Raw genomic sequence first — 72,089 nt, forward strand, 5'->3', positions numbered from 1 at the left:
ATCATTTTTAAATTTATATATAGCATTTAAAAATAAATAAATAAACCAAAATAACTTAAGAAATTATTTTAATAAATAATAAATTATTTTCATTGATTTTTAATGTATTTGATATACATATAATCAATTTCTGATATTTTCTTAATTTCTATCTGACTAAATAATTGAAAGTCATTTATGAATTAAGTATATGTACTGTATGTATTGAATTTGCATAGAAAATATTTTAATAACTAATAATATATAAAATATTTTTTATTCTAATAAATATTTATTGATCCTAGTTTTTAGATGACATGATTTTATTTTAATTTTACTAACTAATGATTATTACAAAAAAGTTTTTATCAATATCAATTCAGATTATGAACTACTTAGATATTATTTAATTAATTTATTAATGGCTAATATTTCACAATAGACTTAACATTGATACAATCAACAACTATTAACTGTTTTAGGATTGATTTTATTACTAACAATCTCAATCTTATGTAAAAATATCATTCACTTTTAGTCTGATCGAAATAATTTTAGTTCAATAAAAAAATATCTTGAGGTTCCACTGTGCCCAACAGTTTCTCTGATTTGTTATTTTTTTTTTTTTTCGTTTTGTTTAAAGGGAACATTTAACGGGAAGGCACCTACTTTCAATGAACTGCCCAGCGAAGCGCCAGCGAGCAGGAGGCAAAATAGAGAAAAAGATTGGAAGCAAGCGGAATAATGGAACTGGCCAGTTGCCAACATGACGGCAAAAGTTGTGGGCTAGGTGCAACAAGGGGCAGCGGGTGGACAGCGGGCAGCGGGCAGCGGGCAGCGAGTGCAAAGAGGCGCTCAAATGGGGTTGTCAGTATTTAACCCAAAAGGGTGGAGGTGCTGCCTGGCTGCGCGAACTCTGCGCAGAGCCACGACCACAACAATGCATTGCCCAAGGAGCAGCGACCAACGGGAGGGGACTACCAAGGGTCGAAGGGGTGGGGGGACGGGGAGCCAGCTGCCACACGAGTAACATACGAGGCACTAACAAGAGGTGCCGAGAACCACGAGATTAGGTTCAAAGGCAGGACGCTTACCATAAAAAAAGAGAATAGAAAGTAAAAAAAAAAAAAATCCAGCTGCAGGATGTGCTGAGCTACCGCCTGGCCCCCCATTTGGCAGCAGCCACTGAAATCCAATTGAATTAGACTTTAATGGGCGCCAGAGAGAGACATCTAGCGGTGTTAATAAAAAGCAAACTCAACATTTCTAGCTGCTGCCACTTGGCGCTGCTCTCCTTTTTTTACTCTGCCTTATTCTTCTCTTTTTGGTTTTTTGCTGGTGTTTTTGTTTTGTTTTTAAAGAGCGCCAACAAAAAGCGAATTCCGATACAGTTAATGATAAGCCAGTCGCGCGCAAGCGAGACAGCTGCGTGCCGGTGCGAGCGAGACGCAAGGCTAGCGAGGGCGTTGCCAGGCATTGAGTGGAGAGCGCACTTGAGAGCGACCGAGTGTGTGTGTGAGTGTATGTGTGTGTATCCGCTCGTGAGTGCGACTCAGCAAAACTTGACGAAACATTGAGTGAGTGTGAGTGAGAGTGCGAATGTGAGTGCGAATGCGTGTGCCTATTGGAAACACAGCGAGCACTTCGAATTGGCACTCGACTTATTAGCAGCTGCCTGCGGTACCCTTCCACCCATCCCGCCCCCTTTCCCACATCGCTTGCAACACTTCAACTCGCTGATCATCCAATTGTACATTTGCTCCGCATGCCCAGCCCCAAGTGCAAGGCATGCAACGGGTTAGGGGTGGCCCACTACATTTGGCCCCTCAACTGGGTCGAGACTTTTTTCTTTCTGTCTTCTCTTTTTTCAATATATTTTTGATGCACTTGCAACTTCTTCGTTGCTGTCCCCTAGTGCCCCCTCAGTCCTCTAACCGCTGCTCGCGTGCCTAAAAATGGTTTAGGCCTCTTAGGCATTTAAATCTTTTTCAATTTCTACGCTCTTTGCGTGCAAATCGCTGCAAAATGCTAATTCCACAATGTTGGGGAAAACAATTTATGTTGGCGTCTCTAATTGTGCAACGCCCGTTGTGGCGAGGGCAGGTGCCACATGCGGCATCGCCTACGGCCTCTCGTTAAAATCAAATTAAAATATGATTTCATGTTTTGGCACTTTTCAAGTGTATCCAATTGCGTGTCGTGACACGTAACTGGAGTCCAACCAGAGCACACGCCTCATCCAATTAGCATCGAATATTATTCTAATTTTATTAAGACACAAGCAGTCAAGGGGCTTCCCCCAAGTAACGGCAAATGGGGCGTAGTGCAAGTAGGGCAGAAAATATGAAAAACTAAAATATGGAAAACACAAATGAATTTTCACTTTGCGCCCACCTTAAAGAGCAACTTCTAACTATTGGAAACTCTAACGAAAGTTTACTTAGCTTATCTCTGGGCACAGCCAATGGCAGCTTCAATATCTATATATACACACATACATATATATACGCATATATATCTCACATATCGGCCATTACTTTAAAGCTGAGCAAAGATAAGCAAACGACAAAATGTGGAGCACGACGCACTTTAATCAACCAACCAGAAAACTTTTCGACTCAAATTTTGTGTATATACATAGATACACATATTAGTATGTGTTCTTTTTTTCGGGTAGGTGGAGCTCATTTTAAAGTTATTTTTTTCTGCTAAAAAAGCGGATTTCGGCTGCAAATAGATAAGAAACCTAACGGTAAAGCAACGAACAGATGCGCCAACTACAAAACTAATAAGAAAATGTTAACAGAAACAAGTTCTTGTTGGACGCCCAACAAATCAAATGAGCGCGAGAGCCGGCCACAAAATGCACTCACAGAGAGTGAGAGAGTCGGAGAAGGAGAGTGAGTGAGCTGTTTTCGTGGTGGTGGTAGTGCGGCGGTTGGTGATGGTAGTGGTAGTTCATATTCATGCTAATGGTTGGAGAGGTAGTAGTAGTGGTACTGATGGTGGTGGTGGTGGTGAGTCCGCTGAGCAAATCAGCCAAACGCATCGAAGGTCTTGCCCCGCCACCAAAGAGAGCAGAGTGCTCGCTCTTGCCGAGCGCGAGCGCCAGTATCAGTGCGAGTGCGAGTGCGAGCGAAGATTTCCACTCAATTGCGGGCAGGCCATTGGGTCGCCGTGAGCGCGAACAGTGCAGCAATAGAGTAGACACAGTCGCCGGGGTGCAGTTGCTGTTGCTGTATATCTCTGTATCTGTGGTGGAATGAGAGAGATTTGTGTGATGTGTCGTTAGGTCGAAACGGTCGAGTCGGGTCGGGTCGTGTACCTTTTGCCACGAATGTTTTGCCAGTCAGGCTCTAAAAGGCCTTACGAGAACAGCTGAGATTTCGCTGCTCGCATGACGCGCATTTTCCACACAAGATAGAAAAATTTTTGAATTTTCTTTCAAATATATTACAATCGAAATAAATATATATGTACACATATATGAGAAAATCAAAGTGCAGCGCAAAGGCGAGCAAACAAATTAAAGATATCTTCAAAAAATTAAATCAAATGAAATTAAATATTTCAACAAGTCGCAAAAATTTTAAATCGTGTGCGTGAAATAACGAAATAAATTTTTGAAATAAAAAAATAAAGAAATATTTACAAAATATTAAAAATAAATTGAAAATTGAAAAACCACAGAAAGTGCTTTGTGTAAAATGTGCAGATCAAAAAGAAAATAATTAACAACAAAATTGAATTCGAAAAGAATTTCTTTAAAAAATATTTATGCCCAGAAAATACTCTGCCCAAAAAGTGTGAAACAAAAATATTTAGGAAAAATATTGAAAGCAATTTTTGGAAAGAAGTTGTTTTGGTGACTTTACTGCGTTTTGGGCGTGGAAAGTCCGTGCAAAGTGTATTCCAGCGGTTATTCCACGTGTTCCGATCCGGCCGCCAAAATTATTACGCACAATTCCCTGAGCGTGTACGGTGGCGGCGTCATGTGCGCCTCCCCGTCCACGGCTCCCGGCTTCTTCAACCCGCGGCCGCAGTCCGGCGCCGAGCTGTCGGCCTTCGATCTGGGCCTGTCGCGCTCCATGACGCTGGGCGTGCCGCCGCACAGTGCCTGGCATGATCCCAATTTGGGTGGCCATCTGCACGCCTCGGCCGGACCCGGCTCGCTGGCGGGCACCAACACAAGTGGGGGCGGCAACGGTGGTGGCACCACGCCCAGCAGCGTGGCCAGCCAACAGTCGTCGGGCATCAAGCAGGATCTGTCCGGCTTGACCGCCTCCACGGCGAACATCAACCAAAGCACGCATCACGTCATCAAGGAGGATCTCTCCAGCTTGCCCAGCGCCAATGGCAGCGGCTCCACGTCCGGCCATCACACAAGCGGCGGCCAGTCCGGCCACGGCTCGGTGGATCTGGTGCCCATCATCAAGGGCTCACAGTCGGCCAGCTGCCTGGGCGGCTCGGCGGGCGGCAACAACGGCGGCAGCACCACGCCCAGCTCCCAGGCCAACAGCTCCCACTCCCAGAGCAGCAACAGCGGCTCCCAGATCGACTCCAAACAGAACATCGAGTGCGTCGTCTGCGGCGACAAGAGCTCCGGCAAGCACTACGGACAATTTACCTGTGAAGGTGAGTACCCCAGCCGGGCCTAATTGTAATCGCCAGATATCCATTGACTGCCAGTCGACAGTTGATTTCAATTGTGGCTTCGCCAGCGCTGCCCCACTCCGAGTGGATCTGCAGCGATGATGACTGAACAGAAATGTTTGGGCCTCAGATAGTTTGGCTGGCAGCTCAGCTCGCAGACTCGCCAACTACTCAAAAGCGTGCTGATCTTGACAGTTACTGTGAATTATGGCAGTTTGATGAGTTGGCAATAAAATTCGGTGATGTGAGACAAGTTGGCCAGCTGCCTGAGGTGGGTGTGCAGGGAGCGAGGCTCGACGAATGACAACAGTCTCAGTTACTTTGCTAACTGTTTACGAAAACACAAGCAGTCCACACCTGGTTGTGTGCTCATGTGAGAATTCCAATTTGATTTAGCTAGTTGGTACAAAGCCCACGCTAACTGAGCTGAGCTATTGTTGCAATACGCAAAAGATACTTTTGTATCTCAGACATAGCTGATTTGGCAAGCAAACTGTGCTGCAGTTATTTGTGTATATCCTCATCTAATAGCGTGTATTTACTGTACCTGCTGCAAGTCTGAGTCAAAACCATAAATATTGCGTAAAAAGATTATTTTGTATCTTAACAACCCTTCACTATATGATCATAGAATCTGCCTTCTGCTGTAGCCAGTTACCACTGTGCCACTAATATTCTGCTTGTTGTTAGACAAAAACTTTAATTAGATGCATTTACACAATCTCAGCCATAAAGATACTTTTGCGGCTACTAAAATTACTTAACAAATAATATTATTCAAGTACAGTTACAGTTACAATTACTTAAAGTAAGATAAAGATAGTAAAAAAAAGAAAACAATTTATATATTTTTAGTTTTCACTGTATTTCCAACATCCAAGTCTAGCTCAGATACTTTTGTATCTTTTGACTAGTATCAACGCAAAGCTATCTTTGCATTAGCCAGCTTCCAGATACTTTTGTATTTAAATATCGCCTGAGAGTCCCTCGCAATCTCAGCTACTTTTGCATATGAAATTTTTCGCAGAAAATATCTCAAAAAAAGCAGCCGCCACTTGAGCTGCGTATTATGTAAGATACTTTGGGCTGGTCAAAACGCCGTTACAACACAGCAAACTTGCCGCGATCCCGCGCACGCATCTCCACTCGACTCGCTTATCGCTAGATAAAAAATAAAAACAAAAAATGAAAAAAAAAGAACGAGTGGAAAAAATTATTATTATCTAAATAAAATACGGTGCGCGCTTTTGTAGCAAGCCAAACAATTGTTGTGCAAACATGCAAATTGTGGCGGCTGTGGCCGCTAAATGAAGCGCCCACCTTTTTATTGTCTTAGACCTGGTCGAGATGCCAGTTGGCAGAGGGACTGCAAAAAGAAAGAGAGAGAGAGAGAGAGAGGGAGAGGGAGAGGGAGAGCGACGGCGGCCAGGGTGTAGGTACTTCAGCTGTGGGGCAAAAAACTGCACTCATGAGTTTAGATTAACGCTGCACGCAGCGCTGGCATTTAGTACAACAGCCAGGCTGAACTTGTCATATTCGTATCTCTTCAAATGTTCTGCTTTTAGTCAGAGAGAAATTACAGCTGCGGAGCGTATCTACATGCGCACAGTGGTTGAGCTTGGCGAAAAACTAGCAAAAGTAATGAGAACTTTTAATTTTGAGTTCTAAGAATATTGAAATTCATTATGATACAATTATAATTAAATTCAAGTTTTATAAACATAAATTTGTTTTATTATTTTAGGTTTCAGTTCTTTAAAAATTCATTCAATGAAATTCTTAAATAGATTTTCTAAAAATATTCAAGCCGAGCTTTCTTAATTAATTAATGTTTAGCTTAAGCTTAAACACACATTTATCAAGCCATCAACTGCCCTCAGCTCTTCTTATCAACGGCGCATAATAAAAAGTATCTCACAGATACATTGCGCAGCTGCAACCACTGTACTATGCATTGTAGGCGCTTTTATTATTATTAATCACCCAGCATTTTGTACGCATGCGCAGCAGCAACAACAACAACAACAACAAAGACAACTAGAATAGCAACAGCTACAACAACAACAATCAAAAAATGTGGCTCAGTGACCGCCTCGCTGCATTCTGAAGGTGTTTGCTGCCAGCCGCATGTTGCCATGCATGTAGCTAACAGATACATGTATCTGCTGTTGCTTTGGCTGTTGTTGCTGTTGTTGTTGTATATCTTTTGGGGGCGCTGCTGCTGCTCCAACTGCTGCTGATGATGTTGCCACGATAGCAATCTATTTTGTTCTATGCAAGTCTCTCAAGTCTCGCTGCGAGAATGTTTTTTGTTTTTCTTTTTTTCGAAAATAAATAGTAAAGCGCTTAGACGCATATCATTGCCAGTTATGCGTTATGTGAGCGCTCTCTTTACAGCTCACTCTCCGCTCGCCCCTCTCTCTCCCTCTCTCCCTCTCTCCTTCACTCTGTCTTGCTTTGCCTTCAAAATGCCATAATGTGCGCCGTTTGCGTCCTTTCAGCTGATTCACTTCCAAAAGCTGAGCTACACGTACTTGCAGATACTTGGCCCAACTCGTTTTCTCGCCGCTGTCTCACTTGTCTGTCTGTCGCTCTGTCTGCCTGCCAGTCTGTCTCACTGTGCTTCCCGCTCTGTCCGGTGGCAGGGCGCAGTATGTGAAATGTATTCCAAAAGGCAACCCCCTTCACGTCTCAAGATTAATTGTAGCCTATGCTTATGCGTATGTGTGCTTGTGTGTGTATCTGTGCCTTGAACCCTAACCCCTCAGTCCTTTAGGTTTGCTGTGTCCAACTTGTTTGATTTTGCACACAGCTGCTTCTTCAATTTGTAGGCGATTTTGGCATACCTTAAGCAATATCAGTTCCCCACTCAGTATTTTGTTTTTGTAACTCGGCTGGCTAACCTTTTTGGCTAAAAAGTCACGGCTCAAACTCCTGTTGAAAAATGTGCGCTGATATCAGCCGACTGATAATATTAATGATGAGTGCCTCGCTCTAATGCAACATCAACAACACACACACACACACACACACACACACACACACACACACACATACAGAGACAGCCGCACGCCTCCTGCTCCCCCATTAATATAGCTATTTGTCATGGCTATTAGTAGGCAATACTTGAGCTTTTTTTTCACAGTTGTTTCACTCTTATGGCTGCTGCAGCTTTCCAAGAACTTTGCTGAGACGTACACACCTTTTGCATTGCAAATTGTGCTGCGTTTATTTATTGCTTGAAGAGTTATCTTAGCGCCCATGTCAAAAGCTAATTAAGTTGATTTATCTGCTGCCCCACATGAAAATGACAAATAAATTTTATGAAAAATTACTGCAACATCTAAGTAGCTGGCATGCAATTAATTAAATGCCACATAAACATCAGCCAGCGCAGTGCAGAGAAAACTCTTTAAGAAAATGCAAGGAAAAGCTAGTAAATAATATAAAAATACGACAGGCTGGCGCTTGTCTAATTGTTAAGCGCGAGCGACTTGCATTAGAGCTCGCTGCGAATGTATCTCAAAGATACGAAGACACACAGATACTTTGTCAACCCAGCGCTGTGGGCCACATTAACATTTTGCGCAATGCGCAATGCGCAGGAGGCAGCGTTTGATGTCAGCCCATTTAAATAGTTTCCCACGTTCCCGCAATTAAAGCGCAGCCCAAACTCAAAAATTCATATGTGGTCAAGCGGATTCTCGTTCGTTCCTTCTGTTCGTTCGTTGTCGAAAAGTTCGTAAAAAAAAAAAAAAAAAAAAACAACAATTTTTGATGTTGACAATGTCACAGTTTATGCTTTATGCTTGTCCAAAGTCATCATTGTGCGTTTGTATCTTGTATCTGTCCGAAGAGATCTTTTTCCTTTGCTGTTGTTGTTATTGTGTGCTGGCTGTGGGATGAGCGTTTCCTTTTGAAGAAATTTGCTGAACAACATGTGTGGCTTTTTAATTCACTTCATTATGCTGTAGGCAAATAAAGCATTTAGCACAAATTTCGTTCCATATGCAAAAGAAAAAGACGAAATAATTGTAAATTGCATTCAGCAAAAGAAAAAAAAAAAAAAAAAAACAAAAAAATAAGGAAATACTTTTTCTCATGGAGAAGTGAGCATGAATATGGGATAGGGCTGAAATTTGAGTGAGAGTTTCTAATATGATTAAAGACTTGGGTAATATATAATATTCGTATATTTATTCCATTCAAAATCCACTCAGAATTGTGGAAAATCCGCGATAAGTCTGTGGAAAACTGTTTCAGTTGAAATCAAATGTGAAAAGTCTTTTGAGCAATTCTTTGTCTGATTCCTTTGATATCAAAGATGCCAACCAGATTGTGACGCCAATAATTAAATTGATTGGCATACGAAATATATTTATGGCTTTTCAGTTTTTCACCTCGCAACGGTTTAGGAAAAATATTCGAAATGGCGCTTCAGCTCGAGCACTTTTTGGCTCGCAGCGCCTTCAATAAATTATATGAAAATTCCAGTTGGTAGACTCGGTCGCTGAGCTTTAACAAAAGGCGCACATAAATCAATTAGCTGTCCACTCGTTGCCCCAAAAAATAAAAACAAAACAAAGTAAAAATCAACTAAAATCAAAAAGTAAAAACAAAAGTAAGAGCAACAAAGTAAATACGATTGCAAAAAAAATTAAGAACGCCCACTGCGCATTTTTCAGATGTGTTTTTCGTGGCTGCAATTTATGGCGTTGCAGCCTTTTCGGCTTGTGGGGGCGTGGCAGCGACGCCCGCCACAAAAACAGCGTATTTTACTTATTAATTAGTAACGAAAAGCTTAATAAATATCGAAGCTTGTATTAAATTTGCATTCATTTCGAGCCACAGACAGACACACAGGCAGAGAGTGGGAGTGAGAGTGAGAGTGAAAGAGATGGGGTTCGTTGAATTAAGCCCCCATATCATTTATTATGAGTGCATATAAATCGCTGCATGATAAACATTTATAACTTCCGTGCGATTTGGCATGATTTACGTGCCCTCCCCTCAGCAGACTCTTGGCTCAACTCTTATTTCGTTGTGGCCATAAAAATTGTGAGGTAGCTGAAGGCAAAAAATTGAATATTTATAGTCTGTTTTTTTTTTTTTTTTTTTTTTTGTGGTTTTCTGGTGGGCTCTAATCTGAAGCTGTGGAGCAATACTCAACTCTTTGTCAACATTAATGAGCTGCCAGAGCTTGGCCTGTATTCCTTGTTGTTTTTATTTCTCTGGTATTGGAAAATATTTGGCACAAGCGCCAGCCCTTCATTAAAAAGCAACAGCGAAATCGCGTCGAATACGAAACTTAATTGTAAACAGATTTTGTGCAAAGACAAAACAAACAGCCAAAACAACAACAACAACATTAACAACAACAATAACAACAACTGAGGGCAGACATTGTAATCATTAAGCGCCGACTTGTAGTACAAATCGTTGTACTTAGAAGCCAAGTTAAAGCCAATAAAGCTGCTGCCACAGTTGCAAATGCAGTTGCAGTTGCAGTTGCAGTTGAAGTTGCAGTTGCAACTGTGCCTCGTCTCTCTGCCAAATGAGGCGCAAAAAATGCATCCTGACACGAAGCGATTTCGTAAACTAGCCCCTGCCCCTGCCCCTGTCCCTGCCCCTGGCCCATTGTCTCGAGCGGAAAAATCGTGAACTAGCGAGCGACTTGATCCGCTTTATAATGTAACGGTTTAATTAATTATGTTAAGCTACAGCCGCCGCTCAGCCAGGGGCAACGTGCAACATGCCGCAGACACAGTTGTTGCCACTTCATGCGCAATTTTCGTTTGCAGCTAACCTGGCTAATCGATCAGCTGCAGCATGGCCCTTCCACAAATATATCTGTGTATGTATGTGTGTGTGTATATTCGACTAACTCCGAACTCGCTTGCCGTGCCCTTTGCCTCAGCTGTGCACGTTCCGTGGCATCCTCCATATGCACTTGCAACATGACGACATGCCCCGCGGCGTAGCCGCTTTAATAGTGCAGCAACGCCGCTGCAATATAGCCGCTCTTATCGCCAAATGTCTCGCAGTTGCTGTCGCTGTCGCTGCCGCTGTTGTTGTTGTTGTTGTTGCTGCCCAGCTACATGACTCGGACCTGAGCCGGGCCTCGAACTGGGCTTTGGCCGCGCCACTTCCCATAGAGACTTTCGGCTGCGCATAACTTCACATAGCATCAGTTAAATCAAAGCTAAATCGCTTATCTTTATTTTCGCCAAGACTCTGGCGGCCTTTTGTTGTTGCAGCAGCAGCAGCAGCAGCAGCAGCAACTGCTGTTGTTGTTCTCGTTGGCGTTGGCAACGTGCGAATTGCTCTGCATATGGTGGCATATGGGCCAAGACGCTGCCTAGACGTACCTAATGTACGCAAATTGTGGGCTAAGAAAACGGGTTTGCGTCTGCAGTTGGCTCAACAGCATAAATATCTGTGCCCAGGCCTCAAGAAGCCACAAGAATTTCTGATATAAGTACCTCCAAATGTGCCCAAATGCAAATGCTAAACATTCCATCGCCTCTCTAGGAGATTCTCATTAGCTGAGTCGATGCTGACTTTCTACCGAAATGAGTTAATGCATTCCCTTAACGTGTATCTATAGCTCATCAGCCTTATCTCAGTTCACATTAATAAGTTTCTTTTTTTTCCAATTTTAAATTCGTATCTACTCCGAAAGTAACGAGGCCAGAAACCAACTGTAACCAATTTGCAATTGACTCAGTCTGAGCAGCATTTTCATTAAGTGGAGAGTTCTTCAATTGCAGCAGCGGCAGCCGCAGTTACAGCTCTCAGCTCTCAGCTCTCAGCTTCCCACAACAATCGTTACCATTGACCTATATCGAGCTATAAACCCCGCTGGCTTATAGCAATGTCAACCCCGTATGGCATTGCCTGCTGTTACCTGTTGCCAGGTAATCAGCTGTGGGGCACCTGCACAGCAGCAGCAGCAATTGAAACTGAGCTTCCGCCTCGCGAAGTTCAAGCGCGTTCATAATCAGTGCATTTTGTAGATACTCGAAGTGCATGCAAGTTAAAACATTTTGCGGTTCGTGTCTGGGTCTGCAATTATGTTTCGGTTGTACTCCAGATACTTTGTCTAGCGTTTGCAGCGCTTTGGCTTTGCCGCCGGCTCAATCTCAGTCATCAGTTTAGCCAGACTGCCCTAGAGAGGAGAGCGTGTCGAATTGTTTTCAACTAGAAATCGCATAGTAAAACTAACAAATTTATTTATTTACGATTTACCAACACTGAAAGTATTCCACTTTCTACAATTCGTAATGCCATTAGTTCATTTGCCTACTCCATAATACTTTGATCTCGCTCGTGTCACGAGCCCACGCTCATCTCTAGCCAGCAAGTCTTGAGCCGCTGTGCTAATTACTTGAACTAGCAGCCTGCACATGTAAGCTTAACATTTAATTATTGCGACTTAATGATGGCTCTCTAGCTGTGTACTCTAGCTGTGTGTGTGTGTGTGTGTGTATTAATAATTAGAAAATGAGCCGACAATGGGGCGGCGTCTGGCCGGTGCTATCGACTCGCTGTGTGTGTGTGTGTGTTACACTTCTGCGCAACGGTGCATTGACCGACCGCCAAAACCTCTGCAATTGGCCAAAATACACTGGGGCTTGTTTTGGCAATCGAATAATGTTCGAATAGACACTCACAGTACTCGTAGCGACACTCATATGCACTCATTAACAGTTGGTCATGTGTGCTCGCTCGCTGTGGCCCAAACCAATTTCACGCTTCAAATTGAAGCGGCCAAGCGGCAAAAGTCTGCACTTTCATTTATGAGGGGAGGAGGGGAGGGGGCAGGGGCCATCAACGGGCACCCATGGCCATGGTCACGCTAGCAGTGAGCGGAGCAGTGAGGGGCTGATGGGGGTCGGTTGATATCGTGCTGTTTTCGCACACATTGCAGGAAGTTCAATTAATAGAACGAACGCTTGAGCTTAGCTGTTGTTCTTGGAAGTCTAACTGTATTGAACGCTTTATGGCGCGTAGCGCACGCGAGTAGCTACCAACACCCGCCGCTCCGCCGCCCCCCGTCCTACACCTTCGCCGCAGGCCGGCAATTAAGCCGAAGCGTAATTGAAACTACCGCAAAGTGCGCCTGGCTTATAACTAAACTGTCTGCACTTATGAGATACATTTCGAAGCCATAGCAAGGCCCGGAGAGCCAATCAGCTCTAGGGCTTCCCAGGCGGCTGGCAGTGGGGGTGGGCGGCAGACTCCTCTATACTCCACTCGAAATGACTTTTTGGGCCTTACACCTTCACAGCTTCACAACTGCATCTTCATCTGTACTCGCTGCATCTGCATCCGTATCTAAATCTGCATCTCTCTCTCTCCCTCTCTCGCTCGCTTGCTCGCTCCACCCTTTTGCGATTATTGATATAACATGATATGCCAGCATCGCCCGCCCTCCCAGCTGCCCGCTCTCTGCCTAGGCTTACGGTATCTTTTGGCTCATAGCTGAATGCTTCTGCTCGTATCTTCATCAATAACGACACGGCGCAGCTTTCGCATCGTCTGAGCTCCAGATAAAGCCGCGATATGCGCATATGGGCAGCGCCTGGTCGCCCGCCGTAGGTACCACGACCAGGCCTATGCCTGTCCGGCCCGTACCTCGCTACCTCCCTCCCTCCCGCCAAGCAGCGGCAACAACGAGAGCCACAGCCAGTCGCAAAGAGGCACAGGCAACGGTACGTTTTGTGCAGAAATCGTGACTCGGTACAATATCGTTATTCGTAGATCATATGGTGTAAAAGCTTAAGTGTGTGCATGTACATGTGTGTGTGTGTGTGTGTCTCTCTCTATAAGTGTGTGTGTGTGTGTGTGAGTATGTGTATATTTCCTAGATGCCTTTCAGTTGCATCTTGGGCTTGTCTAGCGCGGCGTGTGAGGCCAACGTTTGCCTTGCCAGCTGAGACACTGCCGCATGCCCTTCTCATATTAAATGGAGCTACTCGCAGATCCAACATATTATCGGACGATATATATATTATTATTAATATTTTGCTTACCAGTAAAAGGCATAGTATTGACACTTTTGCTATATACATATCTATGCATCTGATTCTCAATCTTAATTGTATCAAAGTTTTCCGTTTGATTTTGATATCTATTTAAGTCTCACTTTCAAGCCAATTGGTGTCTTTTCTCTTCAAAATTAAACAATCTGCTTGCCAGCTTCTCAGTCAGACCTTCAGCTCTGATCAATTCCCATTTCAATGCAGCTCAAAGCTCGTCTATAGCGCATTTGTTGAACGACTTGGACAGGCAGCTTTAGGTTGCCTGTGCCTGGGCACGTTTTAGTGCACACGATCGCAACGCAGTCGCTGCGCCGAGCGCCTCCCCGTGCCTTGGCTGCTTGGGCAGGAGTGCGCATTGGAAATCTTTTATAGCACACAGATCGCATAGCTCGAGACTGGGCTGCGACTGTGACTGCAGTGCTGGCTGGCTGACTGCCTGGCTGGCTGGCTGGCTGACTGGCTGGGCCTAACATATTTTGTTTGATGATGATTTTACAGCTTAAAACGAATTTTATGAGCATATGCCATTGTTTTGAGTTATTGTGAGAAATTTTGTGTGGCATGGCCTAAACTGCGGCCCCCGCAGCCAAACAGGATCAGCAGCAGGATGCTGACGCTAAGAGAAGATAGATAGAAAGGGGGCGGAGGTGGGGCGCGGTAGATGTTGTGCGGAGCTGGGCAACGCAAGTGATACACATGTTTAGCTGGATGGCGACATCAAATTGCAATGCAGCTTGTAAACAAAGCGACGGGCTCCAACTACATCAGTGAGTGCTTAATGGCTGCCCACAACAACAACAGCAGCAACAACAACAATAGCTACAACAACAAACTTGTCTAGTCTTTAGTCTTAACAGTAAATTCGTGGAGCCAAAAACTAAAATTCAGCAGCCGCCCAGCAATATAAGAGGCACTGCCTCCTCTTCGACAGCCTGTTGGCTACTCCAGTGCCAGTGCCTGGGACAGTGCCCGGGACAGTCGTATCTTCGTGCCCACAGATACACTTTGTTAATTGAAAGCCATTAAAGGTAATTTTATGGAAGGCGTTAAGCCATGAAACGTGTAACATGACCATTGACATGGCCAACAAGTGAGCGAGGGGTGGGGAGGGAGGCCATCGTATGGCATCGGACTAACAACTGCGAGTGTCATGAAGTGAAGCGCAACTTGCCGCATTTGGTGGCATGTTCTGCGCTTTTGGATACTTTGCTTTACAAGTGGTAACAATTCTTGTTGCCCTTTTTTTGCTCCATTTGATTCAAGTGCCATGGAATTTGTTTCGCTTGTTCCAAAGCATTTGGCGGTGTAGCCGAGGCTTGAAGTATTTAGCATTTGTATATTGGATAGATCATAAAGATGTTTACGAGAGAAAAGCACACAGAAGAGTCAAGAGTTTCAGGAATCGGAATATCTTAGACAATATAATACTATATTATAGTAATCAGTAGAGTGCAAAGTTACTCATCATTTCTTCATCATTATATAGATCATTGTCTTTTATTTGAATACTTTATACACATTTATTTCGATAATTTCAAATATGCTTCACAACAAGTTTTCTTCAGTTCTTAGAATATATTTATTCATTTGTTTACCATCCATCTTTACAGGCTGCAAATCGTTCTTCAAGCGCTCCGTGCGACGCAATCTCACATATTCGTGTCGGGGCAGCAGAAACTGTCCCATAGATCAGCATCATCGCAATCAATGCCAATATTGCCGCTTGAAAAAGTGCCTCAAAATGGGCATGCGACGCGAAGGTAAGTCCACCCTATATAGCGCATATAGTATACCTATGTAGCCATACTGTGATCAGCGAAATTTCTTGCATTGGCTGTGGGTCAATTAAAAGTCAAACAGTGAGGCAAATACATAAATAAATTAAATGCGCCGAGACCGAAGGCGAGCACTCAGAGCAAGCAGCAACTACACTGCAAAACGGAAGTAGAGCACAGACTGCGAGCGAATTCAAATTTGATTTGGTATCGCATGTGGGTTACGTGCGATCCAATAAATGGGACAACTAAATGTCAGATGCTACGAATTTGCACTCAACACACGAGTGACAAGTGTGGGCTGCTCTCCTTTGGCTGCTGCGGCAGTGCCAAGTGGTCTGCCAAGGAATGTGCCACTTGATGATAGGCCGAAACTCGAAGAACCTTAGCGAAAAAACGGGTCATGCCTCAAAATAGCGCGCAAGAAACAGCTGTTATATCACGAGACTCGTCGTACCTATCTCAAGAAAAGCTAGCACTAATAAAATTTACAGTCTTCTCTAAATCTACATAAGACTTATACTGTCAGAACTGTTAGAAATCCTAATCAAAGTCTTCTAAATAACTTAATAACTGCCGTCTATTAATGACATTATATGACTAGCGCTCAATTAGCTATCCATTCATTGTCGGACTGCATTGCATATCAAACTCCACATGACATTTAGTCCAGTTCCATAACTACAGTGAAACCAGCTCAAAGAGCCAAGCATATGCGACAAGGTACATCAACTAGAGCATACCCTATAAATAGGCAGCTTAACATATCCAAGAAACAGTTGTGTTAGCAGCTCTCGCATGGGCTCATCATGCCCGCTAGCCACACTTTTATGATCACAGGGTATACAAAATAACAATTAAGCTATGGCTGCAGCATATTGACCCCAAAGATCAAATGCAAACTTGTTCGCTCGTTGGTTAATAATTAAAACTGAATGAGTAAAAAAAAAAAAAAATACACGAGTACTCGAATAATCGAATACGCGAACAGTTGGAATACTTGAATACTTGAATGCATGAATAGTTGAATAGTTGAATTAGGAATTAGCTCGATATTGTAATTTGTGTGTCGACACTTTTTTCTGTCCATGGCGCTGGCTCAAATGATTTATTAAAGTTAATTCGATTAGATCTAGTGGCATACACTGGCAGAAAATAATGGGCTAACGAGCCGCAGCATTGACAGCCTAATCACAGAGCTGGGCTGGCTAAATAGGAAGACGCAAAGTATATGCAATCTGTCAAGTATATGAGAAATTTTCGGTAATTTCTTGCAGTGCACGAGCTGACTTAATCGAAGGTAGCATGCAACAGCGCAAATATTTGGCATAGCTGGGCCACAAATGCTTTGTCCACAAATTGGCAAACGACGACAAATTGACAGACGCCACAGTGAATCGATCAATGAATGACTGACTGACTGACTGATTGACTGACTGACTGGCTTGGGTGACTGCTTGACTGCTTGGTCGCTTGCTTAGTTGCAGTTGTCGGCATTAACAATTAACAACTGTCTGGCGGCAGATATACATATTAATATATATGTCTCTATAAACATACATATATATATACTGAGAAAGAGAGAGCGAGAGAGCGAGAGAGACCTGTCCAGCTGCTGCACAAAGCTGTTATTATTTGCACTAATATTGATAGGTTTTTCGCAAAATGCTAATAGCTGCTGCTGCTGCTGCTGCTGCTGCTGCTGCTGCTGACGACAGCAGATGTTGTCGCTGCTGCAGTGATTTGGGTTAAGAACGAGGCAATTAAAATGCAGCTACAGACACCGCCATTGTAATTAAATGTATCTAAACATTGATTTAAGCGCGGCTATTGCGCAAATGAAAATATTAAACGAATATTTGCTTATAGCCAAAACAAGAAAAAAAAAACAAAAAATGAAATACACATGTCTAAATTCACGTTCGTTCTTCATAGCTCTGGCTAGGCCCAGTACCAAATGCTGTTTGTGGCTAATGAAGCGGGCTGTGAACCCAGGTGTGGGCTACCTGTTTGGTCATTAAGCATGCGATTACCTGTAGCTCTGCCACTGACAACAACTTGTCAACTTCATCATAATAAAACGCAAAAGAGTTCAGCACCTTTTGCCCCCTTCTCCACATGGCATTTCCTAATGTACAAGTTCTGCGTAAAAACTAGTTCACAATTGCCCAAAACCTATATCAGAGCTGAGAAATCGTGAGAAAATGTCTTTTCTGCATAGAATTTCAGTACGTTTCTTTCGTTTTTTTTCCTCCTTCCTTTTGGGCGCTACTTAGCATAAAAGCAGCACAAAGGTTATGCCTCGGCAGACCTGGTCAAGCAATTCTACAGCGAAAAACCCGAAAAAGCGCATAAAATCAAGGCACGAAGGTCGCTCTAATTAAATTGCAGTGTCAATTGGACGGGGTGGACTGGGCTGGACTGGACCCGGGCTGAGGTTGGGTCACCGAACTGGACAACAAATTGAGCCGAAACTTGTTTCGGCCCAAGGGTTGAGCCAGGGAAATTAATTTCTGTTTATAAAAGCACTTTTTTATATAAATTGTTCCTTTGGCAAGCAAAAAGAAATAAAACTACAAGAATTTATAGTAAAAATTGAACTTGAAGTGATGAAACTGGTCGCAAAGCTACAGCAACGAGGGTTGAAGTGGGCATTGTTCAGTCAGTGGGTTGATCGAGAGATATGTGATGTAGGATTATCAGGAATCTTCATCTTATGATTGAATATAAAATAGGTACACCTCAAAATTGAAAATTCAAATAAACAATATATGGACTTTGTTAATAGAAAATCCGTTGTGGATCCCCTTTTGAAATTTTATAATATTTTATATTATATACATATATTTTAAATAAAATCAAAGTTTACTTCAACTATGAATATTTATATTTAAAAAATAAAATAATGCTTGGAGGTATAATTATAATTACTTTTTAGACTCTATACAACAGCAACAACAACCACCGTGAAGTACTAAATTAAAAGCGAGGCAAATACTCAAAGCGCGCATTTGCATAGAGTGAAAGGCTTTTCGAACCTGAGGCCGGAAATGGCATTTTCGCAGATGCATCGAGCCCTTGGGGCACGGATTTGGACGGATTGAGGCTGTCAGAGACTTTATCCACTTGACCACAATTAGCTGCGAGCCACTTGGACACGCGCTCGAGTGTTGTTGCCGTGATGACTTGTATATCGTTTATCGATTACATAAGTGCGAGGCCTCCAAAACAATGAGCAACAAAAGCGCAGCAGAGACTTGAGCACGTGCTGGCCCACAGAATTCATTCATTAAGTAATCAAGCCAAGCAGACGCCGCTGCTCCACTCACTCACTCTTCTCACTCTTCTTGTTTTGGATTGTTGTTGCTGTTGTTGTTGTTGTTGTTGTTGTCGTTACTGCTGCTGGCTGCTGCGTTATCTGCTAAAGTCGTTGGAGTTGATCTGCTCTGAGCTGCGCTGAGCTGCAGTTGCGGTCAGTCTGGCAAGTTTTTGAGTCACTGTGGTCAGTGTGGAATATATATTTTCCCAGGCGCATAAATAAGCCTCGGCTCAGCCACTATACAGGAGCGACAGAGACGACGGTCGTAGACTCCAAGAGAGAGTGAATGAGTGAGAGACCGGTTTGCAGCGTCTTCTGCCCTTTCTGCCTACTAGCCTGCCAGCCTACCAGCCTGCCAGCCTGCCAGCCTGGCTGCCTGCGTAGATCCGTTGAGGATCAGCCGTGCTTTGCCTGCGCAAATTACGCAAATGTATTTCATAAATAATTGTCTCGTCCGGCGCTGGACAGTGGTCAAATCTTTGGCAGTTCCGGTTCTGCAACCCCCTCGTGCACTTAATTGCTTGCGTAAAGCAATAAACAAATACCCTACCCTAGTCCAAGTGCTCCTCGCTCCGCATGTTGCTCTTTGGATTTTTCATTTGTCTGCTGACCAAAAATGCTTTCGCTTTTCGCTTGAACAAAAGACGTTACTTTTGCCTAGACAGCTGTGTGCGTATGTATGTGTGTGCATGTGCATGTGTGTGTGTGTGCCTTAGACAATGGCTGTGCCGAACACTTGGCCCGATCAATAATCATGTTTGGCTTTATTTGCTTTTCAGCGCCTTGGGCCAAACATTTTTGCGATATTTTTATTTTGATTACTTCCATTGAAGCCCAGCCTGTTGCGCCAGCTCCTCGAGTGGGGTTAGGTGTGGTGCATATGACTCCGTCTAGGTGTGTACCTCATATTTGAAGGTGTAAAAAAGCCTTTGCTAACCCACATTTGCCAACAACACTCAAGCATCAACGCGCAAGGCTCCATTGTTTTTTATTTCCACAAAAAAATTTATATAAAATAATATTTGTATCGAATGCGTTTGGCCAAGCCCCTAAAAAATTGTCTCGAGCTGTGTTTTGAACCTATGCAGGTGTAACTTTGTACCTATAACTAATGCAAGGGAACTTTGCAGTTCAAAGTTCAGAGACTAGGCATGCGGCTATACCAAGAGCGCACCCTAAAAACAACTTGACTTGAGAGCAGAGTTTTTCATGAAAACTTTCAATTCTTAATGAATTTCGTGTTGGATTGAAGCTATCTCAGATCATCGAATCTCATTCTTGATAATAGTCAATTGATGTGGAGTTATCTTAGTAATAATTCTTAGTAGACTTGCATACTCAGTTTCCTTTGGGCCCATTTCTATGCCGCTCAGCTTCTAAGTGCTTACAAGGCTCAGCTCTTGTCTTCATTTGCCTCTCTACTCCGTAAACAGTAATCTCTCAATCTCTCTCTTTCTCTTTCATAACCTGTCTCTCTTTCTGATGACAGGATTTGCTCGGGCGCAACTTTTGAGTAAGTCTAACCACAACCTCTAAGTAAAAGCTCTTTCCCTTACATCATTCGAAGAGCTAATGGTTTGTCTGTCTCTTTCGCACACATCTGTCTCGCTTCTATGCTCGCCTGAGCTGAGCTTTTGGGCTCGATTCGAACAGCTGTTGGCTGGCATTTGACTAACTTTTCGCTTTCGCTCTGTTTACACATTTTAGGCTTAAATTTTGCTTAACACACACACATACACAAACTCTCACGTGCTGTTGTATCTTAAAAGATGCGTTGAGAGTATTTAGTTGAATTTGCATATCTAAGCAGTTGTGGCAACAAGGGGGTTGCAAGGGACAACGACATTGAAATTATGTTGAAGAAAAAAAAGAAAATAAAGAAAAGGGTTTCAGGGTAGGCTCAAGGTAGTCGCAGCCGAGAAAAGTATCTTATGACGTTGTCGGCCGCTGAACAAAAGGGCATCGCAGCGTCTAGGAGAGTGCGACTGAGATTGAGGTGCCCGATAGGCATTGTGCGTTGTGGCAGCTTTGCCAACAACGCTGAATGGGGCAACATTGTGTGGCGTGTGATGTCGCGGTCAAAATAAGCGCACAAAAGAGCGCGCATATTGAATTACTTGGCTACAGATACAGAGATACACAGATACATAGTTACACATACACGCATACATATACATTCCCTAATGCAGATTCACATACTAATTCTCTCTCTCTCTCTCTTTCTGACTCTTTGCAGCTGTTCAGCGTGGCCGCGTGCCGCCCACACAGCCCGGCCTAGCTGGCATGCACGGCCAGTATCAATTGGCCAACGGCGATCCAATGGGCGTGGCCGGTTTCAATGGGCACTCGTACCTCAGTTCCTACATCTCGCTGCTGCTGCGCGCCGAGCCGTACCCCACATCCCGCTACGGCCAGTGCCTGCAGCCCAACAATATCATGGGCATTGACAACATCTGCGAGCTGGCCGCACGGCTGCTCTTCTCCGCCGTCGAGTGGGCCAAGAACATACCCTTCTTTCCGGAGCTGCAGGTTACCGATCAGGTGGCACTGCTGCGCCTTGTCTGGTCGGAGCTGTTCGTCCTGAATGCCAGCCAATGCTCGATGCCACTGCATGTGGCGCCGCTGCTGGCTGCCGCCGGCCTGCACGCCTCGCCGATGGCGGCGGATCGCGTGGTTGCATTCATGGATCACATACGCATCTTCCAGGAGCAGGTGGAGAAGCTGAAGGCGCTGCATGTCGACTCGGCCGAATACTCCTGCCTCAAGGCCATTGTGCTCTTCACCACCGGTAAGTTGCTGGACATCCTGTACAAGGATGTGCCCGCACTGCTAACCAAAGTTTCAGCACTGCTCGGCAGGCGTGTGGATGCTGGCAGCTCCGCTGAGTGCAGCCACGATGACGTCATTGCTGTGGTGCGCGAACATCTCGATGAGCTGAATCGCTCAGAGTTTGAGACGCACCTGCAGCAGGCGCCCATCCACCTGGCGACCTTCATGAAGAGCGTGGCTGGCGTTGAGGCCGCAGTGCAGCAGGCAGAGCAGCTGCAGTTGCAGCACCAGCAACAGCTCCAGAACCAGCAGCAGCAGCCATCGCAGACTGCCAGCCAAGCTAAGAGCGATCCAGGTGCTGCTGCTCCTGCTGTGCCCGTTGTGCCCTCTGCCGGCAGCGCTTTCAGCAGCTGCGCCAAGTCCAGTGCCAATGCCAATGCCAATGCCAATGCCCATGCTGAAGTCGATCTGCTTACCGCGCTGTATGCCAGCTCCAACGGCAACGCCGGCGGTGGCAGCGGCGGCAGCAGTGGCGATTCGAGCGGCAACAGCAGTGGCCTGGGCGCCTCGCTGCCCACCCAGCCCTCCCACCACAGCGCCTCATCCACACACAATGCCAGTGCCAATGCCTCACCCACTGCTTCCGCATCCGCATCCGCTGTTGCCCCCGCCACGAGCAGCTCGCTGGCTGGAGCATATCAGACGCCGGCGGGCATGTTCTATCAGACGCCGCCGCGCAGCGCCTTCGGCTCGGCCTTTGATATGTTCCATCACAGCACGCCGTTCGGCGTTAGTCATGCGGCGGCGGCAGCGGCTGCAGCGGCTGCTCACAGCGGCAGCGGCGCCAGCTTCGGCAGTCCCAGCTATAGATATTCGCCATACAGCCTAGCGGGCAGTAGATGGCAGCTGTAGATCCCGCCTCCCTAGCTCCTAGCCACCCGCCCACCTTAAGAATCTCAGTTGTTCAGTTTAGCCAGCTAAACCGTTGGGCTTAGATTATGTAACTGTAACTTATCTATTTATCTATGCCGTACTTAAACTATGTATCTACTGTAAAGTTAAATTTAGTGCCTATTGCTTATGTATTTATTGCCTTAGTCTAAGTCCTAAATTATTTTAGCCGTAATCTAGTTTAGCGAACAACTTTACCAAAAATCCATACGAACAAAGATAGAAGAAGCTGAAGCGAGAGGAGTAGAGAGAAGTTGAGAATATACGCTGCTGTTGCTGTTAAACAAAAAATTAATCCTAACCTGTGTTTTTACTCATTCCATTTGTTACTAATTCTTTAAGCTGTTGTTAACTAGTTCTAAGCGTTTTATTTTTGCCCTTTTCGTTTTTTTTTTTCGTTTCATTTAATTATTTTCTTTTATTTATTTCGGTTTAGTTGAGAACTAACAACGATTTGTGGCTTGGTTACTAACCTTCAATTTAAGATACTTTGATTAACGGTTTCCACAGTAGATTCGATTGGAGCAATCAATTGAATGAATGCTTCAAGCGAAAATTCCAAAAATTGAAAGTATTTATTTAAATTATTTTGAACAAACTCAATATATTTAACAACCATAGAAAATTGCATAGCTGCTTTTAAATACTAATTAATATTTCGGAAAATATTTTTATTGAATTATTTACTTTTCTGTTTATCTATTTCTTATTTAACTGTTTGATAGTCTTTGTTTTGATTTTTAGTTGCTTTTAATAATTATTACATTAATATTATATTTTTTGTGTTTTCAAAAAAAAATTTCTTTACTTTCTAATTTTAATTTCAGTAAGTAAAAAAAAATTAGAAAGTCTTGAAATTTTTTCCCTGTTTACAATTATTTTTCATATTTTTCACATTAAAAAAAATTCTTTACTTTCTGATTTTTAATTTTTTCAAAACTTTTTATTTTTATTTATTTATTAATTTTTTTATTTTATTCATTTTTTTGTTTCCAAATATTTATATTCATACAATCAATTCGTTTCAATATCATTAAATTTGTATTGACTCAATGGTATTAAAACGAATTGATTGTCCTTTGCTGAACACAAAAGTTTATAAATTTCAGACAAAAATATTCTTTTGCTGCGAAACCTTAAAATGATGAAAAAGAAAAAAAAAAAAAAAAAAAAAAAAAAAAAAACAAAAATAAAAAACAATTACTGATTAAGGTCTCGAGCAAAGTGGAAATTGTTTATGAATTGGTAATTGAAAAAGTTTCATAATATAATAACCGATTCATAAGACAATTTATATAAAATAGAAATCTATGAAAGCAGCTAGTTTGGAATCTTAAAATAAAAATTTACTAGCTGCTTTCATATATTTCTAAACTGCACTCGATTTATATTTTTCGTTTACTAATTTTGCATTTTTATTTCTAAACAAAAGCATCAAAAAACCACAAAAAGCAGCTACGCACACATATACACATATGGCACACACGCTCTGGACTTTGGAAACAAACACACACACTTATACGCCTAACACACACACATGCATATACCCATTCATCCATATAATAAGCATTTACATAAATATTAAACTTTTCCAACTAATATGGCACATGGCTTAATTTTTAATGTTTGTTAATGTTTGTTTTTAACTTATTTTTATTTATTTATTTATTTTCGTTTTCAAATGAAATAAATTTCAAAATATTTGTATGCAAATATTAACTGTTTGAACCATAAACGCTGCATATTTATTTTATTTAAGTTAAGGCTAAGTAGAAGCTAAACTAAGTCTAAGTTTCCCTCTAAGTTGAGGCTGAGCCGATGGAGCAGCTGTTGCTCTGTCTGACACGCTTATCTGCCCATTGTCCATTTACAGTGGCCAAATAATGCAGCGATGCATTCAACTGCAACTCAAGCGGAGTTTAGCTCCGCTTTACCCCTTCGACACGCCACCCGTGAGTGTGTGTGTGTGTGTGCGAGTGAGCAGCTTGGCCCGTTCGTTTTGTCAAGCAGCTGTCCTCGATCTGCGACACTGACTGCACACAGCACACAGCACAGAGTCCCCTCTCCCCCGCCCGTTTGTAGCTGGCGACGTTTATTGACGTCGAGATACCACATTATGAACATTAATACAACACTCGTTTATGTCGCTTACTTACAAGCCGCAACGGCTGCTCCTCGGCCAGGTCCAGGTCCAGCTCGATCTAGCCACAGCCACAGCCACAGCCACAGCTATAGCCATGAAAATAATTTTCCAATTTCCAAAACGCTGTGTGTGTCGAGTTTTGGGCTTTTCTGGGCTGGGGTCCATTGTGAGGGGGCGTCGCGAGTTCGTGTTGCCTGAGCTGCGGCTCCAACTTCGACTTCTACGTCGACTCCGAGTTCGACTCCAGCTCAGCCTCTTGTGCAGCGCAATTGCATTTGAATTGGCTGCATGAGTCCATAAACTGCAGCCGATCAATCGCTGCAGCGCTTGAGCTCTGCTCTGTCCCCCCTCGGTGATAGACACGATCGCAGTAGTAAAATACCGGGTATAGACTTAGTAGATCTTCTGCCTGGTGCCTTGCAGCCAGGCGGCGGCACGTTGACGACATGTCTGCCCAAGCTCTCGGTGGTGCATCTTCCAATCTGGTTGTGGCCACGTCCATGTACTGCCGCATCGCACCACCACCCGCTCCACTCTTGCTCCACACGCTCGCTGCCTGATTGCTGTCGTTTGTTGCAGTTGTTAAGAGTTGTAGCTTTCATGTCTTAGCCACACTTTTTGACCAACATTTTGTGTTGGTTTTAGCTCTGGCCAACCTTTGCGCCTTGGCTCTGCCAATGTCTGTGTCTGAGGCTGCGGCTGCGGCTGCGGCTGCGGCTGACTCTGAGTTTTTCTCTGCTGATGCCCAAATCGTTTTGTGGGTGCTCATTGATCGCCTGCGCTACTTTCCGAAAATTGCCACAGACGTGCCTTTGTGCCTTGTAATTAACAGTTTCGTACACTGAGACCTCTCTTTGATCAGAATCATTTTTTGGGCGCGTTTTAGCTTAACCTCTCTTTTCTTTTACCCACTCGCTCACAGCTGAAATGTTCAATCAGTTAAGCTTAGATACAAGATTCAGCCTCGATCAAACTGTCGAGATATTCAATTTTCTTTGGCAAAACAGGCTAAGGTCTAGCCTAACAATATCAATTGAATGTACTTTATAATAAAGGTTATGTTTGGCGATTTTTTTTTATTAAAAAATATTCTAAAAATTCCTGAGCAAGTTTTAATTTTTAAAGGAAACTTCTATACAAATTTACTTAATTCTGAGCTTTATAGGGTTTTTGAAATATATAAAAAAAAGTGTAGATAATATAAATAAATTTATTTCATTTTCAAAATATTTATTTTATTTACATACCTCAATTTCGGTATACTTTCCCTTTGCAAAGGAATGATTGTGCTATTTCATATACCACTCCCTTGCAACTTAGCCATTTCTCCGCCTCTTCTGTGAGCTCCTCCAGAACTATGTCACCAAGCAAATACCTGCCACTTTTATGTTGCATTTCTTGTCAATTTTCGGCGAACAACAACTCTTACAAATGGCGCTCGATTATAAATTCATAGCTGACCCCACATGAACCCAGCCCAAAGGCTCGAACCATATCTGCGGGAATTTGTCTTGTTGCCGTATATTTTCCCCCTTGCATTTTCCTAATGCTTATTAAAACTAAATAAAGTTATAACTGTTACCAAAAGCAGACACGAAGTCCAACAACGTACTAGTTGCTGCCCATAAAAACTATATAATAAAATATAATGCAGCAATTCATAATTTTTGGTTAAACAGCTTAACCTTTACTTTGGTCCGATTTGTGGATGGGGGGAGGAGGGGGCGGAGCCTGTGCCACGTTCTTGTGTGACCAAAAAAAAGCAACAACAAAATCTGCTCCTTATTCGATATGCATGTTGTTGTAACTGCATTTGCTGTTATTGTTGCTGTTGTTGTTGTTATTGGCAGCACAATTCGGTTACGTAGTTACATCAACTACTTTACGGTCATTATGCATTTAAAACACGCGGTCACGATCTCCGCGCTGAGTTAGTAACTGCGCAGAAGGCAGCCCAGGCAGAGGTCCAACCAAAAGCCCAAAAAAAAAAAAAAAAAAATACAAAAACGAAAACCAAAACGAAAAAATCAAAGCCAAGTTGAGCCATAGTTATAGCCGCAGCCCGTTGCAAACGCCCGAGAAAGCTGCAGCCCGCTTCGGCTTCGGGCCGCATTTCTTTTGCCCAAATTCACAAACTGGAATTTCTTTCACTCCGTCGTCTTCTGCTGCATTTCAATGAAAATAAAATTTGTGCTTGACTGGCTTATTGATTCGAATTGTAGCCAGATATTTTTGGTTCAGCTTCTTCTTCTTCTTCATCTTCGTCCTCTGCTTCTCATGTCCTCTGGACTCGTTTTCTTTTATGATATTCGTTGTCGGTGCCTGGGCTCCGGATCATCAAAACCTAATGGCCAAAGTCAATTGACAATTATTGACCATGGCCAAGTGAAATGATTCGCTCAGCTTTTCAATCCCAACTGGCCAAATCTAATTTGTAACTTCACGATTATTGGCCCAATGGCCGTTGTTGTTGTTGTTGCTGGTTGTTTATGAAATGAAATGGTTAATAATGGCTAATTGAATTTCTGTTGCCTTTGGCGACAAATCATTTATCTTGATTTACGCGCATTGTGTGGCTGGAGGCTGCCTTTTAGCCAGCATCACAGTTAACGTTCAGCTTTGTTTATGATTTGTTTACTTTGTGGGCCTGGAACTGGAAATGGCCTAAATGAAAGCCGAGCGTGCAGCATGGAGAGTTTTCTTACTTGTCACAGTCCCGCTGCATTTTGCCGTCTCGCTAAATTACTTACTTACTGCACCGTGACTCAGCTCAAAATTCCTTGAATTTATATGCAATTTTTTTTATTGATATTTATTCAGTTTTGCGGCATATTAAAGCTTGACTATTCACTTAGCAAACGACAGAAAACTAGTTAAATGCATGTAAACATTTTTTAAGAATTTTAAATTTGTTTATTATTGCACTTTACAATGCAGAGGCATGTATCGACTGTTTATACAGATTCATAAATGAATAAATTTTAATTAAAAAAAAAAAAAACAAAATTTATATTAGAGAAAATTAATTAAATTTAAGTTTATGAATGTATATTGCAATATTTAATATTTAAAAAAAATAATGATTTTTAGCTCAGCTTAAGTTTTCCTCAGGACAACAATTAGGTATTCTAAATTCAATTCTGGGAGAATATTATGAGCTAAGACCTTATAAAATAATTTAATAATTGGAACTTTTAGCACTTCATTAAATGAAATAATTTAAATATTGAAGTAATTTAAGTATTAAGAAACCAAAGCACCAATATATTTCAGAGTTATCTATGCATTAGTCTGCATAGAAGATCAATAGCTACATTTTTTAACTCCCGCTAAATATATCGCCGCATATCTTTATGAGCTGCTCAAACGACTATAGCAAATTTTAATCGCATAAGCGCGAATATGTTAGCGATCAGTTAGTTTTGCCACCAGAGGAGTTAACTCTAATGAACCTATTGCCAATTTGTTTGACTCATTTTACATTTTGGCTCAATGTATTGGCTTTCCATTGACAGCTGGCAAGCAGAAGTGGGCTTGCGTGCAGCTAAAGACAGCTACAGCGACGACCAATCCAAATGCATAATGAAATTCAAAGAGCTGAAATGCGAGACGTTTAAACGACACATTACGTCCCATAGCTGGCATTTTGCAATGCAATGCAATGCAATCAAATTCGAATTCAAATTCAAATTCGACTTCAACTTTGAATTCACACTGCAATCGGATACGTTTGACGACGAGTTGGACACCCAGCGATGGCCAAAACACCAAAATCACCAAATGGCCAATTCATTAAACCGCAAACCAGCTGTGCGCCAGCCAACAAGAAGGGAAAGAAGAAGAAGAGAAACTGTTATAAATGCCACTTGTAAATTTTGCGTAATGTGCAAAAGATACTTTATGTATGTTTACATTTTGTTGCTTTGAGCTAAAGATACTTTTTGCTTGCTGACTAATTAAGTAAATGGAATATGAGCATCCATTTGAGAATACTTCAAGCTATGCAAATTTACAAGTGCTGATGTCTAATTTGAATTTCAAATAGGCGCAGCACCACAAACATATACATTTATACATATATATACAGCTCGTGTGTGCACAATTTGTTGTTGTCCGGCAATACTTGAAAACAGGCATAGATACACACACGAGTATATATTGATAAGCAAACTTTTGTGTCGCTGGCAATTAACACGTGACGGCACACGCTGCGTATGCGCAATGTCTTTAGCTCTAACAACTAGTCAACAACACAGAGAAGAAATCCCCTCAGCCACACCCCCAGCCCCCTCTGCGTCCATGCGTCTTGTTTATGGCCTTTGTCTAGAGGGGCGTTGCCGTTCAGTTTAATTTTCGTAAATTTAATTAAACGGCCTCTTGTTCGACTTTGAGTCCAAGTCCTCAATTGGACATAAATCATGTGAGTGACGTAATTCCGTCATGTGCCATTTTCTAGCTACAGTTATTATTATTATTATTGATGTTGTTGTGTGTGGGCGTGGCCTTAAGCTGACGCTGGAAACCCATTCGCTGGATACGTATTTCGCGACAAGCACCAGGTGAACTGCATAGGCTCACAGACCATTTGCCTCTATAGGGAATTGCTCGTAGCTCGAGGTTTTCAATATTAAATGAATGTTTCTTATTATATTTTTTTAGATGCGTGCGGTCTGTCGGATGTGACACACATTGAATCCCTGCAAGAGAAGTCTCAGTGCGCCCTGGAGGAGTATTGTAGAACGCAGTATCCCAATCAACCCACGAGGTTCGGCAAATTGCTACTCAGATTGCCATCGTTACGCACCGTCTCCTCACAAGTAAGTAGAGTCTGATGAATAATCTGTGACAGATTAGAATATAGATTAAATTATAATAATTGAGCTCGAGCTATGCCTCAATTTTTTAGCAGCAATACTTATGCACATTTTCTATTCTGTTTTTCCTTTTGTCTTTTCAATTAACCAGGTCATTGAGCAGTTGTTTTTTGTGCGTCTAGTCGGCAAAACGCCAATCGAAACACTGATACGCGACATGCTGCTGAGCGGCAACAGTTTCTCTTGGCCCTATCTGCCTTCGATGTGACACACAATGTGGCGCCAATTGACAACAACTTGATCATCAGCCGCAGCTGTGGCGGCCGCTGTGGCAGCCAATCATAGCAGCACTACGCTCAACATCAATCCCTGCAACAACATCACTAGCAACAGCAACAGCAACAGCAACGGTAACAGCAACAGCAACATTGGCGGCGTCATTGGCGGTGGCTGTGGGGGCATTGCTGTTGCTGGCAATCACAGCCACGAACACAGCAATGTTGCTGCCATGCATGCAACATATGGCAACGGCGGCAACAACTGCGGCAACAGCATCCACAGCGTTTGCAATCAGCAGCAAATCAGCAACTACACCAACAGCAACAGCAACAGCAACAGCAACAACATCAACGGCAGCAACAACAACAGCAACATGAGCTCCAGCGGTTTGCTTGGCGCCGGCTACAGCAACGATTATATGGCCAATGCAACAGCGGCTGCTGCATATGTGACACCAGCAACCGCAGCCGCAGCGGCAGCAGCAATTGCAACAACAACAACGATGCCAGCGGCAGTGAACACAACAACAATGCTGTCTAATTACTGCGATGCTGCGACTATGATGATGGCCGCGGCCGCTGTCAATGCAAATCAGTGCCTGCAACAACACCACCAGCGACTGCTGCTGGCCAGCAGCAGCAACAGCAACAGCAACAGCAGCAGCAATAGCAACAGCAACAGCAACAGCCATGAGCAACTGGCCACGGCAGCGGTCACGGCCCCCGCCTCCTCGTCCTCGTCGTCAGCGGGCTCGCTGTCATCGGCATCGTCCACACCGAAAGCGACGACCGTCGCGACAGCCCAGCAGCAACAGCAAGAGCAGCAGCAACAGCAAGAGCAGCAGCAACAGTCGCTGCCATCGCCGCCAAATTTAATCGATATCAGTGAAGTTCCTCTCATTGTGGATGTCAAGTAGTGTAATTATTTATGCATATTGAAAAAAAAAAAAAAAAAAAAAAAAAACAAAAACAACAAAAATCTCTAATGAAAAATGTAAAAAAAAAAAAGAATCGTGTAGCTTAATTGTTTTAAAATCTCCTTTAGTTGTTGTAGCTTGTACATAAACAATTTTCAACTTTCTCCCAGGCGCCCACAACTGACAGCCAAATGCGGTTTTGTATCTTGTAGATACAATGCAGCTCCTTGGCTAAAAGTCGAAAGAAAAAATACTGAAATTCCTGAACGTAAAACGCTCAGAGATTTTTCCAGGTTTTCTTCTTTTGGGCATCCATCAGTTCTACGTCTATTTCTGTATAATATTTAAAGGCACTGAGTTCTACTTAATTTTAATGCAAATGAAATCTAAACTAAACTGAACTTCTTTATATACCATCCCACAAGCAATGAAACATTAACAAAAATACAAAAAACAAAAAAAGACAAATGTAAATGTATGTTAGGCAAAATATTTATGTATTTCTTGTAGCATATATATACAAATATATATATACATATAAATACACTTATATATTTAGACAGCTATATCTACAACATATAGCTCTATGCGTTCTATAGTGTACTTTAATCTCTAATCTCCCAGTGGTTTGCAGAATTATACCAAAAATATATTTTTACTTTATGTGTGGCAATTATATTTTGTGTGTGCTTTAGCAATGTTTTTTATTTTTACTTTATTTTACTTTAAGTAAAATGTAAAAGGAAAACAAAATCAAATCAAATATCATAAAGAAATTATGAAAATCAAATTCTCAGCTGCTCCAGGCCATGTCTCAAAGATGTGGCAAAACTTTATGGAAAACGAAAAACACAAATTTTATTTTTATATTTACAATGCAAAATTTAGCTAATTTTTTATTTTTTATATCAAATTAAAAAAAAAAATGTGGGCAATACCAATTCAGTGCAAGTTTTCAGTTTTAAAACGATCTTCTAGACTAAGCATTATTTTATTTATATGTATAAATATAAACGTTTTATATATTTTATAATAATAAAAAATCGCGTTTTTAAAAGAAATTTCCTTTCTGTTTTCTTTACGGGTTTTCTGTTTAACATTTCATTATGCGAATCTAGCGAATATATCGTTAAACCATATCAAAATATTTAGTGTGCATTTTTTGTTGCATCAGTGTTTTTATTTAGGTATTATTTTTATTATTATTTATTTATTTTTTCCAAACAACTGCAGCCAAAGTTTTGTACAAAGCATTAAATAAATAAAAATTAAAAACGAAATTTAGCAAAAAGAAAAAAATTATGAAATACATTATAAACACTTTCGTCATTTCGTTCATAGTCAAGTATTTGTGTATTACTGATAAGCGAACACGTTCTGTAAATAATATTTAACTATATATATATTTATATATATAAATAATAATAATAATAATTGAAAACAAAATTGCAGTTACTTAATGAAAAGGCATCGCATGAGCGCGTGTAAATAAATATTCGAGGTGCGAAATTTGTAAATTAATTGATAATAAATGTCAACCGAATGGTAAATAAGTTGCAATAAACATTCAGACAGTAGAGCTGGCCAAGTTCAGCTGTAGCTATATGCTGTAGATCAAGTACTTATATACATATTAACCTTATCACTGTTGATAGTCGGCAGTGCGAAAGTGTGTCTGTTTGAGTGTGTGAGTCTGTGTATATATGCATATGTGTGCGTGTGAATTGACATTCGTAAAGTACAGCTAAACATGAAATTTCCGCATTATAGAAACATGTTGATTGCTGTCATCGAAAATATATAGTATATACATATGTATTTAAGTATTAATTAGTTGAAACGAAAAGAAAAGCCGTTTGTTTTTGATAATTTCGATATGGAAATCAAATGTCAATTGAATTAATTTTATTTAATAAAAATACAAAAAATAACAGAGAATATTTTTAATTGAGCATATCTCTATATCTTTCTCCTTCTTCCACTCTCTCTATCTCTCATACTTTCTCAGCCTATAGAGATATCTCTAGTCTCTCACTATCTTGCCCCATATCATAATTTGCGTTGCATGTGCTGCAAAATAAATGCCCCAGTCATGCTGCAACTGAGGCGCGACCCCTATACAAATGACCCTCGGCATGGGTATGGATCGACATGGGTATGGGGCAATTACCTCGTACTGCTCCAAAATTGCCAATAATGAGACATGCAGCTCGCGCGCTTAGCCTCTGTAATGGATTGCCGTGGATTGGTATCAATTGCAGGTCAATTCCTCAACGCCACGAAATTTCACGCGCCGACAAGATAATCGTCGCACATAATGCCGGGATTCCCTACTTCGCTCCAAGCATCGAGCATCGACAGGATCGTGCAACGCAGACAGCGTGTTGCCAGTTGCGAGTTGCCCCATTGCCAGTTGCCAGTTGCCAGTTGCCAGTTGCATGAACAAATTGCGGCTGTCTTGTGGGCCGTCGCTGCCGCTGCCTTTTGCCGAATGACAAATTAGATATCGAAAACAACAATTTGATCGACAGGCGATCGCCACCGAAACAAGCCGGAGGGAAAAAATAAAAGATTGCTCTGCGATTCGAGCCGTGAGTCCAAATTACCTCAGCACACAGCAACTAAGTCTGCTCTGGTCGGGTATGCTCGACCAGAAAGTACCTCACATCGAAAAATTATTGCTTTATATGATGAAAATCTTGAAATATATAAACGAAATATATATGAAATATATAAATTAAGAGGAAGATCCGCCTCATTTCTAGACTGGTCTTTCGTCTACCTGTTACATAATCTTGCCCAAACGCATTATATCCTTCGTAGCCAATTTCAAGTGATTCAGGGCATAATAAGAAAGGCATTTTCTGCGGTTTGGCCCAGCGTATCCAAAGGAGTTGATGAAGGTGTTGATTTGATTACTTTTATGTAAGCGACTCGGACAGAGCTGCAGTTGAACATATTTCCTCCAAATCGTGATCGCGGCAATTTTGGGATGGATCGATTCCGAGTTGCCTTCAATTGTGCCGACTGTCTGTGAGGGCGGCGGGCGGATGGCTGGGGCAGGGGGTAGATGGGGAGATTCTGTGCGCTTGCCCCGCGGCCAATATCTAAATGTGAAAAATGATTTGACTTTAATGGCCGCCACTGATCAGATGATCATCTCTGATCAGATGATCGTCTGTTGATGAGCACAGCGCAGCCTTGGACTCGCTGTAGGTGTTAAGATTTTGTGACCAATTGGCCAGATAATGCCCAGTGCCGCCACCTTCCGTCGCAAGCGGTGCCAGACCGTTAACGGTTGCAACTATTTTGCATGCCTGGCGATCATTTCTGCCCAGCTTGCCCCGCAACAGCCAGCGCCTGGCCAACTGAAATCTGGCTAGGCAAATGATTGATTCGTTCTGCGGAGCTGCGAAACGTGGGAATTCGGCTTGCTGAACCGAAGGTGTGTCCGCGCACTACATTTCGTACTGCAAATTATGATCTTTACGAGCTGCAAATGAGTTATGCAAAATTAGTTAAATTGCGAGCGCACAGAATGGCCTAGAGTGAACCACGCTCCCGCGCGATTTCAGAAATTACTCACTTTGTGGCGTTAACCGTCTGCAACTAATTTTGATTCGCATAAAACTAAAATATGTGAAATTTTGATATGGCTTCGATCGTACTAGCTAGTTTAAAAGGCAAATAATATTTAGAGATGGGAAGTAAATGCAGGAAAATAAACTAGATATTAAATTGAAAAATATAATTTGAATGGGATAAAGAAAAATATGGAGAAATAATTAAATGTGAGCAAATGTGGGATGAGGGAAATAAATTTATATATAAATCAATATTTTTTTGCTAAGCAAAGATGGACCTAGATTACTCGATTTTACTTAAAAATGAAGGAAAAGTATTATGATAAAAATAAATACAAATTATTGAAATCATTTCATGTTAAGCAAAGAACTTTATTTCTCGCATTGAATTAAAATTGAAGAACAACATGAATCTGCAGCTCTTCGTATCTGTTGCTAGATGGAAATTGCTTAAATTATAAATTATAATGGTAATATAAAAGCAAAGACTTAAGATCTTCGTCAATTCCCCTGAACACCTGAGATAGCCAAATAAAAACACACCTTGTCAAATCTTAAATATTCATATTAAACATAGTTTATTTTATAATTTTCCTCTATTTAGATAATTTATACTTTCTGTTGATTTTTCAAAATTCACACGAAATATTTATCAAATTAAAGGCACAAAAAAAAAGATATATGTTGAGGCTAAGCACAACTACTGTGTGTTACTTGCAACACCAAACAGCAGACAGCAAGAAACTGCATGCCACACTGGCATATACACACATTCATACACACAAACACACACACACACACAGAGTGTCTGGCAGCCAGACAGAGTGGCCCGCACAAAGCCGTCACAAAGACCCAAAGATATTAGTGGGCATTTTTCAATCCTTTGACGATGGTCAAAATAAAATATTATTTCGCGCGTTAATACGCAAAAATAAGCGGCTGGTTGGGTGGCTGCCACGGCTAGGCGGGTGGGCAAGCCATGAGCTGCAAAGAAACCTCCTCTCTCTCTCACCTCCTCTCCCTCTCTAGCTCTTTTGAGTGTTGCTTGGCTGAGAAGTTACGATGGGGCGCTCACAGTGTCGACTCTGGCAATTGCAACGTGAATTTGCGACTCGTTAAAAGCGCGTGGCAATGCATCGGGGCCAAGGATCGGGTTAGGCAGTGCGACCAGTACCGTATGCTAGTGTGCCAGTGCCTATGCCTGTGCCTGTGCCTGTGCCTGTGGCTGGGCCATCGCCATGGGTGGGCCTGGCCAAGACGCAAAACACTTTTGACAATTTGTACTTGTTGCAGCGGCTGTGACGCGTTATAAATTATTAAAATAGAAAATTGCATTCAATTTCGATTTTTCATTCTTCTTCTGTTCATGCGGTGTGAAATATGTGTAATTGGAAAACAAATTCCCCACTTGCTAATTTATGACTTATGAAAATTGCCAAGATATTTATTACGCACGAGACGGTGCTGTGGTCTGCTAATTAAATTATTAAATTGCGTCTGCTGCCCTAAGAGCAAACATCACGCTTACAGCCCTTCTGCTTCCCCCACCCCCTCGACTGTAAAAAAAAGGACCACATGTCCGAATCCGCTTTGGGGTATTCAATTTCATACGCTTACAATAGATTTTATGTAAATTCTCGTAATGTGACAAAACAGGGAAAACACGATACACACATACACACGCACACACACACGAGCACACATTTCAGTGACAGTTAGACAAAACATAAGCGCACTTCCTGGAGGGGGGAAACGAGTTGCAGGGGAGTGCGGGAGCAAGGCGCTGATGTGCCTAATGAAATTGGACACCAAGCGTTGTCCACTTTGTTCCTCTTTGAGCCACATAAATTAATGTATCGTGCGCATGTCGCCGTCGAAGAGCGAGCGAGACGGAGATAGCCAGCCGAAAATTATGCAAATCAGAGACAGAATCTGTGCTGGCATCGGCTGCATATGCAAAATGTTTAACCCTTAATTGGCCCAGGCGACCGGGGCGACGTTCTCTGTGGCTCACCTATCGCCGACATTGATAGCCATCGCCCGAGACAGATTTCAGATATGTGCGGCCAGCCCCCGCAGGCAGCTTTTTCAATTACACAGCAGTCCATGCTGGCGCTGGAGCAGCAACTGGAGCTGGTTATGTGTGGGACTGGCTCTGACTCAAACTCTAACTCTCGACTCGACTCCAACTCTCTGCCGCTTCCTTCCCTCCCAGCTCTGGCGCTGGCGTGAATTATCTGTGCAAACAGCCAGTGACAGGCGTTGAATTGCCACAGTTTCTTCTCTATCTCTCGTTTGTTCACTCTATGCGCCTCTCTCTCTCTCTCCCCCTCTCTCTCTCATCTGTCTCTGCCTCTGAGAGTCTGGGCCGTGTCCAGTGGTAGTTTGTCGCATAATATGTTAATCAGGGCTCCCTGACATGTCAGTCCAACATTTTGCTGTGCTTGAGGACCATATAAATTGCGGGTGGCTTAACAATTGGCCAACAACAATGCGATACGTTATGGGTGGTAATTGTATAGCTCTGATTGCTCACACAGAAGAAAGGGTATCGATGTAAAACAGAAAGAGAGAGAGAGAGAGAGAGAGAGAGAGAAAGAGAGAGAGAGAGAGAGAAAGTATAAACAAAATTATTATATATTTATATTTACAATTATATTTATATAAAAAAAACTTAAAAAAAAAACTACTCGGTGTTATTTTAAATCTATAAGTATATACATATATATAGAGATTCAACGTAAAACTTTGGGTCTTAAGATCTGGCATTCCTTTTGGTAAGCCTCAACATTCCTGCCCTTTCGTAATTGCTGTTAAATAATAATACGAAAATATTTATACGCAATCTGTCCAGTTACAGTTACATTTAAGCCAATGCACTTTTGCATGCTCATATTTTACCTGTTACCTGCCTTGGGAGGGGAGGGGAGGCGTTTTCCTTTCGTTTCTCTTTTTTCTTTTTGGGCAATAAATTGGCATTTAAATTAATACAATTTGAATTATGTGGCCTGTAACGGGCCGATGGGGGCCAAAGGCAAAATAGCGTTAATTTTCAATCAAAATCGCGCATCCGCGAAATTATCATGAACTCAGCACAACAAAAATCGAATGTGTGTGCGTGTGTGTGTGTGCCCTGGGAGATTATCAAATTGATTCCAATTAACACTTGCCACTGCATCAAAGCTGCAGTTCGAGCCAAGTATGCAAACCTTATAAATATTTCACGTTTTTACGGCTAACAGAGCCACAACAAGATCGAGCCAAGCGCAGCGCGCTTCATTGTCCACTCCGCAGTCGAGGGGAAATCAAGTTTATGGCGGCAAACCCTTTTCTTTCTTCCTTTTTTTTTGCGCAGTTTTTTCCCCGCTTTTTACAGCAATCCTCGTGCACATAAGTTAAGCGCACTTTGTCGTTATTCGTAATTCGAATTGACAAACGTTCATGTGGCAGCGGCTTTGCCCCGCGCCGCCCTGCCCCATCCGGCTGCACAGGCAACAGTTCCTTTCAGTCCGCTGGCCAGCGCCTCGTGTGAAATGATAAATATTCCATAATTTCGCTTGGCATTCAATTTCGATTTGTGTGACACATAAATTACGAATTAACGCTTTAAGCTCAACGCCAACCAGTTGAGTGCAGCCGGGTTACAGCCGAGCCAGGGGCTACCCTAGTGGGTCACGGGTGGGCAAGCAGCAACAGCAACAACAACAACGTCGCATTGTGCGGCATTTTTCGATCAATTTGGTAGTTGCGCTTGTGTCCGGACTTATAAATCAGCCAAATACCCTTTCCATCCATGCCCGCCCCGCCGCTGTGGCAACTGAATATGTGGTAGCCCACCTTGGTGTTAGCCTGAACATTTTTCTATTAGCTTGGCTCTCTGCACTGTCAGTTAACTAATGTAAATCATGTATTATTAGGCATAGCCAAAGGGGAACTTAAGCGGGCTAAGCTCTGCTTAGAGAGACCATGCCAAATGATTTCCGATCTTGTAATGAAAGTGATCAAATGAACTCTCTTATGATAGCGATCAAGGCATGGAGTTTAGCTTACGAATTGGGAAATTGAATATAAGTTTATATTTAATATAATTAATATATAACATACCTCGGCTAACTTTCAATTAACCTCTACTCTCTCCACTCACATGCGTATACACAAGGTTAATTAGCTGTAGTCCATTCTTATCTTTAAGAAAGATCTAAAAAAAACCTAATTAACTTGCTCGTTTTTATGTAAATCGTGTAATTTATGAACCCAAATGCCTATGAAGCAAGTTGAAATCGTATTACTAGAAATAAAGAGCGCCCACGTAAAGACAAAATCATTTTCATAGAAAAGGATATCCTGGCGAACTTTCTTAAGACGCAAAAAGAAGTTCAGAAGTAGCATGGGGCGTGGGGCATGCCGCATGGGGCATGGAGCATACCAGCAATGAGGCATACGAAAAGTGAAAGATACGCACAAAAGATGATTAATAATCTCTAAGCCACACGCTGTGCACAGAGTCCTGCCCCACCTCTCCCGGCCCCCTCACTGTGTGAGTGGAGAAAAGCACGCGGAAAATCTGCAGTTTCCCTTTTGGAGTCGGCGCCAAGACAAATGTCCTTGCTGCGTGGCCGCTTTAACAGTTCATTTAAACGGATGCAGCTCCTGTCTGCGACCAGCTACTCCATTTCCCCCACAGCCGCAACTCCACCTCAGCCCCAACAAAAATGCTGATTTTGTCAACTGTTTGCCACTGATAAAATTATTAGCTTCGCTCTTTGTTTCACAGCTCGCCCCAGCCAGTTCCAAAAGGAATACGGAATATAAAATAAAAAATAAAATGTTTCGTCGCATTTTTGTATTAAAATGCAAATTTTTGGTTAATTTTGTTGTTTCTGTTTTAATCAGCGGCCAAACAGGGCGAAGAGCCTCGTTTCCCTTTGGAAGGGGGCAGCAGTGGCTGAAAAACTCAGCCATTTACCAGCCGGAACACGTCCTGTCTAGTGGTTGCACTTGGCTGATGATGAATAACCTCGGCGTATGTTCCGCCCCCCCCCACAGCAGCCCCTGGCCAGACCGTAGGTTTACCAGACTCAAGATTTGTTGCATAACCTGCGGCCTCAATTTTTAATTTTCAGCTAATTATAGCTGCTGATTGTTTTCTTCTTGTTTTTAATAAGCCTGCCTACAGAACTTTATGTTATATATACTCTGATAAAAAAAATACCAAATTGATATTTTTCATATATTTTTAAAGTAAGGAAAAATGCTTAGATAAAGAGGAGGCAGTAAAATTGTTGATATTCTCTTTTAACTATTGAATAGTATGTGTCGTAAATTAATATTCTGTGCAGACCTAATAATCCTAGATTTTCTTGTAATATTCCAATTAGATATTGCTAAAATATAAACGCATTCACGTATATAAACATTAGATTTATATACGTGTATATATCAGATAACATAATGTCTCATCAGCTGGCTATTTGTTGCTGTCGCACTGTTTGCTCTAATTTCGGTTGCCTGGCAAAGGGAGAGGTAATCTATATGTATGAGTTTATCTGGGATCTGGGCAGGCACTCGAGTCAATGCGGCATTGTAGGAAACTCTAGTCTCACATAAAAGACATAAACAATTAAACTCATTTGACGATTAATTACGCGACGCGGCTAAATCGCGTGCCGCCGTCGACGCCACACAAAATGTGTGCTATCACAACAACCAGCAGCAACAGCAACAACTACAACAACAACAACAACAACAGCAATGGGTTACTCTGGCTGTGGCAAAGTACAAATTCATTTGCTGCTAAAGACACTGAAGGCCCGATCGGAACTTGCATGTCGTGTCATAATCTAGATGAATGTATAATTGCATGGCCCGACATGCGGCCAGCACCCAGGCGAACCAGGCGAACCAGTGTAGCCCAACGAGCAGTCGGAATACCCTAGCTTTTTGCTGTTACGTGCCGCTCATCAAATGAGCTTAAATGTCAACCAGCATAAGTGGGAGCCGAGCAGCTCGGCCGCACTTGCGCCTTGTCTATTTTCAAAATATTTTCATATACTTTAATAGAGAACATTCCTAGCTGCCTCCGGGCACATGCAATTAATGAATAATTACTTAGGAGCCACCCTCGAAGGAGCCGATTCGAGAATCCGAAACGGCGCATCATCAATGGGTATTCTCACATAGCTGACCTAAATTATTCAATTCGTTTTTATTTATTTTTAATTTTTTGATTTCTTGCAATAATTGTGCTGTCTCTCTTTCTCTTTCTCTTTCTCACTCTCTCTGTCTCTCTATCGCTTTCTTAGTGCGTTTCGGTCATGTTAAAGGGGTCTCTTATTGTTTGTATAACTATTTATTCTAATTTGACCCGCTTATTGTTGGCCGAGTAACATTCTCACATTTGGGGTCGCTCGTTGCTCCGATTATGAAATGCCATTTGAGAGATATGAGGGAGCCGATCGACGGCATGAGCTGCTGCTGCTGCTGCTCGTTTACCCCGTTTGTTAATTGCTCTAACAATGTCGCCCGATGCTCGATGCTCGATGCTTAAATGATGAATCACTTTTTCATTAAAATTTGACTTTGAGCGTGACCCTCATGTTGTTCACGCTGACTTCTAGGCGGCTAATGTGAGTAAATAACTCTTGAGTGTTGCCTTAATGAATGAAATGGAAGTTGAGAGAGAAAGAGAGAGAAATATATACATATATCGGAAGTAGAACTCTGATGAGGAAATATCATAAAATTTTATGGCAAATATAACTGAATCTGTTTTCGAATTCTTTCCTTCTATATACTACTATAATTATATACTGTAATAATTATATATTATTTGGAAGCCTCAAAGTGTATGAGAACAACCTCTATGCATTTTCTGTTATATGAGGAAATTGTTTATATTAATATTGATCAGACAGAGTACAATTAAGCATAAGTCTAACACAGATTCAGCTTATAGCTTGTACATCATATCTCTGCTAAATTTAAGTGAAATATCTATATGTTTTATCAAACTAACTAGCTCATGCACAATCTCATTCGCCAATTGATAATTCCAAATTCATTCAAACAAGTCTTTTATCTACGTGGAACAGTTAGAGTCAACCAGCTGTGCTTGTCAACAAATTCGTGCTAACAATGCAACCAAGCAAAAATGATAGCAGAAATCAAGAAGAAAATTAGAGCATTTGCCAAACAGCTGCAGCGAAGCTCAACAGACGATAGTAAACCAAGCTTGATTTAACAAAATGTGGCAATGCTATTTAAGCGCTGCCGAAACTGCATTAGAGTTCAGCGTTTAATTTGTAGAGCAACTGCATAGAGATGAAACTCATTTTAATAAGTGCGCTGCTGGGCTGTATAATTTCAACAAGTGCACAGCATACGACCTCACGACCTTCTCAGGCGTCGACAACTTCACAGGATGCGGCCATAAATGAGAATGTGTCGGCATTTTCACAGGATACTACGTCAGTGGAAAGCCTTGCAAATACCACAGCATCGAAACGACTTTCGATTGAGAATCAGCTACTTCATTTAATGACAGACCACACAGCCCAGATGCATTCATCTAACGCCTTTTTGAATGAAATTGGGAATGCTATAAACCTATTGGCCGTCAATGTGCAAGAGCAAATCGATAGGCTGCCACAGCTGAATCTAACGAAACAACAGCTGGCCAAGGCTAGCGAATTGGCCAAAAATCAAACGCAACAAATTCTGCAGAAACTTTCCAAAATGACCCATGAAGTGCTCACTAAGATGGATCGAACTACCCACAACATTGAGTATGTGATACAGGAACAAGAAGTCGTCAAGGAGCAGATCAATCGCTTCCAGAGCCAGCTCAACTCTCATCAACAACGTCTGCTCAATAGCACTGATAGCATTGACAAACATCTCCTGCAGCTAACCGAGCTTGTCTCTAGCGCCGTGCTGCCCCGTATACAGAGTCTGAATCATTCCTTCAGCAGTTTGAATAACTCTCAATCGAATATTCAGCTGCAGCTGAAGAATATGGCTCAGATCAAGGAAGCTACCACGGCAGCTGTAGGCCAGCTGAATTCCTTGGATCTTCAACTGGCTTATCAAAATCTCAGCCAAAACTCTCAGCTGCACAAAATAGCCGAGGCTGTCAAGCATTTTTGTCCACAGCAGGTAGCTTTAATTGATAAGGGCTTGCAAGACCTAATTGTCGCCCAACAGCGCTTACACTCAAAGTTGGCCGTTTGCGAAAGACAACCAACAAGGCCAAAGAGCTATGAAGTGAAGAAGGGCCCAGAGTACAAATCCTCAAGTGCCGCAACTCAGCCTCTAGCTAAGCCTTATAAGATTAGTGAAGAAAGCCCAAGGAGCTATACCCCAGCTAGTGCAAATCCAAGCCAGCCAGAATATTACGTGTATGGTAAGACATCCCCGTCACAGTCTGGCAAACCTAATCTGGCTAAGCTGAAGAACGTTATATATAAAAGTGCTGCAACGAAAGCAGAGCCGAAATCCAGCGACTTTTACATAAATGACATGCCATACTCATCCAAGCACGATAAGGATTCCATATCTGAAACGAAACAGCACAATAAAAATGATTTGACATATGACTTGGTTGAGATGCTTGCGAACAAGTCGCAGGATATACTAAAGCCCGATGCTCAGCTAAGCAAGTCCGTTGAAATCTACAATGGCAAACCACGTCAGCCGCCGCAGATCTATGAATTTGACGAGGGAACTAGTCAAAATCAAGCTGAAGCCCAGAGCAATGCCAAATACGTCTTTGATATAGTCAAGGCCCAGAGCGAGCAACCAAACGCGAACCATAAAACTCCACAATTCAAGCCGAGGCGAATTGGTAGTACATATTTTGGCAATGCATTTTCCAGTAGCTATGCACAGGTGCCACAATCATGAATAATCTGCCGACATTTAATGTATAAGTTAATTATATGAATAGTGTGAAAATATTAAAATTAATTTAATAAAATAAGTTTTTTAAAATAAAATAAAATAAAGTAATATCCGAAGCATAGTTAGAATTTTTCCACACTGATAAACATTCATAAATAAAAACCTTAACTTTACCCCTCATTATTCAGAAAAAAATTATACCATCTCCCATTTATTTATTTTTATTACAATTTTTAAAGGACCTCAGCACGTTGAGTCAACGGCCGAGTGGAACAAAAAGCGAAGCGAAATAAACTTAAATCGAATGAACTACAAATTGGCCGGCATCGAGTCGGAGTACAAGCACAAACCGAATTTAAAGTCAAAGTCAGAGTCAAATATGCCAGCTATTTGGTGGCTATCAATTTACAGACAAGAGCCAAGCGTGAAGCAGACCAAATGAAACTGATACCAGGCGAATTGAGCGGCTGTCGAGAGCGGAGTGAGGATGGCAGGGAGCTGTATATGGTAGGTGGCAAGTAGACAAAAGTCGCGCGGAACAAGCGCAACATGAATGAACCTTTTAACATACTTGTAGTTACTAATTCCAAGCGACAGGCGACACAGGAACACAACAGGCAAAACAAAAACACAAACCCAAAACAAAAGGAAACAAAACGAATTTTTCATTTGTTTTCATTGTTGGCCATTTGTTAGGCGAGACGGGAAAAGTGGAGGTGGGGCGGGCAAGGATAAGACAAGCCCGAACAAAGTTGTATCAACAAAGTGACCAAATCACTGGGCAATGGAAACAGCTACCAAAGCAGCAGCAGGAGTAGCAGCAGCAGCAGGAGTAGCCGCAGCAGTTGTTGTTGTTGTCCTGATTTGTTGGCCCAACAGATGCTATGCGAAGGTGTTGCGCCCGTCCCGCATATAGCCTATATATATATACTTAAACATACATATATCGACGAGGCTATTCAGACTCGAGAGTTTTCAGGCACACGACCGTTTTTGGCACAAGCGATGCAATAAATTATCAGCTGTACAAGAAGGCCCGGGAGCAGGCCGAGAGAGATGGCAGACAACAAAAGGCACTCGAGCGAAAAGAGATGGCAACAAATGCAATTGACAAAACATAAAAGACAAACAAAACTCGGGCCCAGAATGACCAGAAGTATGTACGGCCCGAGAGCAAGACAAAAAGGCAGCCACAATAAACACTGGACAACATGCTGCGACCCCGTAGCTATAGCCTGAACCTAAATCTCAACCTGGTAACGCGCTCCACCGCGCCACTCCCCGTCGCCCTGCCACGCCGCTCTTATCGGGCCAGAAGTCACTCGGAAGCAGCCGCACAGCAGTCCAAATGACAACTTTGAGGGCAAAGTCAATGAGCGCCTTCCTGCACCCAGTTGGCCGTCTCGTCGTCCTCGTCTTCGTCCAGTGGCGGAGACAAAGGAGGATCCCGGCGCGTTCCATATCAAAACATGAATACAGCGACAGCTAACAAAACTCTCAACATGCGTTGAAATGTTGAAATGCTAAGAAATATTTCTACAGCCTCAGCGACGACTCGAAACATGCAACGTCTCAAAATCTTGTTGCCCAATAAAAATAAAATAACCAAGAATAAACATTTAGGCGAGCTGTGGAAGACATTTGAATACTCTAACAGCGAGATTTTTATTACCGAGATCAAGACGTCAGAAAGGTAAATCGAATTCTTGGCAAATATTATGAGCCGTAAGAGGACTTAACAAAATTATAGATTTCATTTTGTTCTACCAGATTACTGTAACAAAATATTGCATAATGTTGTCATGTGATATCAAATAATTTGATTAAATTATTATGGATTTAATTGAGCAATGCTTGACGGTAGAATAATTTAATATTCTACTAGAGTAAAAATTGGCACAAATATTTATTAATTTATTGTAGAGAATATAATTAATTTTATTATTTTGCTGCTATTTAGAACTTATATATATATTATATATATGGTAGAGTATACAAAAGTCTTTATAATCGCATTGAATAAAAATACACAAATATGTATATAAATATAAATATAAATAACAAAAATTAAAAAAAAAAAATATATATATATATATATATATATAATATTTATAAAACGATCAAAAGAAAAACATTTGTAACTTACAATTACAGCAATCAAGATAGATTTTTGTTTATAGTTAAAAAAAAAAAAAAAAAAAAAAAAAAAAAAAAAAAAAAAAAAAAAAAATATAGAATAATTATGAAAATAAATAATTCAAACTTTTAACAAGTTAATTAAATTTATAATTTAACACAGACGAGCCTGCATCTCTCCAGTTGTGTGTATAATAAATATATAAAATTTCTCAAAAATGTTGGGGGTATTCTCATATAAAAGATCCATAAAATTAACGAGATATGAAAGATTCTAGGCAAAGCAGATAGCTCATAAATGAGCCGAGATTTTCGCAGCCATATAAACTCAGCTAAATTTGATTCAAGCTGAAATACTAACAACAAGAGATTGGAGTCTATTGCGCTCACTCGCTCTCTGTCTCTATCTCCCTCTGCCCCTCTCTGTCCCTCTCTTAAGGTGCATGCGGCTTGCTGCATGCCTCAGAGCTGCATGCTTCAAGCTGCTCCTCTGCTGCTGCGACTGCTGCTGCTGCTGCATGCTGTGCGCGATTCATGTTTGGTGATTAAAGTAAAGTTCGTAAATTTACAGTTTTCATCAAAGAGGCGACTTTTAGTGGACTGGACTCACCTTTTGGAGTGCAACAACAACAGCGCAGAGTTCAAGCCCAGGTGACTGTGACGTTGACTCTGCGGCGACTCCGACTGTGAGTTGACTCGGGCAACGGAGCCGCACAGCTCTGGCCCCATACTCCACACTCCACATACACTCGCTCCTTTAGCTTTTCTAAACTGATTTCCAGCAATAAGCATTAGTTGAAAATTGCAATTGTTTTTCTTTTTCTACCACGAGTCCATCTGAAGTTGCTAAGACGGGTCGACTGTTTTTCGAGCACACGTTTGCAACAGAGAGAAAAGCTCCAAACTTTTTAATTGAAATATATGCCAATCTTTATATAATAATATAATATATAAAATTTAAAATATCGAAATAAATATATCTAATAATATGGCTTGGGTATTCTTAAAAATATATCTTCTAGGATATCTTCTAGTCTAGCACGCTCGATCACAGTTTTGTTACTTGTTGTTATTGCCTCGACTAGCTGGCTAGCTGTGGCGAAGTGCACTGTGCGCCGCGGGGGAGTGCCTAGGCCCAGACCCAGCTCGAGCACGACTCCACAGCTAGGCATGGGCCTAGGCACTGGCACTGGCTCAAGCTCAGGCTTAGACTCAGACTCAGGCTCAGGCTTAGGCTCAGGCACATCATCAAGTTCGACAGCGAGCGCTGCCCCAAAAGAAATCCAATTGTATTTAACGAATTTTTGAGTAACCCGAAAAGCATCGGCGCATCGGCTGGCGATGGCGATGGCGATGCCAGGTCTGGTCGGGCCGGGTCTGGTCGCGTCTGGCCTGGTGCGCAGTGCCGTGAATCATATGGACACCATTAAATGGGAAAGGCTATGGCTATAGCAATCACCAACACGCGTCAATTGCGCGCTGTGTGAGACCGAGCAGAAATTGAGAAAAAAGAGCGAACAAAAACAAAAACAAAAACAAAAAGCAAAATGATGAAGAAAACTGTGTGGAAACTGTGCGAAAGGCAACGGACTAGCTTTGATTGCGGCCTGCGCTGAAATCTGGCCGCGTTTTTCACTGGAACTGCGCAACAGATGCTGCAGAGATTTGGACTAGAGCTGGAGTGTGAAACTACCATAGGGTAACTATAGACGCTTGTCATTCGGGGACCTGCAAGCATTAATAACAGCTAATAACAACATTAAGGGTTCAGATATCTGTTTGGGCTAAAACCCAATCAAATCTCACCGTAAGTGCACTAAATCAGCTGCTCAAAGTGTTGGTAATAAATGTAATTTGAATTTCAGACACATGCGCGCAGCAGCAACTGTTGCCGCCGCTGCTGTTGCGGTGAGTGCCGGCAACATTACTTAATTGCATTGCCAAGGATATCACCGGGCAATCGATCGTCACGGATTATCAACTTGTAATAGAACTCGCTCAGCTCTCATATCTCAGCGTTAAATTATGCGTTGAAAGGGCTCCGCTGGCCCTCTTTGTTGTTGTAGTTGTAGTTGTTGCTATTGTGGCTGTTGCTGCGCCTGTTGCTGTTGTTGTGGCTCATTGGACAGGTGTTGATTGCTCTGGTCAGGCTCTGGTTGCCAATTTATTGCCCAGCCGCCGCAACCGTTCGGTTCGATTAGAATACGCTTGCAGCATCAGTTGTTGTTGCCGTCCAAGTTGCTGTTGCTGTTGTTGTTGTTGCTGTTGCCGCTGTTGATGTGCATGCACTTGCCGAGCGAACGTGTTGCAAATTATTGCAACTTGTACGTGACTCAAATGACGACAACAGCCACACGCAAATTTGCTTCGAAATGAGCTGGATGCGCAGATTGAAGAGAAGAGCAAAAAGATGCCCAAACGAACATATTACATTTCCCGAAAATAAAGGAAAATGTAATATTATTGCAGAAAAATAATATTTATACGCATATGAGTAGCATTTGCAATCATAATCAAGTCTTGAAGCTCTCTAAGGCGTGTTTATCTTTGAGATTCTCTGAGCAAGAAAAACCAAAAATGAAGTCAAAATGCAGCTAAAGGCGATAATGCTTACTTGAAATAAAATATATAAAATATTTAGTAGCAACAATTATTCTTAATATTTGATTTTAATGAATATATATTTAAATTGATCAGACAGCAAATGCAGTAAAATATTATGGAATGGTCTAAAGCTAATCCCATGCCTATAATATAATAAATAAATTTAATTAATATATAATACATGCATATATGTAATTTTATTTATTTTTAAATTTTATTAAAATATATAAGTACCAATTTATTTTCCTTAATCCGCTCAACAACATTTTATTATTTACTTTCCTTATTTAGTTTGATTTAGACTTAACTTTTACCTAATTAAATTATGATTGAGATGAAGTTCAGATATTCCGGGTTCAATTAATGTCTATTTTATTTGGCTAAACTAACAAATTGAACAAACTTAGGAACTGCAGTTCAATTGCAGCAACATGACTTTATTTTGTTGCTGCCGTTGTTGTTGTTGTTGTTCTTGTTGCTGTTGCTGTTGTTGCTTTTGATTGTTGCGGTTGTTGCTCGCATTTGAAAGACAATCATCGTTGAGCTGCAGCCACTGCAGCATTGCATCGAGTCGGCTGCAGCATTGCAATTTGCTTAAGATTTGAGTTCAGCTGCGGGTCAAGCAACTGCCGGCTACTGAATTTCAGCAGAGGGCGCTACAAAAATCTATTTACTTGAAGTTATTTTTATTTTGTGGAGCTTTTTTTGCTTTAGTATCTGAAATCGCGCATTAAAAATTGTTTCTGATAAAAATCGCAGGCAGACAAGAAACTTTTTTCTTATTCAAACAATAACGTGCCAAAAGTTTGCTACTGCATTTTAAATATTTATAATCTCGAGTTTGTCGTCATTGCACGCCCCAACAGCCCCTGCCCCACCAGCCGCCGGCGCACCACCCGCTTTACTAACTTTGTTTTGGGGCGCACGTTTTAGTTGTAGTCGCAAAAATTTGACTCGAACATGAAAAATATCTTGTTTAGATTTTAATTTGTAGATAGACAACAAGTAGACTTAATTATCATTTTTTCTATAGTTGCTTTTTGTATGCCAATGTCGGCTTACAGTATATGTATACATAATACATTAGGCGAGCTTTGAGGGCGGCATCTCTTCGAATGTTTTAGTTTGTGCTTCTTTTTTGCTTGCATTTTGGCCAACTTTCTATGGGGGAAATTTCGCCAAAGCTTTGGCATAATCATTTCCCAGCAAATCTATGCGCATCTCCCACTCGATGCTATGCAAATGTAACTTGTATTCACCGAATTAAGCACAAGAATGCCAAAGAGAAAGAGAGCCAGCGAGAGTGAGAAAGAATGACAGAGAGTGTGAGGGAGAGAGAGAGAGAGAGAGAGACCCAAGCAGTAGCTGCAGCGAGGTAAACATATTTTCCATGTCGATGCCATCGATTGCGTTATGCAAAATATATGCAAATGCCATAAATACGAACCAGAGAGCCCAGACCCGAGCAGACCAGGCCCCAAAATAAAAGAGCCCAAAGTGACGCAGCTAAGGAAAAACTGTTTTTCACCAGAATTGTATACTGTTGGTGCTGCTGCTGCTGCTGTTGCCTTTACTTTAGCTTTGATACGTCGCGATGCCAAGATTTGTGAAATTTATCGGCCAAGTGATTGGTGAGGTGTGGGTGTGTTTGTTTGGGCAATAGAGGTACTTCGTTTAGCTGAACTGTTCATTCTCGGAACGGTAGTTAGTGCCGCGTCTTGAATAATCGACGACTTTGACAACATTTGAATATCGTTTGGTAGTCACTTCAATTGTGTCTATTGTTGCTGTTGCTGTTGTTGTTGCCAGGCGCAAAATTGAGTTGGTGAAAGAATAACTCTGCGAAATCACGATGTTGAACCCATCTGTCAGGCGTTTGTAATTGACCCAAGGCATACCAAAATGCAAACAAGTGGGATGTTAAGGTGCCGTTTAACATGTTTAGTGTCTGGCTAGTAATAAGTCGAGAAAGTTTTTGGAGAGCATTATAAGACATAGATAGAAAAACTAGCTGGCCAACAAAAAATTAATTCAGTATATATTGATATATAAATATTGTATATACATATATAATATCACACAGGAATCAAAGCTATAGCGAATATCTAACTGTACATTAGTTCCATTTCAACATCTAAATATATTTTTACATAATTTTATCAAGTTCATAAGTAGCTCAACAATTTAAATGTTAATTTTTGTATGCAAGCCTAGAGATTTGCGAGCTTACAGAGAGCACATGTCTTTCATAATTCCCCTATCTCCCGCTCTCCCTCATACTCACACACACACACACAATTGCTTAGCTACTTATGCTGTAATTCCTTTACTTTTTTGGCCAGCTAGAGAGAGAGAAAATCAAACCATAAATCTTGGGCAAATAGCACTCAAAAAGCAATAAGACTATTTCAACGCCATTGTGTGCTAAGTAGATTTGGAAAAGGCGATACAAATTTCACCCAAAGAATAGCATTCTAGATGGCATGGGGACAACGTCCAGCAGAACAAGAGCATGCAGACGCACAGTTGCAGTTGCATTTGCAGTTGCAGCCAATACGCATTTCCATGACAATGCGGCAAGCAAAGACAAAGCAATCTGCAGGCAGAGACTGAGGCTGAGGCAGTGACAGAGGCTGAGACAGAGGCTGGCTGCAGCCATCGGGCTAATCTATGAGGCAAATCACAGTAAAAGATGCGCCATATGCTGCTGCCCCTGGCAAGGATCGTGCCTGGGTCGAGCGTTGTCCAGTTGTAGCCGAAATCAATTTGTTAAGAAAAGTAGCCGGAAATTTAGCGGGAAAACAAAGCGAACTGGAGAGGCGTGTGACGTTTACACACATTGTGGGCTACTTAAGATGCCAGTCAACGGGGGTGTTTTCCTGCGGTGCGGGCGTCCAGATAAATGGACAAATGGTTAGCTAACTGCTCAGGTAATCGGATAAACATAATTTGTGCACATAATGAAGCCAGCTGCTGATTATGCAGTAGCTGCAGAAGTCTGAGTGAAACTATGCACAAATACCGCTAAAAGAGACAAAGTTTAGCACCGCTTGAGCCACATAAAACGTCAGTGGTTCAGCGGTGCAGCGTCTCAGAGCAGCTGATCGCTTATCAGCACAATTCCACACAGCGTGGGCAACAGCGTGGCACAGTTCTTAAGTTATGCCAATGATGAGGAAGCATTTGCGGTGCCGAAAGTGTCACACGTGCAACGTCATCGTTGTCGCGAGCCACAGCCAAAAACAACATCAAGATGCAACCGCAACTGGCTGCCGCAGCAGCCGGCACGGCATAGCCATCTCCCTTTCTCTCTCTCTCTGTCTCTGTCTCTCTTTGCTTGTGGCTTTATCTGATCGCAGACATCAATAACTTGGCCTATAGCTGACCAGCAACGCATATCGATAAGGCCAAAAGAAAACAAATATTTTCAAGATGTTTTGCCAGAAATGTTGCCAAAAGAATTGCTGAGGCATGGCCCATTGTATGGAATTCGAATATTTTGGGAGATTACTTTAGCGCATGAGATGCAAAAACGACAAGAAATATTTTATTGCAAGGGAATGGCAATGCATGACAACGTTGAGCGCAGTAGACCTGAAAAGTATCAAATAACAATTGAACTAATTGATGAAGGATATGAAATTGATATCTAAATAAATATAAAATAAATGCAAGCATGTATGTATTAGTAAGGTTTTAAAGAAACTTCGAAGTAAGAAAATAATAATGTAAATATTTAAAATATTTATTAATTTGATAATAATTTGGCAGCATATAAAACTTAATTTCTTCAATAATTTAATTTTTAAATAATTATAAATAATAATAGATTATAATTTTAATAACTGATGCAACACAATTTAATAAATTCTTTTATTTTATATTAATTTATTATTTTTATAATTATAAATATTACAATTTTTATATATAAGGAATAAATATCTATAAAATATAAAAAATTATTGTATTTTTTATTAATTTAATATAATATAATTCTAAAATCTTATGAAGCTTGCCAAATAAATTTCTTCAAAATATATAATAGCTCAAGCCATAACCCTATTACTCTATGTTGCTCAGAGCTTACATTAGATATATGTTTTCTGAATTCTTTAAATTTACTGTCATTGCTGAGATGTAAGTAAAGTTATTAATATGAATTGCTTAATCAAACATTGTGCATTTGCAAGCCATGGAGGCAGCATGTGAATGAATGAAAGTACATCAATTAAAACTAATAGAACAATTCAAGAAATGCACCCACAGTTAGAGAGACAGATAGAAGGAGAACATAAGTTAGTGAGAGAGAGAGAGAGAGGGAGAAAGAGAGCGAGAGGCATAGAAAACAAAAGATCTTCGCCACATGCGGAATTGTGAGTGTGACGAGAGTTTTGTAGTTGCCGACTTTGGCAATTAAACAAGATGAATAAATAAATGAACGAGTGCATGAATGAGTGAGCGAGTGTGTGAGTGAGTATGTGTGTGGGTGAGCTTATAATTTCTCAACTCTAATTCCCAAGAAGCGCACACACAAATTAGACAAATGGGCGCACTGATGGGATAGAATTTCTACATAAATGAAGCAGCACTTGCCAGCGGGTGGCGGAGTATGGGGCGACAGGGGCGTTGCCCACAGTTGCAAAGTGCACACACAACAGTTAAACGGCAGCAACAGTAGCAGTTGCTGTTGCGGCTGCAATTGCAACATGCAATTACAGAGAGCCGGCAGCTGCCTCAAGACGTAAACAATTTGCGCTATGAATTATGAATATATATATATATAAATATATATTGTTATTCTAGCAAACTGGAGACCACAGACTTGGCTCTAATTAACTAAGTGCAAGAGGCAAATCGACAGACGGCAAGCGACCGGTGGCAGTCGGCAATCAGCAGGGTTTGAGCCAAAAACCCATTTTAGCTCATGCATTTTTAATTCCCTTAATAGCTTTTGTCTCTGTGCCAGACATTGATGGACCAGCCAAAACACCAAAGCACAGAAAAAATGAAAAACACCCAAGAATTAAAACACCAAAAATTATGCCACAGCTGCCACTCGCCACCCACCAGCCAACAGATTAAGAGACGGTGGGTGCTGCCGTTGCTGCTGCTGCTGCTGCTAGAAAAACTTTTGTTGGGGACCTGGCGAAAAGTTGTTCTGGTTGTTTGTGTTACCTGGGGCGCAGCTGTTAGCCAACTAAGCGCAACGTGTCGTCCATCAAAATTAATTACAAAAGACGCACAGTGCAGGCCAATTGTCAGCTGGCTGGCTCAAAAGTTAAAAGGGGGTCCCGCCAACAGGGCAATAAGCCAGGCAACTGGCGCCCTCTAGCGGCCACACTCAGACTCGAGCACCGTTATCTACTGCCCACCCCACGCCGCCACATAAAGCCATGTGCTTAGCCGTCAACACTGTCCTCTGTGGCATCCGCTTAACAAGTTGCAACAAACTCGCCAAACTTTACAAAATGATAAATTGCCACGCCCTCCCCCAGCCCCACCCAGTCGCAACCGCAACACGTCTCGCCCACAAACAGTTTTGCCAGTCAGCAGAAAAAGACCGTTGCATACTTTGGGGAGTCCGCGTTGATATTCCAGTTGGGAAGTTGGACAGCGTTGCCAATTGGATTTCGATTGGATTGAGTTGCTAATAATATTGTTTATCATTAGCTTATTAGCTGTTTGAGCATGCATATATAATTAAATTATTAATTTAAATGAGAATATTTCATTCAAGTTTTAACCTACATTTCATTTTCATTAAATTTTTCATAGCAAGCGCAACAGAAAAATCTTTATGAAAGATTATGTGAAGTGAACTTCGAATGAATTAAAAATGTTGATCTCTGCTGAACTTAAGCTTTTCTCATATTTAACTGCAGCTCCCTGTAAATGCAGCTGCCAACCGAGCAGAGGCAGCACAGACATGCAGCCAAACAAATTTCCACAGTGTTGCCGCAACAAAGGCAACGTTGGGGCACTGTCAGGATAATAAGGATAATGGAATGGCAGTGCACACTGATTTATTGGCTAATGCGCATTTCGTGCGTGGCCAAGGCCAAATTAATTAATAACAAAGCGTATGCGGCTCAATTGTTGGTTTTTCATTAAGGCACCGCTGAATGCCCAGCGAATTGAATGCGATTTATGCGACCGATAAGCGAGCGGGGAACAATTCGAAATAAAATATATGAAGAAAATACGTTGAAGCGCGACTTTAATTATATACAAATAATAGTAGATGCGAGGCCACAGATAAAATAAACAACATAATTAAAAGCGAACAACAAGTCAAATAGAAAGCACAAAAAAGTTGTCAATGGCGGACAACGTTTTGAACTCCGGGTCGCAGTTGGCACAAACATTTGCGCAAATATTTGACAACAGCAAATGCGACGAACGACATCAACTAATAGCCCAAGTATCCTTAACATGTCCTTGAATGCGACGACACACCAACCGCACTGCCACCCCCTCCCCCTGCGACGCTATTTGCCCAAGCCTTTTAATGCGAGCCGCAAACGTCGCCCGGGGAGTGAAGAGCCGCCCCCTGGCTTCGAGTAGCTCGTGCCGTTGACGTCCTGTCAGCGATAATGTCGCACACGGCTACCCCGCACATCCTTGTGACTTGTGTGACTTTCTAATTAAAAATGTAAAACATTTGCGCTTGTCAAAGGAGCACAATATCTAAATTGGATATTCGTTATGCGCTCGTGACATATCCTTTCCACTTTCTCCTTTGACATTTGAACTGTGACGAGGACACGCTCGCCTTTACAGGTGATTGAATGGGGTTATATTCAATCAATCTTTTGAGAGATGCTCACAGATGCTCATTGTCATGCCATTAAGTTTTATTTTGTATTGCATATTTCAACTCTAATAAAATATTTTTAGACTCTAGAATATAATTTGTTAATATTAACCAAAAATATCGATTCGGTTCGTTGCCTCCTGTGAGAATTGAACTCACGGCCCCTGGTTTACAAGACCAGTGCTCTGCCACTGAGCTAAAGAGGCACATATCGATCATATAGAGAACAGAAGTTGAAGAATTGGAACTTGTTATCTATCAGTACGCAATATCTGAAGTCAGTTCCAGCGATATCTTCTGTTTGAAACAAGATAACAATCAGTTCAATTTAATTTGTTTAAGTGCCGCTTGAAAGCATTCCACTGTGCTTCTGATAAAATTTATTTTAAGATGTTTCAGAGGTAAACTGATCATGTTTTAAGTATGCTCAATATATATCATATTTATAAATAAACTAATTCCATCATAACATATATGCATGGAATTATATATATTGATTATAACAAATATTATATTAAAAGAGCTCCCAGACCGAAGTATAAACATTCAGTGTAAAACTTTTAGCGTTTCCACTCCACACAGACTTGAAGTATATTTGGGCACTCACTTGTTCATAAACTCAGATTATAACTAAGATTATAGCTGAAATGTTTACCTTTTTCCATGCTACCAGGTTCATTGAATCATTTTTGTTTTATTTTGCACTGCGGCATTCTATTCTGGGCCGAAGGCCTGGTCCAAAAGGTAGGCAGTGCACGCAGGTTTGCGGTTTAATCCTTCCAGACGAATGCGTTGAAATTATTTATTATGACGCAAAACTTTTTTTCCGGCCGCGACATTTTTCGAACACGGCTGCGCCCGTTATCTGGCCAAAAAGAGCCAAAGGGCTCTAGTGGGGTCCACATCCAGCCCGGGGCTACAACAAAAATAGAAAATTTCGTGCACTGAGCCAGCAACAGCTTTAAGAGGTGGACCGCTCTTAACTTTGCAATAAAAAATTGAGTGTAAGCTGATTTTTAAGAGACATCAAACGAGTTTTCTTCGTTTTTTTTTTTTTTTTGGGGGGGGGGGGGGGTCTAATGGCAAAGGATGTTTTAATGATATCCTGTCATTACTCTGACAATGGCGATGACATCATTGTCAGCCGGCTCAAGCGAGTTAAAGACAATGCTAATTGAATTTAAAGAAATCCTCTTTTATATTTGCCTGGACATAAATTCTTGCTTTTAGTGGGGTTTTCTAACCCTTTTTATGGGCACCGTTCTTGGGCTGATTTGCCATGCAGAAGTCACGTTTTCTTAAGTGTCTTATTGTTGGCAATTAGTCCGGCTTTAATTGCCGAAACCGTTAACAATTTATATGCCATCAAATGCGGCAGCCGTTGCGTTTTATGTTGCTTGAGTCAGAGCCCGAGAAAAAAAGAGAAGCTGGAACGGGATTTCTACCACCCACGCCTGTGGGCCACATTTATTGACTGACCAGATCATTAATCCTGCGCCTTGTTAAGCCAAAAACAATTTGTCCAAATAACAATTAAGGCCACCAACCACAGGCTCGCACCCTCGCATCCTCGCACTGCCCCCCACAGCCTGCTCGACAGTTGTCTGTTCCTTTCGAGTGAAAGTGACGCAAGTTTCCCCTTGATTGATGACTTTAAAAATTCATTTATTTGCTTTGCTTACTGCTCTTCCCTTGCATTCGCTTAAATTTCTATTTCATTTAACTGCCCTTTTAAAATGCATTGTTCGCTGCAATCGCTATTTGTGCTGCATTTCTGTGTACGTAAACATCCATTAAAGTCCATTATTTCAGAAATTTCACTGCTCGGTTTTTATTCTCCTTCTCTTTTCTTTTTTTTTTTCCTTTTTTTGTTTTCTTTTGTTATTTATTATGCTGAACATTTTTGGCATAACAATGAGTTATAGAAACAGATATGGCTAGTAAGTAGAATTTTTACTATAACTAATGGAGCTATTGTTAGCGACTGCGGAATAACTTTTATAGAGAAAGCTAGAATATCTTTAAATATTATTAAATATTACATAGCACAACTAAAGTATTTACTACATTTTGAAGCTTAATTTAATTATTAAATAAATCAAATATGAAAGTTTTGCTTTTAAATTAAATTTCATTGACAAATATGTGAGTATCGAAATATAATATATATTAAATAGGGCTATATATTGTTTATAAAATAGTTGATATTTTACAAACATACATACATATACATATTTACACAGAGATAAGTAAAAGTTATGTTGAAGTTCATTGAGCTTAAAGTTCTTCATTCCTTGATTTGAAAATTCCCGTTGAGCATATGCCATCGGATCTGGGCATAAATTGTTCAGTGCACTTGGAGGTTATTCACTCGCTTATATCTGCACATAGCATTCCGTTAATAGAAATAATTAGCACTTGACCATGCAGCAATTGTCAATGATTAACATAATGGAACCATAAATTGCAAGAGTCCACCCCAGAAGAAAGTCCAATTGACACACAGAGCAATGCAATGAAAGAAAGCAGAAGGGAGAAAAGAATGAACGCAACTAAGCAAATATTATCATTGGGCGGCATAATAAATTCTAGAGAAAGCGCACGATGTGACGCCACATAAATTAATATGAGATGTGCATATGGCACCACAGAGTGGGACCTCGATGGCTATCTCTAACAATTGCAGCCAGTGGCCAAGTGGCCAAGTGAAAGTCACATGGGCAAATGGACTTTAATTGCTGCCGCCCCACCCATTTGTAGAAAGCGTGTCCGTTCGCCTGGACATGACGGGGGCCTAGGCAATGGTCATTTTGGAGTCGCCTCTTTGGTTAATTACCAAGATGTATGCGTGTCGCGCACACAGCCCAATTAACCCCCATTATGGGCCTTGTGGGTGACGACCACGACGACTGCGACTCAACACTTCAGCAACAGCAGCCCCTTCAGCTGCGGCTTCGACTTAAGCTTGTTCAGCGCTCGTCCTGGGCGTGTGAGCGAGGTCAAGCGCTTGGTTGGGCAAGTAATTAAGATTTTCGCTGGGTTTTCCTGCCCCCACAACAACAACAAACACTGCGAGCAACAAGCTGCACATATCCATAAACGCGCTCTATGCGACGCAAACAACTCAGCGCGCCTTCTCCCCCGCCCCACCTCGACCACCACAAATTGCTTTATGATGTTGCAGATTATGATAATGAATGCCATCTGGACTTGGACTTGCACTGGACACTGTGCAGGCAGCCAAGGGCGCCTCAGAGTCAGCCCACAACTTGGTTGACACTCTAAGTGATTTAATGTTATTGTTTTCGAGCAGTTCCACAGCTATACGACACATACTGCCCACCCCAGCTCTACCGCCTCCTGCCAGAGTCTAAATAATTTAATGAATATTAATGCGTGACATTTAATTGAAATGTTTCACTTCTTCAAGTTCTTCAAGAATTACTGCAAAGCACATATAACTAAACAGATTTAAGAAATATTCAAATTCTACATAGTATATACCATCCTGTAGCAAAGAAAATTCTTAAAATCTCTCAATTAAAATTATAATAATTTCGGCATATTTTTTGTTTATCATTTACAATTTTTATTTTCATACTAATCTACAAGCTGGACTTGATTCTATTTCTAAATAATTTTATATTAATAAACAAAAATATCTTCTACTTAGATTTCCATCTTAGTACATGAGTCTGAATTTCAGACTCTTTAGGCTCTTCATTAAATTCATCGAGTATCCCAATTCATATGCATATATTCGTTACAAATTAAAATGTTTCTTGTCTCTTCTATTTGGCTAATGCATCAAATGAAATATTTTGTTCAACTTTATTGAGTTGGAATGAAATAAATCCGTCGTCGTTAGCCGAACTCCACTGAACAGATCTGAGGCACTGTTGATTTCTCATCTCCGACAATCAACCACCCACGTTTCGCTCAGTGTATGTGTGAACTGCCATTGAAATGTTTTTGATTGGAAAAAATTTAATTTCCTATACGACGCTTCAGAGTGTGCTTATCGCCGCAGCATTGTGTCAAAAAATTGTCAATTTTTTGCCAAAGCATTTTTTTTTTTTTTTTTTCTTTTTTAAATTTAAATCAAGTGTGGCATTGACTCGAACGCATTTAACGGATAGCTAAACTTTTTTATGCTGCCGATATGTTGTAAGTGCCTCAAACCACAATTAATTAAGCCCGGGTTCCCGACAACAATGCGAGAAAAAGCGAATAGAGCGATTTCATAGACAGTTGCCAAATATTATTTCTCTCTTTTTTTTCAGTTTTATTTTTTCTGAAAAGTGCGCGTAGCTTCAATTACGATTTGCAGTTTCGATTCGTGGCAGCCAATGGGAAAATGGAGAGAAAAAACGACGATGTATCAAACGTTTTCTGTAGCGGCTGCCAACCAATTTTCGCATTCATGGAAATTTGCTGCCCACACAAAAGGCGGCTCCCAAAAGAAGCAAAACCGCAAAGCGTGGAGTGAAATTCATTTTTTCCATTAAATCGAACCGTTGATTGTGCATGCACAAATGTCAACGCTCGGTTAGATGGCAGCGGCCTGATAGGTTGCCAGCTTCCATTCCCACCACGCTCCACCGTCGCCTTCTGTCACATGCGAGTGGCAAAGCCCACCCAAGGGAGTATTTTCCCCGACGCACAACTCCAACTGTCCGACTGTCGCTACACCCTACCCAAAAAGTTGGTCCAGAAAGCAGTTCATGTGTTGGCTATAGCAATGGATACACTTTTTTTTTTTTTTTTATTTTTTTTTTTTTTGCAACTCTGGAAATTCGATACGAACCGAAATGGCTTTTTGACAAACAATGACACGAACCTCACCTACCATTTGGGGCGCATTTGTTGCGGTTTCTTCTTCTGCTCCCATTGAGAGTCGTATTTGCAAATGAATTGCTTATTGACAGTTTGATAGAATGCTCACTGGCTGACAGTTGCTTCGGTTGCTGTCTCAATACGGCTTGCCTTTTGTTATTCTTTAATTATGCAACAAAACATCGGCAAGTGTCAGCAGCATGTTAGACGAATAAAAACAAAAGTTGAGAGAATTGCCCGACTGATTTTAGAAAAATTGAGATTCATTTGCATGCATGTAGAATATGTGGAATGTTATATCGATTTCTACAAATTCGATAGTTGTCAGAGAGAAATATTTGCCGCAGTGGGCCTATAAGAGACCAGATTAGAGTAGAAGAGATAGGACTGTGATTAACTATCGATACCTAGCTATAAGTAGAGGCTTTGAAGCATAAAAGTGAATATTAAAACAAGTAAGAAAGCTCTACTCGAGACTGCTCGACTACGAAATCCCCTGAACCCTACGAGGAAATGATATATCAATAATTCTTAGCGTCTTTCTGCTCGCATAAGAAACACACACACAGACACGCATAGGCACGCACGCATAAACACGTAACGCATGGGCTGCAGTGTGTGTTTACTACAGGAATTTAATACGTTAATAACTTTTTGTGTTTATGAACTAACTTTTTTAAGAAAAATTCGATATCCGCGCTGTTTACACGGACATTTGAAAAAAAAAAAAAACAATTGATTCTGAGATCGACGCGTTCAAACATACGGACAGATGGACGGACTACAGAGCAACAGAAGGACAGGGTTAAATTGACTCAGCTCGTCGCCCTGATCAAGAATATACATATATATTTATAGGGTCTGCCACGCCTCCTTCTATCTGTTACATACATTTCAACAAAACCATTATTATTTTCCATTTTCAATCAATCTCTCTCCCCCTCACTCACTTCTTCTCTGTCACTCTTTCTTCATATTATTTTTACTGTATACAAAAAGATTAATTCAGGAATAAACTGAAACATGTTATTTCATTTACATACACTAAGAAATGTTAACTAAATTAATGCCAGTAGTAACAGAATCCTAAAAGCCCTTTAAATATATTTGAGCCCTGAAAAACCTCGATAAGTATTGATCGGTTTAAACACTTTGTAATCAAATGAACAATAATAAAAAAAAAACTTTATTATATGTTAAAAATGGTTTATTTTTACTTTTTTGCTTTTCCGCTATATCTGATCAACGGGGACCTCCATTAGCCATGCGAAATATTAAAGGCACAATGAACAGTTGTCCGCACTTTTGAGTGCCCTTTCAACAGGCTGCACACCACAGAGCGCGTGCACTTGAGAATTTGTCGTCATTTCCCCTATCATTACTGAGATGAGCGACATTATAATAATAACAATAAATTCGCAATGCAATTAACAACTTGGCTTCTCGTTCAATTTAATGCATGCAAAATCCATTAAATCACTTAGAATGCACAGATCTGGCGGCGACTGCATTAAAAAGTGCTAAAAAGCGAGCAGAGCATTTCTGAATTTGAGAGCACTTCAGAGCAGTGACATATAATACGACTACAAACAGTCGAGATGATGTGTGCTGAAAAGTCAGGACACAGGCCAGGACGACCACGGCTCGCGCTGCCTGCGCTGATGTCGATGATAATGTAACCAACACTCAACCTTCTCCTTCTCGTCCTTTGATTTCATGCCACTAGACAACACTGACAGTGCCGGGGCGTGGCAAAGCTCAGCCAAAGGGTTGGACAAGCGTGTAGAATCGTGAAACAAGGGTAAATGAAAAATCACCACAAAATGAATTGTCACAGTTTTCAAATTTAATTACAGACATGCAAATGAAGACATGAACTGAGCAGATGAATGAGATCTCTAATGAAATTCTGTAAGCTCCATATATTTTATATACTCTCTACTATCAACTCTACACTCTAATCTTTATATATAAAATTTATTTAGATTATTACAACCTTATATGTAAATATTATTTATAATATATTATATTTCATCATACTACATTAAATTATATTACAGTACATTTTATTGTCAGTCCTTCCACCTATGTAACTGGGAACCTAGCCAGGGCGCATGTTCATCAGCAAACTGTCAAAGTTGAAATTTAAAAATGTCAGAAATGTTGACACGCACCCACATTTACAATCGAGATGCGGATTTCATATGTGAATGATGTCATGCATGAATAACCGATAACAAAATATTGACAAAGAGTTCACTGAAAATGCAAAAATAATGGCCAAAGTTGTGGAGGGCTCCCATATATATAACTCCATAGATATTTAAAGCTTATTCAATGGAAACATGTTTAATATGGAAAAATTAGTAGCCAGATCTGAAACTAGAATTTGTAAAGGTTTTATATAAATGAACTCATTAAAAATTAAATGTTGAAGTGAGTGATGCTAATAATCCCCTCGCACAATCCACTAAACCACCAAACATTATATCTCATACCAGCCCATAATAAAGCACCGAGCAATTCAGCCTGGCTTAGAGCTCATAAATGTCAGTTACTAAACAAAAAATGAGCATAATTTTGCGAGGTAGTTTACAACGCTGACTAACGAGTACTAATGGACCTGGGTGCTCACAGACAGAGAGTGGACCATTTGCAAATTGCCGAAAATTGTTGGCCAGCTGCGGCCCATGGCCAGCAGCAGAAAAAACTAGGTGGGCGGGATTTTTCAATTAGCCTAAAACCAGGCTGCAAAGGCTGCGAGGCTGCGAGGCTGGTGACCAAAATATATTTAATACCTTTTATCCAGCCTCATAATTCGCATAATGACAAAAAGTCTCATTTGGTAATTTAGCCAGTGTGTGTGTGTGTGTGTGTGTGTGTGTGTGTGTGTGTGCGTGTCTGTGTGGTGAACCACCCAACCACATTTCACTGACCAGCCGGATGCACTTCAACTTTCCACCCTGTTGCGTACAATCAAGCGTGCGGCAGGTGAGGATGGCAGGCCATTGGGGCGGGGAGCGGTGAAAGGGGACACCCGCTGGCACACGACAGCCGTCGTCGAATTGTTGCAAAAGTGCGAAACCGCAAATGTTAAGCGCAACACAGAAGTCAACGTCGACGCCACCACCACCACCACCACCACCACCCAAACAAACCCACCAACAACCGCAAATGCTCGGCGCGCTCCATGTCGACCCACTCGATGCCGTCGACAAAGCTCTTCAATTTGCTTGCCATCTATTATGGCAGCTCATTGTGGGATTACCGACCCACAACCACAGAGCAACCACTGGCGTTAACATTGACTTTGACTGCGACAGCGACAGCGACGGCAACGGCGACGGCGACGTCGACTGCGGGCAGGGGCGTTGAGCAATTGCTAATAAAAAGGGTGGAAAATCCACTTTGCTATGGCATTTGATTTTGATTTTTCTCTCTCTGTTTGCCCATTGACTCGAGGGACTTGCGAACGAACAGAGGGAGAGATTCGAGAGATAGATGTATATTTGGCTCGCTGACTGTTGATGTCATCGGATAAGCAGAGGTTCGTGTACCTTGTACCAGGTAAGATTGGTTATGGGAATAATATACTCTAAATAGTCTAATAAAAATATGCATAAATACAAATATATAAATAAATAAAAAACAATTTTAAAAAATTACTATGCTGTATGGGAAATTATTACTATGTATACTTTTATCATAAAGAACGTCCAACATGGAAACAGTTATGGACTGACTCGGTTGCCCATCTGTAGGCTGTGCCTAACCCAATAAAAACGCCAAGAAAAGCTAATTCATCAGCACAAAAGCTAAGCTGGTTGTGAATGAGACTTGGCCATTTGGTAAGGACGTTTCAACAATGAGTGAATGGCCTCCAGCTGGGCGAGCTCGTCAGTGAGCAGGTCTTTACAGGATTACACTCGATTACAGGATACATTACACAAGTACCGGCGGGAGGGCAACAGTTTGCCAACTGGCGAATAGGTATCAGCATACCCGCTGGGTATGATCAATCAACTCGAATCAAATTTGATTCGTTGCACAGTTGACTGACTGAGTGTGTCGGGGTTGGCAACTGGGAAGCGAATCCACTATTGTGATTATTACATTGCCATTGATGTCGAAATGGAAGCCATGTTAATTATGAAATTGAGCTGCGAGCTTTGGTTTGGGTTTGCCTTTGCCAATCTGTAATTAACCACTGAATACTGGACTCAAAGCGATTGTCCGGCAAACAAATCATTTTGTGGCCAGCGATATGGATATGATTAAAAAAAAAAAAAAAAAGCAAACACAAACACATCCACATCCACCCATGGGCATTTTGATTTGCCTTTTCGTCTGGACTTAATGAAAAACGGAAATGCCACTTGTTTTATTCTCTCATTCAACATCCTCATCAGAGTCGCTCGGCCAAAAGCATTTTCATTTTGCGTCTTCTTACAACTGTCCATGGGCGGGTTACAGGGCCCAGGGGAGGGGTCTGGAGATATACTCTCGTGTTTGCTTATGTACTTTGTTTTTAGCGATTAATTAATGCAATTAATCTGCAGCTGGATTCGTGACTTTGGGCTTCAGACTTTTGCCTTTCAGTTTGATGAAATTGTTTGTGCGCATTTCTGTGTATTCCCTTAGAGACGTCTGCCCGAGATCCACAACCATGTGGATTGAGTGTAAATAAATGGTAAAGATTAAGTTGAGATTAACGCTAATAAAGAAATTCATTAAGGCGAACAGAATGTATATAAAATACCAAGTACATCTTCCCAGTTTACAAGAAATTTATTAACTAATTAAGATATCGCTGGGCTGACGTTATATGCAATCCCCAGTGGCATAATACATCAATATTTACGTAGCAGAGTGCTTTGATAGAGAGTTTATCAATATGAGAATAACGAAATAATATAGAACATACATATATCACATAAAAAGATTGAAAATCTAAACAGGTTGAAAATATTGACATAATCTAACATAACATCGAAGAGAGAAAATTAATTTAGGTAAATGTGCCAAACTGCTAAAAATTAAGTTATTGAAATTATTTTCATTTTATTTGTTACCATTATTTTTATTTTATTTTTTTATTTAATTTTTTTTTCTTTTTTAATCCCTATAAGACTAATTCAGGCACTTATATCGATTGACTTATTGGTATATTTTACTTGATTGCTGATTTGGCTCAATTATAAACATATTTGCTTATTATATATAATATATTTATATATTATAACAATTTAAGACAAACTAATCACTTAAAAAAATTATTTTACAAGACCCTGTTTGCCACCGTTTAAGGAAATCAAATCGGAAAAATATATTTTTAGATAAGATTATATATAATATATTTAAAGTCTCTCTTGCTGCTACTTAGTCAATCTAGTCTATGCAATCAATTAAGTAACTACTTTTGGCCGTGTTTTGCTAATTATGCCTAAAAATTCTTTGTATTTTTAAAAGAAAGAAAGCTAGCTTTATCTATGCATATCCCGGCAATTGTTTATATGCATATCTCACTATAAGATCTATACGATCTATAATAAAGTTTATGCATTTGCTTTCCCCAGCCAAACTCATTGCCATTGCTACACGCACATTATGTTACCAATAATAATAGCTATTTCGCACGCAGTCCATCGAAACTCATTCTGTGCTGGCCGGCCATTACTGTTCGCAGTATCTATTAGCACTTGAACAAATTACCATATTAATTGCTACTAATTAAAAATGCATTAAAACACAGAGCTCGGGCCGCAACAGCAGCGGAACTGGCATCAGAAATGGAAAGGCTGGGAGTCCGGCAATTTATTATGCTTTGTCATCTCTGTGTCGCCGGGACCAAATGTGCAAAATGATAATAATAAACATTTTCATAATGGCTCCGATATCAATGAGTTCATAACGCCGGCCGGAGTCCTCCTCGCACTGTGTACTTTCAATTAAAAGCCAACTTTTAGCCATAATTCAAAAACTAAAATATGCAAAACGGGTTTTGTGGTGAAAGTTTCAATCGCATCGATTCGCATACAACGAGGGGTTGTCAAATGTATCTGCATATAAGTTTGTGTATGCCACCAGCCCCAGCCACCCAGCCACCCAACCACCCAACCGCCCAACCGCCCAAATACCCCAACACCCTGCCACCCCCCAGCCACACAACCTGGTGCACCTGTAACATCTGCGCATCCACCGCAGTGCGCTATTGCGATGCCATAAATTCCGGCTGTGTGGCACATTAATTAATTTGCTTTGAGGCATTTCAAAAGGATTATTTACCGCTCATTTCACATGAGATGTGTATGTGTGTGTGTGCGTGTGAGTGGGTGGATGGTTGTGTGCTAGTCAATAGGCTTAACTTTACCGTGTGCTTAGAGAGGGAATTTAAATATCAAAGACTCTTTTACAATATTTCGCTTATACCTGGCAATAGAACATTATATGTAAGATATTAATAAAGAGAATATTAAACACATTGATTTATAACTTAGTTAATATTAGATTCGAATGCTTTTAGACTTATTAAAAGTAGACTTTCATATTCAAGTATCTTTGCATATCAATCCCTTAAGGTTTTACGCACGTTCTATCTCAGCTTTCGCCTTCTTCTTGAATACTTTCCCCTTTATTTCGGCCAGCATTCAATGCCCCCCTTTCGCAACCGGAGCAGTACTTAGTCTCAGCTGCGCGTCGGGAAACTTTGTGACATTTTCAAATCTAATGAACAAAAATTAATTTGCAATAATAACTCAGCCAACACGAAACGATGCCACAATCTGCTTACCACCTCAGAGCTCGGCATCCTCCTGCCGCCCAACCCCGCCTTCTGTCGACCTACAGCTCCTGTTACACAGCCGCCGAAAGAGTTGCGCCAAAAGCCTTGCTGAGGTGGGGGGCGTTGCGGTTTCAAAGTGTTTCCCGTTTGCAATTTGCATAAAATTCGTTAAAATGTCTAACGGCATTAATGAACAGGGCCTGAGGGGGTGTGGCACTTCACCTGTTGCCCGGCAAAAGTGTCATCGGCTGTGCCCAGTGGAGCTCAAGTGTAAATGGATCGCCTTGTGGTATCCGGTAATTGAGTGTAATTAAATCCAGCCCGAAAAAACCAACAAATGACAAACACTTTGAGCTTACGACGGAGCCAGTGGGTGGTGTTGTGGTTGCCCAGGGCTCAAACCACAAACCGTAAGCCGCAAACCAAAAACCGCAACCCTTTGCCTTTTGTCTTTGTCGCAGTTTGTTTCTATAATTATGTAGCGTGAATAATTTTTGCTCCTTGTCTCGCCTGTTTATGAGACATTGATATTACTTTTCTATGCTTTAATTAGTGGAAATTCTGTTGTAATTGAATACAGCTGGAAAGTATATTGGACTTGGGAGAGAGCTGTGCGTCAATTAGAGATTTTGGGATTGCTTTCATATTTGCATTACAATATGTTTCAAAATATTTAAATATGTATACGATTTATTTTTGAGCATTTTAAATGTATTTAATTAGTTTATACATATTATAATAATTTTAATATAATTATAATATTAAAATTGCTTGCAATATTATAATGATTTTAATATAATTTTAATATTTAAAAGACTTGTAATATAATAATTGATCAGATTAAAAGCCTTAACCTACTTCTAAAAAAAATATATATAGAGAGAGAAAATATTGTATTTTTTGCCAGGTTATTCCTTAAGCTTTAAAATATGATTAATTAAAAAAAAAAAAAAAAAAAAAAAAAAAAAAAAAAAAACACATTATTTTTAAAAATACATATATATAAGCTATATATTAACTATTTTATTATGTTTGGTAAACATTAATTCTGTTTATATTGGCGAGTTCTGTTATTTTTAAATAAATTTATAAAAATGTTATTTTAATTGATTCATTTCTCTCATTATTTTCTGCGTGCTCCGTTAGAAAGACTAAGAAAATTCTTTGTACATATATAATATATATATATATATATATATATATATATATAGACATACCATATCTCCGAGGAGAGACTCACTGTCTTTTCTCCAATCGTAAGCCGCAAAAAAAAAAAAAAAAAATCAAAAAATCTCATTTTATTCTGTTAGCCAACTTTTTTTTATTTATGTAAAAGGCGTAGTTCTAACACTTTTGTTTGCATTGTGTGTGTGTTTTGCCAAATTGTCGCCAGCTTTCGGTTAGCAGCTTGTTTTGCCAGCCGCAATTTGCGGTGCCAGCAATTGGCAGCAACAGTAAGAGAGGAGCGAGGGAATGCAGGGGATCTCCCAGCTGCCCCCTGTGCTGTGGCACGCTGTTTGTTGATTGTTGGCTGATTGAAGCCACCAAGAAAATTGCAGTTGTTGGTTTACCTGCAGTCTGCGTGGGTTCTGTGTGCGACTGATTGCCTTACAATTAATGTTTTCGACTGGCGCACACCACACGAATGGGACAAACCAAATTTACATTTAATTCGAGTTAACTTTTCGCTGCGGGAACCTAGGAGGTGCTAATGAAACTACAATTCTGCGTGGGCGCCACAGAAAACTTGTTCATGTTGTTCTGCTTACCTCAAATTAGATCAATCAATAAGAAATACTCTTGAAGGTGGCCCATTCAAATCGTGGTTAGCTGGTGCATTTGTTTCAATATATATAATCAATATGGCATAATATATAGCAATAATATAAAAAAATATTTTGCTGAAAAATATATTTTCCTGATAAAATAAATATAAATTCTCTTATTTTATTTGTTTTCTTTATATATGTATATTTTATTTTATATTTGAAATATGAGATTCTCAATGTTTATTTAGTAAAAATTTAATTGAATTTTTTACCTGTTCGAGTTTAATTTAATTTATTTTTATTTTATTTATTTTCCATAGCTTTTATTTTATATTGTAAATATAATTTTAAGAATTTTTTTTAGTAAATATTATATTGAATTAATGATATTTCAAAATTTAGTTATTTTCATTGATGTATTAATTTATTTTTATTTATTTTTTCCAATTTTTTTTTTTTGTTTATATATTAAATTTTAATTAAATATTTAAAACCAATATGTAAATAAAAGCAAATTAAGAAGATAAATAAATGTTATGTTACACACATATTTAAATATTTATATATTTTCTTCTACTTTTAAATGCAATAGAGCACCCATGAAGCACACAGAATTAATAAAAATAATAAAAAATAAACAGATTACGTTATCTTCAGTTGAACGTCGACCATTTGTGGCCGCACGGACGACCTGACCGAATGTTGTAATTAACCTTAGAGTTGGCGCGGGGCAAAACAAGTTGCGACTAATCCTGAATTATTATTTGCCATAGTCGAGCAAACGACAAGCAAATGGTTTATTTTCAATTTATGGCACGAAAGGGTTACCCCGGAGGCCAAGAGGCCCAGGGATCCAGGGGACCGGGGAGCTAACCCTCCTTTGGCAATGTTTCCAAATCATTTGCATATGAATTTTGCTGGCATCTTTCTGCCATTCCATTCCATTCCACACTTGCCTAGTTGAGCATTCAAATTACTGTTATTATTATTTTCACTCATATGCCACTCGTCCGGGCGGGTTTGGGCTTAGGTTGGGCATAGTGGGCTGGGGTCGGACGGGCAACCATTAAAATCCAGCACGACCTTTGAGCTGCGGCGATGCGCTTGGCGCACTTCCTCGTTGGCTTTTAATTCTATTAGACAAGGCCACCAGGCTCAGCGCTTATCGCTGCCGGCACACATGTCGCCCGCCTCAGTCTAACCTCGCCACGGCTGGGTGGCGCCCTCTGGCGGTCGGGCAACAGTTTCGAGGCGCGTAAAAGGTTAAAATTATAATTTGCGGCTTCGTCGTCGCACTTTATTACGCAACTTTTTGGCATTTGCAGTCAACAGGCGTCGACACGCTTAATTTCTTGGCCGCCTTTTCATAACATTTGTTCAACACAATGTATTATCCACATGGAGCGAGCAGGCGGAGCACATGGAGGCGTGGCCGCTTGCTTTGTTTACCCGCCACGTTCTCGGCCAAAGACAAAAGGATGCCGTTTAATGGCTCTGCGCGGGTCGCTTATCAGCCACGGATATCCTTGACGCAGTTGCCACAAAACAAATAAAGGTTAGTTACAAGATTCTCGAGGTTTCGGATTTTCGGTTGTGGCTTTTCGAGTTTATTCTTGTTTGCCTTCCACATTACACCTAAGCGGAAAGTGCACAAAGTTTCGCAGCTTTCGCTGGGATAGGCGAGCGATAAGCGTCGTTTGAATTATTTCGTTAGCTGCCAAAAATTGTTTATCCTATTCCGTTAGCGGCACACAGGTATTCCCTTACATACTTCATACACATGGTGGGGCGTACACATAAATGGCTTGCCTTGCGAACAAACCAGCAAATGCAGCCATATTACATGGAAGTTGAATGGAATACTTAAAGAGAAGACCTGAACTAGAAAGTTCACATGCTGAGTGAGAGTTGTGAAAGGAAAGGCAAATTTTAATAAATAATATACTACAGTAGAATCCGGTTATAGCGACGCCGCTTATAGCGTCTATACGGTTATTACGACGAAAATTCGAGTCCCCAGACAAACTTGTATGAATAAGCTTATACGATTATGACGTTTTCCGGGTATATCGACGATCCCTTGAACGACGCTATAACCGGACTCTACTGTATTTACAAATATGGTAATGCTCATATAAACTTAAAGTTAAAGATGAAGATAATTAAATCTAAAAACTATTTATCAGTTTAACCTTTTGTGTTATTGTGAACGAATTTAGTTATGTATCAGGATTATATTAAACTATTCTAAAAATAAAATAAGTTTACTGTATTCCTATGCAGTACTATTTTAAAAATGTTTTAAATTATTCGATTACTACAGACAAAACTCGTAAGACAACTCATAATAAAATACTTTCGAATAGGCAGTCGATTATGTTATTACTATTATTATTATTAGTATTATTATTATTATTATTATTATTATTATTATTATTATTATTATTATTATTATTATTATTATTATTATTATTATTATTATTATTATTATTATTATTATTATTATTATGTATTATTGTTGTTATTATTGTATACATCAAATATATATGTAAGTATATCATATCAGTAATATAATTTAACAAATTTTAATTGCCAGAAGAGTCATCTACTCTATATTTATTTTACATGTCTTGTACTCTTGACTTATTTGCTTTCTTAAATTAAAACCATTTCTTATACGCACATTCAAAAAGGCTCAGCCCGAACAATCAACTCACATGCATATGTACAAAGTATTTAAATGATTTTCTACGCCCCTCCCGCCACCCACCTTCACAGCTCCGCCCTTTGCTAAATGGGATGCAAACAAGCTCAAGCCTCGGCCATGAGCAATGCCAATGCCACAAACATAACAAATTGTCAAGGCATAAGATGGCATTTAATCTTCAGCAAATTGTGAGCCACTTGTACAGACAGCTTAGATAAATACAGTCAAGAGCAGCCACCATCGCACACCACCTGCACCACCGATTCGCCTGGCAATCTATCAAGCCGCACAGTGCGCAGAGTGTTATGTGGAAATTTGTGAAAATCTCTTTAGGGTTTGCATTTTATTCTCTTGTTCGTTCATCGTTCTTTTTTCCTTTTTTTCTTTTTTCTTACTTGTAGTCATATGAAATTTGCATTTTAAGTCAATAAATTCACTTTGCATACGCACACACGTTGACTGGAAGCCAAAACATGCTCTATAAATCTGTTCGCGTCGAGCGGGGCGTGGCAAGGGGAGTTGTCTTAGCGGCTTAGCCTTCAGCCTGCGGCCAAGTTAAGTCTGGCTACTGACTACAGCAACTACCTAATCCCCCCTCACTCTCTCCCTCTCTCTCTCTCTCTATCTCCCTCATTCGGTGCACACCCCTGTATTACCAGATTACAGCAAGTGTGAGTGGGCAAATAGCTGAGAATAACTGAGAGCTGAGAACTGTGAGCTGAGAATTGCGACTGCCGTTGCCTTTTGTCGCTTTGGCCGTGCTTAAGGCGATATTTGCGTTATTTACGATTATTTACAATTTAAAATTTACATGCGCCAGCCCGCCCCCTCCTCCTGCAGCGCGTCTGTCTGTTGCCGTGATGTTGTACATCCTTCGCCTCGTGTATCTTGATATGTTGATTTTTATTTATATCACAATTACTTGGCTCTAACTACAGACTCGCCGTGCCTAACTGTGGGTAAGCGTTTGTATTTGGCTAGTGTAGCTGGATGTTGACAGATAATTAAAAATAATACGAGACTTGAGGTATTGTAGCTGTGAGCAGGCATGAGAGAGTTTGAAATAGTGGTTATATATGTATGTATGTAGTATAGCAGTGCCTATATTTTTATATTATTTTGTGGAATTTAGATTATCTAATATTTATTATAAAAATCAAAAATATATAAAATATTTTTTTTTATTTAAATAAAATAATATATACATATATCAAATATATAACATATAAAATATTTATTTTTAATTTTTCACGAAATTTTATTGCTTATACACTAATGCAAAGTTGTGTAAATGAAATAGTATTACTGCCTATAATTT

General features: G+C 40.8%; 3 protein-coding genes and 1 non-coding gene across 6 annotated transcripts; 3 read left to right on the top strand and 1 right to left on the bottom strand.

Annotated features, from left to right (window-relative positions):
* Nucleotides 1–3,002: 3,002 nt before the first annotated feature.
* svp (COUP transcription factor 2) lies at nucleotides 3,003–30,704 on the top strand. Of its 3 annotated transcripts, XM_018000380.2 has the most exons (5): nucleotides 3,234–4,614; nucleotides 15,287–15,436; nucleotides 21,007–21,558; nucleotides 29,293–29,450; nucleotides 29,599–30,704. In XM_018000380.2, exons 1-5 carry the CDS (start codon nucleotides 3,972–3,974, stop codon nucleotides 29,713–29,715), a joined length of 1,620 nt encoding a protein of 539 aa, XP_017855869.1. In that variant the 5' UTR covers nucleotides 3,234–3,971; the 3' UTR covers nucleotides 29,716–30,704. The 3 variants fall into 3 exon arrangements, 2 of the variants coding, with proteins under 2 accessions (XP_089317805.1, XP_017855869.1); XR_016268461.1 differs by lacking the exons at nucleotides 29,293–29,450; nucleotides 29,599–30,704 and adding an exon at nucleotides 23,923–26,640 and having other exon boundaries at nucleotides 3,003–4,614; nucleotides 21,007–23,735; XM_089461679.1 differs by lacking the exons at nucleotides 29,293–29,450; nucleotides 29,599–30,704 and having other exon boundaries at nucleotides 3,003–4,614; nucleotides 21,007–26,640.
* Nucleotides 29,956–30,704, top strand: LOC108608814 (uncharacterized). The gene has a single exon (XM_018000382.2). The coding sequence runs from the start codon at nucleotides 29,956–29,958 to the stop codon at nucleotides 30,640–30,642; it is 687 nt and encodes a 228-aa protein (XP_017855871.1). The 3' UTR covers nucleotides 30,643–30,704.
* A 10,789-nt stretch (nucleotides 30,705–41,493) lies between these two features.
* Nucleotides 41,494–43,293, top strand: LOC108621044 (uncharacterized). The gene has a single exon (XM_018018141.2). It carries the CDS (start codon nucleotides 41,547–41,549, stop codon nucleotides 43,125–43,127), a length of 1,581 nt encoding a protein of 526 aa, XP_017873630.1. The 5' UTR covers nucleotides 41,494–41,546; the 3' UTR covers nucleotides 43,128–43,293.
* An 11,519-nt stretch (nucleotides 43,294–54,812) lies between these two features.
* TRNAT-UGU (transfer RNA threonine (anticodon UGU)) lies at nucleotides 54,813–54,884 on the bottom strand. Its single transcript has one exon. It is a non-coding gene; the product is annotated as a tRNA-Thr (tRNA).
* Nucleotides 54,885–72,089: the final 17,205 nt, after the last annotated feature.

Source organism: Drosophila arizonae, chromosome 2 (genome assembly GCF_054131065.1).
Source record: "Drosophila arizonae isolate 15081-1271.41 chromosome 2, UAZ_ARI_1.0, whole genome shotgun sequence".
Classification (NCBI taxonomy): Eukaryota; Metazoa; Arthropoda; class Insecta; order Diptera; family Drosophilidae; genus Drosophila; species Drosophila arizonae.

What these genes read in the sequence shown, in the direction of transcription:
- svp (XM_089461679.1), top strand. Translation starts at nt 3,972, where the DNA reads ATGTGCGCCTCCCCGTCCACGGCTCCCGGCTTCTTCAACCCGCGGCCG. An exon ending in CGGACAATTTACCTGTGAAG is followed by an intron (nt 4,615 to 15,286) that starts GTGAGTACCCCA and finishes CCATCTTTACAG; the next exon opens with GCTGCAAATCGTTCTTCAAG. An exon ending in AATGGGCATGCGACGCGAAG is followed by an intron (nt 15,437 to 21,006) that starts GTAAGTCCACCC and finishes GACTCTTTGCAG; the next exon opens with CTGTTCAGCGTGGCCGCGTG.
- LOC108608814 (XM_018000382.2), top strand. Translation starts at nt 29,956, where the DNA reads ATGCATGCAACATATGGCAACGGCGGCAACAACTGCGGCAACAGCATC.
- LOC108621044 (XM_018018141.2), top strand. Translation starts at nt 41,547, where the DNA reads ATGAAACTCATTTTAATAAGTGCGCTGCTGGGCTGTATAATTTCAACA.